Source organism: Carcharhinus amblyrhynchos, chromosome 11, assembly GCF_965287045.1.
Source record: "Carcharhinus amblyrhynchos chromosome 11, sCarAmb.v2.hapA, whole genome shotgun sequence".
In the NCBI taxonomy this organism is placed as follows: Eukaryota; Metazoa; Chordata; class Chondrichthyes; order Carcharhiniformes; family Carcharhinidae; genus Carcharhinus; species Carcharhinus amblyrhynchos.
Genome location: NC_137334.1, coordinates 42,887,586 through 42,948,243, shown reverse-complemented (window position 1 = coordinate 42,948,243; position 60,658 = coordinate 42,887,586). Strand labels below are relative to the sequence as shown.

At 38.7% G+C, this 60,658-nt stretch overlaps 5 protein-coding genes across 14 annotated transcripts; all 5 read left to right on the top strand.

Moving 5' to 3' along the window:
• The first annotated feature begins 3,228 nt into the window (after positions 1-3,228).
• On the top strand, positions 3,229-5,205 carry LOC145350073 (homeobox protein Hox-D8). Its single transcript, XM_080198934.1, has 2 exons — positions 3,229-3,982; positions 4,213-5,205. Exons 1-2 carry the CDS (start codon positions 3,556-3,558, stop codon positions 4,506-4,508), a joined length of 723 nt encoding a protein of 240 aa, XP_080055060.1. The 5' UTR covers positions 3,229-3,555; the 3' UTR covers positions 4,509-5,205.
• Positions 5,206-8,301: 3,096 nt separating this feature from the next.
• Positions 8,302-16,721, top strand: LOC145350072 (homeobox protein Hox-D5). 2 transcript variants are annotated; one of them, XM_080198933.1, is made up of 3 exons: positions 8,302-8,662; positions 15,014-15,490; positions 15,856-16,721. In XM_080198933.1, the coding sequence occupies exons 1-3, from the start codon at positions 8,611-8,613 to the stop codon at positions 16,101-16,103; spliced, it is 777 nt and encodes a 258-aa protein (XP_080055059.1). In that variant the 5' UTR covers positions 8,302-8,610; the 3' UTR covers positions 16,104-16,721. The 2 variants fall into 2 exon arrangements, with proteins under 2 accessions (XP_080055059.1, XP_080055058.1); XM_080198932.1 differs by having other exon boundaries at positions 15,853-16,721.
• A 989-nt stretch (positions 16,722-17,710) lies between these two features.
• On the top strand, positions 17,711-46,175 carry LOC145350068 (homeobox protein Hox-D3a-like). 9 transcript variants are annotated; one of them, XM_080198920.1, is made up of 6 exons: positions 17,711-17,979; positions 19,826-19,852; positions 24,040-25,023; positions 25,483-25,579; positions 37,741-37,820; positions 44,635-46,175. In XM_080198920.1, the coding sequence occupies exons 3-6, from the start codon at positions 24,612-24,614 to the stop codon at positions 45,381-45,383; spliced, it is 1,338 nt and encodes a 445-aa protein (XP_080055046.1). In that variant the 5' UTR covers positions 17,711-17,979; positions 19,826-19,852; positions 24,040-24,611; the 3' UTR covers positions 45,384-46,175. The 9 variants fall into 9 exon arrangements, with proteins under 9 accessions (XP_080055046.1, XP_080055049.1, XP_080055052.1 ...); XM_080198923.1 differs by lacking the exons at positions 24,040-25,023; positions 25,483-25,579 and adding an exon at positions 42,610-43,146; XM_080198921.1 differs by lacking the exons at positions 17,711-17,979; positions 19,826-19,852 and adding an exon at positions 20,819-21,824.
• A 2,190-nt stretch (positions 46,176-48,365) lies between these two features.
• Positions 48,366-50,056, top strand: LOC145350070 (homeobox protein Hox-A2-like). The gene is made up of 2 exons (XM_080198929.1): positions 48,366-48,852; positions 49,242-50,056. The coding sequence occupies exons 1-2, from the start codon at positions 48,507-48,509 to the stop codon at positions 49,988-49,990; spliced, it is 1,095 nt and encodes a 364-aa protein (XP_080055055.1). The 5' UTR covers positions 48,366-48,506; the 3' UTR covers positions 49,991-50,056.
• A 6,315-nt stretch (positions 50,057-56,371) lies between these two features.
• Positions 56,372-58,857, top strand: LOC145350071 (homeobox protein Hox-D1-like). Its single transcript, XM_080198931.1, has 2 exons — positions 56,372-57,263; positions 57,698-58,857. Exons 1-2 carry the CDS (start codon positions 56,627-56,629, stop codon positions 58,051-58,053), a joined length of 993 nt encoding a protein of 330 aa, XP_080055057.1. The 5' UTR covers positions 56,372-56,626; the 3' UTR covers positions 58,054-58,857.
• The last annotated feature ends 1,801 nt before the right edge of the window (positions 58,858-60,658 follow it).

Here is a 60,658-nt window from a genome sequence, read left to right as displayed (position 1 = left end):
ATATTTGTTTTAAGGAGTCGTAAGAGAAATGACATAGAGTTAGGCGACTGCTTCCTTTCAAATACTAAGTGCGTAAAGTTTCAAAAAGTCTTTTAACTTTTTGAAACGCTGTGCTTTCACTGGAGAATGCTGATTGCCAATTTAAAGTTGTGCAAGGCTAATCAGGCAAAGTGCACTGACAATTCTGAATCATTTTTACATAAAGCAATTTTTAAAAACATTTACTGAGATCCAATGGACCTTTTATGTCATGTATCTTACAAGTATATTAACTGATTCTTAAATGATTCCCGCACAAAAATCAAAGTAGCCCCGTTCCACCAGTCGCAGTTCATGTCACTTTCCACTAGGCGGTGCTGTCGCTCCACTATAGCAATTTGGGTGACCTGCAAATGACAACAGATATATTTTAAATCGGTTAAAAGGAAAATAATATTTTTCATAGTGCATTTAAATGTAGCAAACATGAAAAACAGTGATATCTGTAACGTGTTTTTGGAGAAATATAAAAATTCAAGATTAACATTGGAATTGCAAATACCCCCCAAAAAACGTTCAAAATCAAAGACAGCTGACCATGTGCTCGCTTAAAGGTTAGAAGTTCCACATGACTTGTTTTGGAAATTTACCATTAAATAGTTGCATAGTAAAGACTTCTGATCGTGAAAGTTTTGTGAGAACAGAATGAAGAATTGTTCATAAGAATTTACACGAGTTGCAACTTAAATTGTGACAAAAGCCACAATTTTTGCCTGCATTCTTTGTTCGAATGATGTTCCTTCGGTGAAATTGTAAAATATGATCTTTGTAGAATGGTTAATTTGTACATTAAGTAAGGGTCAGATGATTCGCAGTGGATTTCGAGAATAAGGATGACTTTTTTTATTTTCTCAAAAAATCACTATTCTGGGGTGAAAACTAAAATGTTACAATGTGTAGCAGAATTAAGACAAATGGAAATACGCAGAGCGAATCTTTTCAAACTGCAACTATCGACTTTAACAGGCGTAAACATTTGTTTATTTCATTGTGTGCGTCAGCCCCTAAAGCAATAATCAGAGTCATGTCTCCAATTTAAACAAAATCTCATTGGCAGTCAATTTTACAATCTCCCTTTAAAATACTTCTATCGGGTCATGTTGTAATAGTTTCCAATCATTTCTGAAACATCCTTCACGCGTTTGAGGGCAGTTACAGATCGAAAAGTAAAATCAACTAAATTGCCCATTGATTTGACTTCTCACATGCTAGCTGCATCGCCATGCCCCGGAATAAATTAGCTGCAAACTGATAAATATTCGCAATAGAAAATATGAATAAGGTCTGCAGTTAAATTTAAATTACATCTACAGAATGGCGTTCGAAGCTCAATTTTAATTTTATAAAACTGTTCCCAAGAATTCGGCAAAAATAAACCCGTGTCTGCCGTTTCTTTTAAAAAGATACTTCCCTGTTTTATATTAGTCACGTATCCCGCACTCCTTGTTGCAATAAATACCATACGTTTATTTGCCGCCGATCATTGAGGAATCTGCCAATAAACCCCGAGAAGTGTTAAGTTGTTCTTTCGGGTTTCTGGCGCCGTTTCCCTTCGATTAGAAGAGGTTTAGTGATGGCTTCAGATAGCAAAGCGCAGAGAATAAAATCAAGCAGATAAGTAATAAATCGGATGGGCCAGGTTTTTAAAATAAGTAATTGATATGAATGCTTTATATATATATACAAAAGGAGGCAGCAGAAGGAGAGAGATTCTCGCCGTTACCATTTCTCCGTAAACGAACTATTTTGGTGAAATGGAGTTTAACTCAATAGTGAATTGGCCACGTAAATATGTACATAACAATGTTACAATGCCGTCTATTAATCACAATGCTGATTGATGGAAATTGTCCTCGTTGTGCAAAAGTGTGGTTTGTTGGAAATTTTAGCGCTGAATGTGATTACAGCCTCGATTCTATCGTGCAGCCATCATCAGCTATTGGTTCTATTTCAAGGTAAAAATTCGCGAACACTTTTATAATTAAACAATAATAACCTCTTTTAATTGTGACTTTTTAGCTGACTGATTTTCTTTCATGCAAATAAATGAAAAGTTACTGAAAAGGAACGTTGCAGTCTGCAGCACATTTTGGACTCATTTGAAATGCGCCCATTGGGGTGGAGTGGAAGCAGCGAGTGAAGACATTTCTGACTTTATTTCCCTGAAGCACGCTGTGGAGCTGAGGCAACTGCCGAAGCGTGAGGGACAAAGTTCACTGGTGGATACAAGTTTAACAGATCAAGGACTCTTTTCGTTTAAACTTTAAACTCAACCGCTGGAAGCAAATAAATTGGGATTCACTTTATCCACCAGCGATTCAGTTTATCTGCGACAAAAGCTAAGCAACTGGGGGACATGCATGCCTATCATCTCAGGCTTGCTGTTCCTCCCGATGCTGAAGTCCTTGGTGAAATTTCTAACCTCAATCTGCAAACTTTGTGTTTGCCTGGAGACCCGAGCTGCTTTTCTGGGCAATGACGTGTGCCAGAGTTGAAATGATGGAAAATGTATTCACAAGCATGATTTTCATTAACTCGCAATTAACCTCCAAGTTTCAGTCAAGCGAACCTACTTTGTTTTCAATCTGAGCCAAGGGTAACTATTTTTCGCGTTATTTGTAGAAGAAATATTTCATATTTACTATCTTAAAGTTGCCTGGTGCATTTAAAAAAATAAGCTTCCACTTCTGTTTATCAGCCGCCCACTTAAACCCACCAACAAGAATTATTGTTGATTGATAACAGTTTACATGTAACTTACAGGAATATCTATGCGTCAACTACACTTAAGCATGGGGTTGGAAATATATATATATATATGTGTGTGTGTGTATGAGTGTGTGTGTAAATATAAGCTGAAGACAGACAGATTGACAGAGCCACGCAGATTCAACAAGATTTACAGAAAGACCCAATGAAAAATAATCCCTAATCTTCATTCTAACCTTAGCCTTTCAGTCCTCTGGCTTATTCTCCTCATTTTTGACTATGTCTTGACCTTGAAACCAATCTCACCTTGTTGTGTTCTAAAATCTAATTGCTGTGCTGTAACCGGGCCAGCTTCATTTCTGTTCAGTTGAGTGGCGCACGTATTTCATGTTTTCTGTGATGCGGCCCGCCTAATTGTAATGAGAGTGTGCTGAATATATTAATCCGCATGTTATCTTTTTTGCCCGATCTGTGTGCCCTCTACATTTTTTTACCCCCCCCCCAAAAAAAATCATTTTCCAGCAGAGACGTGTTGCCCGCGAAAGCGGTAACTGTAAACGGCAGACAACGACCTTCCCAGCTGGCTGACTACTGAGTTGCGGTTTCTGAAAGCGAAGCAGCCAGAGCAGTGAGGCAGTTGTGTACCTACAGTATTAGCGAGTATGTTCCACAGGGGCATCAGTGCATACAGGACCTGCATTGCCATCATGAGCACACTGTAAACCGGGGGACCCAAAATAACATTCCTCCTGTGCTGTTTAGCAGTGATTTTGTTGATATTCATTGGCCATTCCAGAGTCTGCACAGATGAGTTCATATTTTGTGAATCCATTCTACTCCAAGTACAAGCCCGGAGAAGCTCTCAGTCCCACTTACTACGACTGCCGGTTTCCACAGGACGTGACCAGTAGACACACTGTCGTCTATGGTCCCAGCACCGGCGCAGGCTTCCAGCACCCAGCTCAAGTTCAAGATTTTTACCACCATGGGACATCTGCACTTCCTAACGCTGGCTTTCAGCAGAATCCTTGTGGAATTACGTGTCACGGTGACCCCTCTAAATTTTACGGATACGATAACTTACAAAGACAGCAAATTTTTACGACACAGCAAGAGGCCGATCTGGTACAATATCCTGACTGTAAATCGTCCAGCAGTAATATTGGCGAAGAACCAGAACACTTAAATCAGAACTCGTCTCCTACTCAAATGTTTCCCTGGATGAGACCTCAAGGTTGGATATATTAGAAGTAGCTTCCATCTCACGTTTTACTGCTGCTCAGTTAAATCGCCAAGGTGTTTTAATGCGGTCTATAATAGTCTTGTCGGCTTTTATAGGAGCACTTTCTTTGTATGGCATGGCCGTTCAAAGCAAAGATTTGTTCCTATGTGTGTCGCTCTTTGGTTGTGTGCATTTGATTCCCCCCGTACTGATTGTCTTTCTGTGATTCTCGTGTTCTTTAGCAGCGCCCGGGAGACGCAGAGGGAGACAAACTTACAGCCGTTTCCAAACCCTGGAGTTGGAAAAGGAATTCCTCTTCAATCCGTATCTGACTCGGAAGCGAAGGATCGAGGTTTCACATGCCCTAGGACTGACTGAGAGGCAGGTGAAGATTTGGTTTCAGAACAGAAGGATGAAGTGGAAAAAGGAAAACAATAAGGACAAATTTCCCACCTCCCGGAACGACGAGGAGGAGGAAGAGGTGAAGAAAGAACAGGAAGACCCCGAGCAGGAGACAACAGAAAAACAGACCAAGTAACTTTACCCCCTTTGGCCTCCAAGCGAAACGTCATTCAGTTTGCGCTAATTCCACTGTTAAATGTGTTGAGGGGATTGAATCCTACAACACAGCCATGGTTGGCTCGATGTAAACAATCCACCTGTTTATTGTTATCGAAGTTCTTTAGAGCCTTAATTCGACATTATTTCTAATGAATCCTGTGTGCATAATTTTAACATTCCCCCCTCCCCACCCATCACACCTTGACAGATCAGCCCTCCTATTGCCGCTCCCTTTAAAAGTGGAAAGCGGCGAAAAAACTCAAAAGAAATAGCCATTTGGAATAAAGATTTTATTGCTTTTTAATAAGACGAAAATATGAAATGATATGGTGATTGATTTAGTTTGCTGATTTTATTTCGCATTTTTTGTGATTATACCCAACAACATGAACTGCCTAATAGATTGGATAATTTGGAATGTATTGCGAACACACTTAATTAATGATAGAGAAAAAGAACCGTGCACTTACGATGTGTCTTAATTACTGTGCGTGTGAAATAATTGGTGGTGTATTGCGGCTGGAAATTCTCAACCATTACCTATCTCCGATACGCATATTATAAACACAAGCAAAAAAATAAAAATAAAAATGAATTGCAAGGTATTCCGCGGCAATAGTCACTTTTTATGATGGTCGAATGTGATTAAATTAATAAATGTTGATTAAATTTAATTGTCTACTTGTTTCATTTAACGACGAATATCTCCAAAAGTAGATCCAACAGGAGTAGAAACTCATTGTGCTCGGATTGAGAAAGTTAGCCGGAGTGACTGGGTCACTACCTCGCCAGCTTTCTGTGACTGTTTGGAGGTTGTATTCCTCGCAGTGAAATCAGATGTCGTGTATTTGTGTTTGTTTAGCTCCGTGGCCACAAGGTGCTTGTCTCCCCATACCGCACCGCCGCTCTGTTACTTGGGTGCAAAAGCCTGAAGATGGCGTAATTCTTTATATGTAGTTATAAAAGTTAATGATATAGCCGATGATTAGAATATTAGTTTATCTGTGCCTCAAGTTAAAAGTCTTCCGAATGACCATTGGCTGATCAGATCACATGCCTGGCTCATGTGTGGCTAAACCGACGCTGTAAAAGTTAGTGTTTGGTGTTTAACTGCGGTCTACTGTACACGTATATCAGCAAATCTCGTAAAACCGACAATAAAATTCTAATACTACAAATCACTGGACAAACTGCGGATTTCTGGCCTCCATTTTATTCCTCCCTGCCGTAAAAGCTGGGAGCGAAAGCAAAATCTTCAGCTGTCGAAGAATCTTCCGGCTTCCCATTACATTTACCTTAATCGGCGATTAGGCCAAGTCGAAACTCTAATAGAATCAGCGCGGGGGTGCTGCCTGCAAACCGCAGCCGTAGGAATTGAAAATTTCCAGTCTCTTCCTTTTTGCGCATGATAAGCCTAAATTAAGGAAAAGTATTGATAAGAACAGACAGGAAACAATCAAAAGCGGGAGAGAAAAACGAAGCAAACATTATATAAATATTAAATAAACAATTGAAATCGCGCGTTTATTTGCAGAAGATAACATTTAACCAGTGGGTTCCAGAATCCATAACTTCAACCATCTCTGCTGCACCATACAGCTTCGGGCTTGCAATCGAATTGAATTATATGTTAGATAACTAAAAGACAACATCCTCATTTTATCAGGTAGTCCGAGAATATGAAACAGCAATTAGCTCGTTCAAGGCGGGCAGCAGTTCTGAAATTCCACTTTTGTTTAAACAAATCTATGTTGTCAATTTCACATATTCTAAGCTCAGCGTACGACTTTAAGGCAAAATATATTTTGCAAACTACATTGGCTATTACAATCTGCGCCTGATCGAAACAGATAAATAATTTTACAGAATAAATCAACTCGGAAAAAATGTTTATTCTTGAAATTGCCTTCTCGTATCTGAAGGGAATTCTCTGTCCCAAATGAAGTGTTCATAAGTCTCTCTTGTTTTACAACCAGATGATTTCACCCCCCCCCCCAATATTTTTGCACTGCGTTCCGTTTTTAGAAAACATGCAGATTTAAAGTTTCATTCACTCTGTTAGCAAAATGTTCCTCATTTTTTAAAAAAAGGTTAATTTTGTATCGGCTCCCATTTGCAAATCGGACGGTCAAATGCGGGTCTTCACCGGGATAGCGGCCACCAAAATGACCGCACATTCAGGATAGATCTAGGCCGTATTGATAACCTTATCAAATGTTAGGAATCGCCTGTTTTCTCTGAAAGATGATGCACTGAACGGCGAAGCATTGAATGGAATTCGTATTTTGAGATCAGCGTTGCTTCCACAGATTTTTAATAAAGAATGGAGATCAAAAAAGCCAAACATGCATTAAAAACTCTCCCCTGAATCATTGCAAAATGTTCAATGTGGTTCTTCAAGAACCTTCATTTGGGTTTTTTTTAAACCTCTGCAAAAATTCTTCCACCACTGACTCTCCAACAGCATCCACCCCAGACCGAGTCTTTCTCCTTTCACACTGAGAGTAACTTCCACGGCCGAACGTTCTATTCAGAATGCCTTCAATTGGAGGCTGCTCCTGTACTAGTTTTATTCTTATCATAAATTAAAAATGAGTTACCGGCACGTATCTGGTTACGCTGTTTTTGATTTTTATCCCTCGTAAGATCAGATCAAAGCATCAAACCAGAGGTAACCGAGTGATAGATAACCTTTCACTCGAGTTAAACCAGCGAAAAGCATATGGTTAAGGGGAAAATATACATTTTAACCATCATCTTTTTCCGTCTCTCAATGAATGGAGTCGCCGTGAATTGGACACGGCGGAGCATTAGGTGCCAAGTCCGCTCACCGCCACTAAAGGGAGAAATTACAAAGCCGACTGATTTAAATGGTTTAGATGCGTAAACCCAGCGCCGGAGTTATTTTATCCGGTTAAGGCAAGCCTTGGTGACCAGTGGCATGTGTTCTTGTATTTGATACAGATCCACTTTCTACTCACAATGGATACACAAAGAATATAATACAATGCTTCCTGTGATTGGAATGGAAGTGCAACATATAATAGTTGCCTATATATACACACCGATATTTAATCTTCTATCTCTGACCTGTGCAGGATATACCATATAACATTTAGAATAAATTAGTAAATGCTTTTATTATTGATCGCCATTTGAAGGAAGGAAGTCGCCGTAGTTTTGCTATACTTAATGGACAAACACGCTTCTGCTTGGTTTATTTCCTACTCTTCACTTGGCCATATCGAATGGGCTGTGAAAATCAGGGCAATAAGAAAAATAAGTGGATTTCTGCTGCATAACTGGCGGCATTGGAGATTGTGATCAGCCCACATTTAATCATTTGTTGACCTTGCCTTTTTCCCCCCAAAATTCGAATGTCTCTCCTTTGACTTATTCGAACCATGAACTAACAAACGTCTAGATGCACACACAAATGGCAGTGATTTGATTGCTGGACTGCGGAATAACTACTGCATTGGGAGAGGTTTCTCCTTATGTTGTCGCGGCATTTCCGTTTATATAGTTAGTTAAGGCGTTCGTTACAATACACACGATAACAAATAGCTGCAGCAAAGAACTCGTTAAAGGAAACATGGCGCTTGCGAGCTGTACTTGTGAAATCCGCAAGGAATTGCTGCGAATTCCTTTTTGTTTGAAGAAAATTTACAACTTTGTAATGGACCTTTTACGACGGAGACTCTTTTCCTATTGGCTGCCACTGGTCATGTGAATCTAGTAACAGCGTTCATGGCCTTTTCATGATTTCCCTTGTGAATATTTCACTGCATTCCGCAGCTAACTCGTCTCAAATCGTCTTTTCTGTCAGTATCTCCCCTTGCCTGCTTTTGTCGTTGGTATTTGACGCTAGCTGCTAGCAAAAAAGGACACTTTGCGCTGTATTCGCACATTTCAGCCTTTTCCTGTAAAACTATGAGGAAGTCATTCGGCCCATGCTGGGATTTAGCAACCTGATCATTCTCACAGACCTCTGACGTCTGTTTACAGTCTTTCATTTACCCTTCAGTTTTCGCTTCACTCCTTTATTTTAAGTCCCTTTATTGATCGAAAAAGTAGAAATGGAATACAACATTCAGCTGGTTACTATTCTGGGGAAGCGCCCTGAGCCGGGTAAGTGCTGTGTTTTGCTTACGCTCTGCTGTTGCAGATAACACTGCTGTACAGAGGAGGGAAGGGCGTTTGTTTCGTTGGTCGAGTTGCAGGCAACTGTTTGGGAGGTCGAAGAGCGTTCGACATGTATGAACAAGACAGATTTGTAAACGTTATATTGGAACCGGGTCCGGGAGGTCATTTCAATTCAAAGGCTGGCTGTAACGCAGGTGAATTAAATATTTATATTCCGCGCTAGGACGGGGAATTGCGATTCGCGTCTACCTTTGATATGAAAGCTTCGCCACAAAGCAGCTGACATTTGCTCATATGATCCAGGGCGGAGATTAATCAGATTGCATAGTATACTCATGGGATAATGATTATTGTTATTACATAGGAATTGTTGTTGCTATTTTGCGGGAGCGATATCCGATCAATTGCTGGCGATTGGCGTCTGGGTTCCTCTTTTGCCAATGTGTGTTTTTCCGCATTTAGTATCTTACGGACTAGGGCACTAGTTGGGCTCTTTTACGCTGAGGATTGATTGTAGGGATGAATGATGCACCTTGTGTTAATGATCCGAATAATCCCGTACAGTAATCACAGAAACGATCCGAATTTAGGAGTAATGTTTGGCCAACATTGTAATGATGACCACCACGTGACAGAACTTTGCGCAAATGAGTGGTACTCTTACAATAATGACCCTGCAGTCAATATCACACTGTGGTTTCAATGTACTAGTCATGATTCAGTTGCTCTTTTAACTTCCTTTTAATGCAAAAGTTTCAAATAATATCAGCCCACCCATCTGATGATTTATTTACTGCAGTAAGTTGTGCCCAAATTGGATTACATATTATATATCTATATATAAATACTAAGCTCTGCAAACTTGGAGTGTTTTTAATTCTGTAGAAACAATTACGTCGTAAGTGCTCTCACGATGCAAAGCGTAACGGTCGCTGGAAAAACACCGGCTCTCCTTGTTCCTATTTAGCTGTCACAAATTGCTGCAGGAATGATCGCTTGTTAGCAAGAAATTAATTCATCAATAATTGTTTATTGTTATCATATTTTTTTCAAGATATTTGTTTGTATGCATTTCCGGTGATGAAATATTCCAAGAGAGTTGTTTAGGATTTTTGTAACTCAGCATCAGAGTGAGATAAGGGAGCTTGGAATTGCATCCATTTGAAATTGTCGTATCTGTCACATGGCTGTGAATTCGATCTTCCAGTATCTAGATTTTTTTATTGGTAATAAGTAAAAATGGCAATGCATTCGTTTGATCATCTGTGAGGCATATGGTTATGATGATGTTGATTCATTTTTAGCATCTGAAATTCATTTGCAAATGAAAGAAATGTTTTAAAATGGCTGATCTGTGTTTGCTTGCAGTCATCGCATAGACTAACTGGCATTTTGTCGAAGTGACACAGGGACTGCTTAAAATTAGATTGTAAAGTGTTACGAGAATTAAATCAATGTATAGAGATATCGTAACATTTGCAATTCTATCATGTTATTATTTATAACATTGTAACTGTTCCGATATTACTTGTGTACTTTTTAGACCAGATCTACAAACAGAAATGTATTCATACCCGAAGTATATTAGGTTGGGAAAGCTGGTGTCGGTTGTCCTACTGAGAAAACAGTTTAACTTTTACCCCAATTCTCACGCAACAATTGATAGCGATTGTGTTTATAGTATGTTTTCGTATAATTCTCAAAGCATTGCCCATGTTCATTTCTGTGTGTTCATGGCGAAGACAACGGTTCTTATGCAGGATTTACTAATCAAAATGACTATCTGATTAGGTTTAATTTTCAATAAACTCAAACTGCATACCTGGGCTAATGCGATTCCTATATTCTGAAATTTTCAAAATACTTGCAAAGACCGATTTGTGATTTTCATTTTTTTTTCTTGACAATACATCATTTAATATAATCATACAAAAAATGAACAGAAAGCATTGTTATAAATAAATTAGATGGGCGTGTTTACCACTTAAGTGACAGTTACAACTTCTAAGATCTAATTATTTAATACATGCTCTTCAATATCACGTAGCCAATAATTTTGCTAAAGGTGCTAAAATATTCAGCAAGAACACCACTATGTGTATATGTGTACGTTCATGTCTGTGTACATGTATATGTTTGTGTTTCTGTATGTTTATGTGTGTATGTCTATGCGTGGCTGTATACGTGTATGTTTATGTGTGTTTGCATATTTGTGCATTTATGTGTGTGTATGTTTGATTGCATGTATGTATGTTCTTGTGTGTGTTTTTGTATAAGCATGTGTGTTGTATGTGTGTCTGTATGCATGTGTGCCTGTATATATATGTGTGTTTTATGCATGTGTGCATTGGTGTTTATCTGTATGTATATTTGTGTCTCTATGTGTGTATTTATATGCATGTTTGGCTGCATGTATATGTGTGTATATATCTGCTTACATGTTTGCCTGTATGTATATATATGTCAGGATGTCTGCATGTGTGTGAATGTATGCATATGTGTGTGTTTATATATGTGTCTGTTGCATATATGTGTCTGCTGTGAGAGTGCTTATGTGGCTGTCTATGTCTGTCGGTATGTGTATGTGTGCCTGTAGATGGGTCTGTATATGTAAGTATGTGTATATGTGTGTGTGTCTATGTATGTGTGCCTGAATGTGAAATTGTATGTATGAGTCTGTACGTATGTGTATGTGTGCCTATATGTGTAAATATATGCGTGTTTATCTGTATCAGTATGTGTGCCTGTATGTGAAATTGTGTGTATGTATCTGTATGTATGTGTATGTATACCTATATGTGTAAATATATGCGTGAGTGTCTGTATGTGTGTCTGTATGTGAAATTATGTGTGTATGTGCGCCTATATGTGCAAGTATGCACGTGCGTTTCTCTGTATGTATATATGTGTCCTTATGTGTATATGCATCTGTATGTGTAAATATGCACGTGTGTATATATGTATGTGTGCCTATATGTTTGTGAATAAATTGATTTACAGTCAGTATCTAGCGGTCTATTTAGAACATGTAACATGGACGATTTTGCTCACAGTGTATCTTCTACACCGATAATGCTCAAATATAATTTCCAATTTCAATAGAATAATATGAAAATATAATATTATTTATTTAATGAAAACAACTTTTCAACTGAACATACATTACAGAATGTAACAGAGCACCGCCAACGTTCAGTGCTTAAGAAATGCACTTTTTGCTAATCTTTATAACATCAATTTATAAATATAAACAAATCCTCATACAAAAACTCCACCAAAGATTTAATCTAGATTTTAACGGGAATAATCCGTTGGAATCCCAGAAACAGTTCGCTCTTCGCAGGGTTATCAAACAAACGAAATTCCAGACCATAGTCTTCTCAAGTATTTATTACAAGGCAGAACGCGCTGTAAAGTGAAAACACACAGAAAAATGATTGGTATGTGATGCACGCACCGATTTCTTCATTTCACAGTGCGAATATAATCCACGATCTGTCCCCGAGTAAGAGTGAAATATTTAAATCCTAGCCATCCTATCGCAAAAATTTCAAGGATATAAATGCGCAGTGGCCCGGAAAAATGCTTATATTTTTAAATCGCCAAAGTCAGCTCTAGAAACTACAGTATCCGATCGAACGTTCAGTAAGAGCGGCCTGATTTGTTAATACAGGACAAAGACAATATTTCTTCCACCGACTGTCATGTTAGATTTACGAGCATCGGACAGAGTCACTTGGACAGTATAGAAACCAAGTTCTGAGATCAAAATTATAAGAGAGGCCACACAAACCGCACCACACAAAGCAAAAACAAAACCAGACCTATAAGATGGCATTTTATCTCAAATGTGCTTGTTAAAATATTACATTTTCTTGTACTTAAGATGAACTCAGCGCAGCTGTAAGTTGGAACACATTATGGATCTAGAATCGGAAATCTTTCAGTCGAGGCCTATGCGGTTCTACACTGAAACTGTAAGGCTGAAGCTATCCCAGTTACTCCGGGTTCATACAGTTCCAGGCAGTAGTTATACCTCGTGTGCTCCTAACGTGGGCCCTGATTATACAGATCTTGACTGCAACCGATTTTATTTGGAATCGGCTCAGACTTGAATTATTTTGTAACAGTTTATCCTCCTATTCTTAAAACCTCTGGTGACAGAGGTCGGGAAGACCAGCACCAAAAATTCCCCTAGCACTCCACGGCAGGAAAATATGTAAAAGAAAACATTGCCAGAGTGTAATAATTAAATATTGTTTTGTATGAGAAATATTCGTGCGTAGCATGGTGTGGCCACGTAACCCGGGGTTCCTATTGTATAGAGTGATACCCTTATTAAAGTGATGAAAGGAACATTCTTTTAACATCAATGAAAATCAACAGACAAACAAATGTAAATATTTAGATGCAATCCACCTGTTTAAATATTACTGCGATCCTCGACGAACTTTTGGCAAGATCTTCAGTCCATATTAATATAGTCGATATTTGACATCACTATCCCTCGTTAACGATGCCTTTCTGGATCGCAGTCTAGCATTCATACGCCGCCTATTAATCAAACCGGGGAGGGGGGAGACAAATCTTAATTTCAAAAAATCCATTTACTGCTCTGTGAATTTCTTGCATTTCTGGCCGGCTCAAGCTGGCTCGATGTGTTTAAAATGTAACTACCACTGTAGAGATCAAAACTGCAAATGTAACATTCCTTTCCCGAATGCGCAAATATTTGCCGAAGGCTATCTTTCTAAAGAAATATTTTTAATGAGCTCAGCATATATTTTGAATGTACATCAGGCGCCAGAGGTTGATACAATTGCCACGACTCCAACACAGTGCAAAATATTGATTGTACAGAAGGAAACTGTATTAAAATCACGATTCATTGCGAGGTGAAAATAAAAATAGAGTAGAAGTCAGACACCCCGCTTAGCTTCTCGGTATGTCTGTCAGGACTGGTGGCAACGTCGACCCAACCAGCCACAGAGTAAAATACAAAGTTACTTTGTAATTTTTTTCAAATATAAGTTACCGATGAGGGAATTTTCACAGTAACTTCATTGTAGTGTTAATGTAAGCCTACTCGTGACATTAATAAATAAACCTTGAAAACAGAGAGCACACATTTATGCGGAATTCCGAATTTATTGGACAGGGTTCCGCCAAAGAAGGAGCACATACGTGCGCATGAAAGTTAATGGGGAATATCCTAAAGCTGATTTTAATGTACCATCTGTGAAGATAGAAAGTGAATGTATAAATAATTTCAACGCAGTTTTCTACGAATACAATCCATTCCAATCATTCTGAGCCCTAGCGACCCGAAGAATGTGGAGAAGCTGCCTTATGAGTCGTATGTCTGATTAGTTCTCTTTGTAAGAAAGTAGTCTCCACGGCCTCATTTCGCACACAAAAGGGAATCTGAAAATCCCAAATCTTTGATTAAAAGTCAAAATGGGATATCTGCTATTTGAGGTAATTACGCCGAGTATGCACTATCTATTTCCAACGATGCAGTCCGCCGAGAATCAAAGTATTTATTTACAGGCAGCATCGAACTAAGGGGTCAAATACGCAGTTAATCCGAAGGAACGGTGTTTTTACTCAACTGAATTTTAAAAAGAGGGGTTAACCGTGTCACAAAATAAGTTGAATTATTGTGCTAGAAGTTTCCATAATAAAAGCATTGGAGAAACTTTTGAAGTTTTTAAGTGTTCGTACTTTTCTTCAACAAATGCCAATTCGGCTAGTTAATTTGCACGTGTATTGTACAAAATATACACTTTAATGATATTACGAAACGGAATGTATGTACTTACAGAAGGAAACATTTTGCGATTGAGTTCCTATACGTGTCGCCAGCTGCATAATTCATAATTTTAGATAACAGAAAGCAGCATCGAAACCTAGAAATTATCATAGCTTAAACTGTGATCCCATTTAGAAATTAACCCGTTTCGAAAAATATTTAACAAGCCGTGTGAACGTTAAAGCCGCTTTTGGATTTGCTTTATTGACGTGAACATGGCTTTCTTCATGTTCGCCAGCAGGAGGAGCTATAGGACCATGCTCGCTAAATCACAGCAAGTATTCTCACTGCATGAATTACCCCCAGGGTCAGGCATAAGAATTTACGACTGGTCAACAAAAACACGTGATCCAAACTTGTGTCCCATATTTGGTTGTATACGTAGAAGGCAGAGAAATGACATGTGCCTTTTATTTCCATATTTCATTATATATCGCGCGGTCTAGTGGCGAATAAACGTCTAAGAACCACAAATCAAACCCCTAAAAGGCAGATGAGTTCCTACTTTTTAAACTCCTTCTCAGGTCGCTACCAAAATGGCCACGATTATCAATTGCAGAGTTATGGAAATGCAGCTTCTGTGGGCGAGCATTTTAGGGAGTCGACGATGCTGTCTGCCAGGTATGGCTATGATTACACCGGGATAGACCTCAGCATGACTCGCTCTAACTCAAATCTTTGTGGAGACAGTGAAAGGTCTGCCAACTACCTGCAAACAGCCAATAACACCTTTCATAGCTCATCTGGGATGAAAATGAAGTCTCCTGATCCTGCCTTCTGCTCGGCATCTTTAATAAGCCCATCAGGCAGTGCTATTAAGACGGGGGCCACTGTCACAGAGTCCAATCACTCATACAGCGGTGACCAGGACACTTCGCCGGTTAACGATGGGCACCCTAAGGGGACGGACAGCCCCAAACCGGAAAGTGAGCAACTGGACAAGGATCCAGCCCTACAGATGCAGATATACCCATGGATGAAAAAGATGCACCTTAACCAAGGTACGATATTTGGCTTTTTGGCGCGTTTTAAATTTGATCGAATTGATTTTCAGGTTGAGAAATAAAATAGCAAGCACGAGCTAAATATTTGAGGATACATGTCAAAATATGACAATTTGACTCATATCGGATTATCAGACTGTTGATATTAATTATAACAGCCATTACGCCAGAGGTTACACCATGCTTTACATCATACCTCCTGAATGTGAACATTTGTAAATTATTTTAACACATCTATCCAAATAATTGAAGGTTTTATTCAAGAATTAAGCATGGATGTATTTGTCTGAAATTGTATAACTTCATAATTTCCATTGCATTGATGCGTGTGGTAATGCACCTTTTAACTTTTTCTTAAGAAGGTTTAAGTGGACTAGAAGGAAAACGAACGAGGACTGCATATACTCGCTACCAAACCCTGGAGCTGGAGAAAGAATTCCATTATAACAGATACCTTACACGACGCCGGCGGATAGAAATCGCTCACGCCCTGTGCCTGACTGAAAGACAAATTAAAATCTGGTTTCAAAACCGAAGAATGAAATGGAAAAAGGACAATAAACTGAAAAGTATAAATGTCAGCCCTCCAGGAACAGGATTTCAGCCATAGCTTCTTCCATCCAACTGGCTATATAAGATGACCATTCAGATGATTTTTTTAAGTTGCAATAGGAGAGGTTGCTTGGCCACATTAAGTGTTCCTCAATGGGATGTTGTTCTCGAGTGGGTTCAACGTCTTGCTATCAATTTATAAAGGCGAGAATACAATTTATCAGTTTGTCATCAACATATGTTGAATCATGCTTTTAGTATGTTGATGCTAACATCCATGTCTAAATTTAGATTGTAGGAGAGTAAATCAGAGGTCAACAAACGCAATGTAGCCAAGCAAGCCACTTGTCTTAGAACAGAATGGACTTGTACTATATATCTGGCTGGTGAACAAACAAATTCTACACCGGATTATAGCTTCGCTAAGACTCTAATTTAAAAATGTTTTATAAACATAAATAAATATTGTTTCTTCACCTCTTTTTACAATAAAAATGTTTTTTGTTTGATTATTCCTTGGAATGTGTATGGCACGAGTGTTGCTGTGGTCCCAGGTCTATCTTGTTATGTATATTCTGTACATATATAACGTTTAAGTGTCTGGCTTTGTCCTATGTACATGAAAGAAGTGATTTTTTGCCTACAACACTGAAATAAATTCAGATTTATCAATAAACATTTCACTTGGCGTTTTGTTTTGCTCTAATGGGAGTATAAAGACAGTGACAATTGGTGACTTGTGAAAGAACCAAACGCCATTTCACTTTCTCACTTTGCATCAATTCCTTTGACAACCGGATTCACCTAATGCTAGCCCCAATGTTTCAGAGAGCATAAAAGATCCTCGGGCTGAACCGTCTTTGAGCATTTTCTGAATTTAAAAAGAAATATTATTATTGGTAAGAGCTAATGGCCGAGATTATACTTATTCCAGTAACTTTATTAAAATAAGGACATGAGTCAGGCTTCAAAAACCTCAGCGCTTAGACTACAGACACGGTAATTTTCAAAGTATAGTTTGATAAACTGTTACTTGATGAAAAAATAATACGAGTTTGCTATATTAACATAAATATTTGAACAAATATACATCCATTGGTGGGACTTGATTGGAAGAGCTATGGAACTTACGAACAACTTGGTATTAGATTCCACTGCATGGAATAACTTACCAGCTTAACTGCACTGAGAATACTTTTTTACCCAACGCTTATGACTAAAGCTGTTGAAGCGACAGAAATAGGAAAACAAAGTCACAGGACTCCGTAATTGTTGAAAAAGCTTCTTGCTTCCTTTCCCAATCGACCAGTTTCTATTTCACTCTAGCGCAGAAGATATCGCTCACGTATACATGTAATGTATTTACACTTACCAAATCTTACAGATCCCAGTGGTTGCTTAAGAACTGCCCAAACTGCGTTTTAAAGTAAAGGCAACTTGTTGTCCAAACCACGTTTCTTCTTGGCACTCAAATGTTTAGCTTTATATTACTGGGAGAACATTTCGATGAACATGACTGTCTTTAGTGAATAAAAGTTTTAAAGTTTAAGGGTTATTTATATGGACGCCACAGAGCCGGTTCCTGACTGGCTATAGAGGGGCACGTGATGTCATTAAACTTTGTTTTATGGTTAGGGGAGTTGACAAGCCAAAATATAATTCACATCATATATTAGGTTAAGAGCAGACAAGTGCAGATGGGTTGGTGTTTTTGATAGGGCCTGTGGAAAGTGACACCAAGAAGCAAGCTGTCCTGTTCCACGGCTGTGTATTGGCAGTATCCTAGTGTCCTAGTCCCTTTACGCTGGAAAAGCAGCAAGTTCGTTCTAATCGGTTGCAGAGCTGGTGAATCCGTGACACCTGATGTCATTCGGGCCTCCTGGGCGCATGCACTATTTCCTTGGCCAGCCAAAAAGTAGAAAGCACAGTACGACGTGAGTTCAGTTTCAACAGATACCAGTTTTAGATATATAATATATTTCAGTTATGAAAATGATATTGCAATATTCGAAACTAATGATAAATTATACATGCTACTAAATTTCCAACGACAATTTCAAATGCTTAATCGTGAAGAATGTTGTGTGTCGTAATGCTTTTAAACAGTGAAATGAAAAATTCAGAAATAAACCTAGTGTAAGTAGGGTGCTTTAAAAAAACAAGAAGCTTTCATGCAGCTTGGTCACGTGTGTTGGATAAGTCATTTTATTCAGCCAGCTCTGAAAGATATTTACTGCACAGCCCTCCCTAATATGTAACACTTCCATACGTTGAAAATCGATTTTTTTAAATTGAGGTCGGAGAACTAAGCAATGTGCAGGATATAAATTGTTTCTGTATAGTTTGAGAGTTTGATTGAAATATACTTTGGGAGATATGGCCTAATTCAAGGAATAATTCTGCAAGTTTAAAGAAAAATCAAACATTTCCAGCACATTCCTTGCTCAACCTGGATTAATTTGCTGAGATTGCATAATAACTTTCAGCTAATTTGTTCGGTTATAGGTATCAGGGTTTTGTTCAGAGTTGCGAGCAATTTGGAATAGAAATATAGAACAATGGCGAACAATGTGCTGCATAATGCATTTTCATTTTCTCCAAATATCTGCTGAAAAATATCCTTTTTTTCAATAAACGGAGTCAGAACACTCAGTGCAGTTGGTGAGAACTAGTTCGGAATTCCCATTTCAGTCCTTTTGTGTCCCGCAAATAGTGAGGCAATAGGAAATGAATTAACCCTATTAATTTTTTTTTAGTTACACATTGATATTACTTATGGGCTACATTCATGTTGCTGAAATTTGTAGAATGGTATGACAACGTTTCGGGGGGAGGGGTGGGGGAACTATGAAATCTTAAACAGTGCGAAATGGGAACCAAAATGCCATATTAATGCAAAAGAAAATGAATAAATACTAAACATGACAGGGGCAGGCTCTATACAAGGAGCCCAGATGAAGATTGTTGACACTGACAACAGAAAATGTGAACAGCACATTCATACACAATTCGGATTTATTTTATAAGATAAAACGCCAGTATGCCCTGCCCTCTTTGGCCAACTTTAATGCAGAATTTAAGAGATAAACTTTTTAAGAAATGAAAAATAAAGGTTTCGAAATTATTCGAAGTTAACGAGGCTGAGTAACACCACGAGATTTTTTCTCTCTGCTCTAAATGTTCAATAAAATCCGCATTTGAAGAGAATAGTAAACACAACCTCAAGAAAATACCTGCCAACATATTCGAGAACGTATTTGAGAGTGGGTATCAGCCCACAGAGGACTTTTTTTTCATTAATGTCGCTTAACATTACAAATCGACGTTTTATGCATATAGATAAATTTTAAAAGTACACTGAATGGTCACATTAACTCGTGAGAGGAGAAAATTTGTATTGTCAGAGACGGCCAAAGCAATGTAAAACCAATATTGAAACTGTTGTTTGCCTAGAATATGTGATATCACAAGGCTTTCCTGTGCTTAAACAGTGTAAAATGAAACTAGTGATGATTCGCCGTATATAAATGGTCGAATTTTTGCTTAAAGTGCTGCACGTAAAAATACAGTTCTAACTGTAGCATAAATTATATTGTCGGTCGCATCTTTGTCTTTGAAAATAGTCATGAAGACCACTTACCTGAACTTGCGAAGTTAAAAATATTACAGTTACTTTAACATTAGTTTGAACCGGAAAGTAATTCCACTGATTTCTATCTTTATTGTGTGATTCGCTGAATCCGAACTGTTGAATCTAACTTCGATTTTATTTAATTGCAGATCTCGCAGAATGGAAGAGGCTCTTCCGTAAGTAGCTGTGTGTTATTTCTTAAATGTTTGGCGAATAGTTGGGAGCGGATGTTAGTTTCGAATGTGGTCTATATGGAAAATGAGACGGTCACATTGTGGGCCTAAAGGGAGTGGTTACGTGGATTCTAACAGGATTCGAGTAACAATTGTGCACAACTTTCTTTCTTCCTGACATTCTGCTCAATTTGTATAACTGCATGGGAGAAATGATGCTGTTACATTCAGTTTCCCTGAAAGGCTTAGGGTACGTCTAGGTACAGAGTAAAAGCAGTTAATGTTTGTGTTTAACTGTGACGGTATATATCCAGTCAGATTTAGTTGGGTTGTTATTTTGAACTGGTAATGTACTACACAGCGCCTCCCAGTGCAAGGCTGCATCTGTAAAAGGTCATTTGCAGGAAAATTATTGTTCCGGTTTCAAAAACATCTGTAAAATCACTTTGTCGAATGACGTGTCAATAATTACAGCAGATATTTAAAGCGTACACTTATTGAGCCAACAGAAGCGTGTGGGCGAAAGGAAATGTTAAAGCTCTCCAGATATCACAGTCACTGTAAACATGTAGGCCAAAAATCAAGCCTTATGGCTGCCAGAGCATCAGATTAGCTATTCATTTAACTAAAGCACAGCTTTTCCTTTATTGTGTTATGTATTGGTTAGGCTTACCTTTTATGATAAAAAATGTTTTTGCAATAGTCCGCCAGGTTCTTGATAGATATTACTTATTGCAAAATTTCATTTTTTAAATTGAAGCATTATTCAAAAGTTTCTTGCATTTTGTTAACTATGAAAGGTACAGTAAATAAAATATTCTATCAATAGGTTCATGAAGATAATACATTAAAACTATACATTTAAGGAAAAGTTAATAATATCGCAATACAATAAAGTAACCAAAATCGCACGTCAAATTAGACAGTGTCAGATCTTTATTGCAAAAGGGACAGTAAAACATCTTGAATTACAATCTGGCTCTCGCAAGCCAGAACTAGAAATATTCTGTCCTCTCACACCAGGGACCGTCAATGTTTCTTTTCACCTTAGTCTGCCATTGCTCCTTCACCTCAGCTAATTATAAGCATTCATAAGGATATCAAATGCAGACATTTACAGATACTCGTCTATATTTACCCATAATATCCGATTCTATTGCCCTCCGAGTAACGGCCTAATTATGCCACGAGATAAACGTCAAACAAGAACTCACTTTAAATAGATCCAGATAATGTTTAGCCGGTATTGGCAAAGCAATGGGCCAGCGCAATGGATCCTTCGTGTCAGCACTAAGTTTTACAATGTGAATCTCTAGGCGTTGATAAGTAATCAAGGGTAATTGCTACTGAAAAGCAAAACAGCCTTCCTTATGCTGAGTGGACTCCTGCAAGAAAATGGCTTTCTGGGTCACTGGAAAGGTGAACTTTTTAAAAATTCAATTTTGTTTTTTAAATCGTTGTGTTTATACGCAGGAAGGCCCTGAGCAGGCTCATGGCAATAATAGCTTTCATTGAACAACTGAATCTATGAATAAATATAGGGTTCACTTCCCAAACACTTACTTTGCATTGACATTCTCTAGGTCAAAATCTGCTAGATCAAAAGTCGCAGCACTTGTGTGGGCAGTTAAAAAAGAGGTGAATTTTAATCGGGTTTGTTCATCAATAACTCTTTGGCATTGACCTGTCTGAACGAGTCGAGCAGTAAGGTGAAATGCAGGTCACAGCGTCTAACAAATATTAAAATGTGTAGCACCAATCAGCTTCACAATCTGCGATAATTTGAGCAGTAAAAGAGATTTGGCTTTCCAATTAGCGGATGATGTAACGGTATCTGGGGTTTTTTTTGCAAAAAGGCTTTTTTTAAAGCTGAATTCACTGCCGGTGCATTTCGTTGGTGTCATTGGTTGTCGAAAACTGTTTAGTTTTTTTTTCTCTTTCCTAATGCACTGGGGCAAACGAAAAAAAATCACAGGTAAACAAGACCAAACTTTTAGCGACGTAATGATTCTTTTTAACAGAAGGTAAAATAATCAAAGCAGCAATTTACTCAAGGATTAAACACAAGGCTGAACATTTGTAAAGGATTAGTTTAGTTGCTCTGCAATAAAACGTCGGTAAAACGAAACCTTTGTTGTGCTGGACAGAAGCAGCAGAGAAACAAAGTGAACAGTCCCATTTCGTGGCAGAAAGTACAGTTTCCGTTTTACTTTGTTAATCAGTGCAGCTCAAAACATTTCAGTCTAACCTTTGTACTGTTCAATACACTTACTTTTTTTCGTTGCCGAAGGTTTATATTTGTTCTTGGCCACTCGCGTGCGTTATTCTAACTAGAGGCACAAGGGCAGAATTACTGTAAACTCAGTAAGTTGGGAAAGATTCACACACTTGCGAAAGGTCAGGCGCGCGGCGCTCGCTAAAGTGAAAATAATAATGCAACTTTCCGAGGTGTTTGTAAATGATTTCAGTCTGACCCCGTGCCCTTCAGCCTTTAACACACAACGCGGTGGCACTGCGGGGACAGTGTGGAGAGCAGAGTAAGGAATCTACAATGCACGAGAGTTGAGAAACCACCTTAGACTTGTTCGAGGCAAAGGGAATCCTAGTTAGTTGGCAGATTAAATAATATGCATTTTTTCCTTGCATATGGCGATCCAATTGATGGTAATTAGATTTCGAAACACTCTGCCAGCATTTATTATTTGATCCAGCTCCGAGGAAGAGATTAGAATAGAACAAACAATCGTTATTTTTTTCCTGGGCTGCTATCATTTCTTGAAAGTAGCACTGAATGGAGAGCACTTTGAAATAAACCAATATTTACATTATCATGTATAACTTCTTTTTGATTAGATTTAGGAATTGTTTAGGCCGGGCGATATTTGTTATAACATCCTGCGGTTTGTTAGTGGTGAGTTCAAATTATTAGCATCTGGAGCAATTATTGATTCACGCTGGGGCACTTAGTAATGTTAGCTGGAGCGGATCGGTACAAACTGTTTCCTATAAAATCTTTGTGAAATACGAAGGGTTCATAAGCACAGTAACAAATGATAACTTCTGCCTTGTAGACTGTATGCACAAACCAACTCTGCACGCTGATTCATGTTGCTGTCACTGCCGAACAACGCACGTAGAAATGTTTGCTATCAGCTACCAGTTATAAAAGAACGACTTCTATGTTTTTTCCCAATGCCCAAACAATTAAATTGTTTAACAATCGCTGTGTCTGAATTTTATTTTTTAGTTATTAATATTGCACGCCATGAACCCCTTGGAGCTTTTAAACCACTTTCCCATATTGTAATTAGTCACCGAATTTGTTTGCAACCCGTCGTCTATATATACCCTGTAGAACCGAATTTGTGTGATGTTTCTGTCACAGATTCGTTTCTAGGGGAGTCTATGGTCGATGCCAACACTACGAAAATCAGCAGTTTGCTCTCCGTGGCCTTTACTGTTTAGATTGATGAAGTTCTAAGTCATACTGAAAGATTTAATTGGGAATGGTCTCTTTTTGTTTTGAATCCAGTTTTCAATATTGAGTAGGCTTTTAGATCTCGCCGCTCAAAACTGAATGGATTATTTTACTTCTGTTTTGCAATCGAACTGTGATGGTTAACGTGTTGATTTCCTGATCGTTATTGAGAATGCAGTCGTTTCTAAACTTCCGGATTTACTCTCCGGAAATCTAAGATTACTGAAACTTAAGTATTTCTTTCTCAAGCTGCCTGTTTCCATGGCGATGACGATAAATTATCTACAAAGATTGGCTGGCGGTTTTCGTATCACTTTAGAGCTTAGGAATTAAATCGATCTAGAATGCGGCTCAGTTCAAAACTTAAAGTTGAATTGTACACGTTACAAATAGGAGAGTGAGTTATTGGAATAGTTTAGGGAGATAAGAGATGTGAGTGAATGTGAGAAGAGAAAAACGAATTGTGAAAAAATGGCAGCATAAATGTTTCGGCCATCAGATAGAAAACTTATACCCCAGTCTTGCAAATGTTTCAACTTTAGAAACAAAGTATTTTTGATCTGGCAATGTCCTTAAGCAACACAGGCAAAGTGCTTTATGTGATACGGAATGCCTTGTTCTGACTACATTGAACTAGGCCCATGTTTGCCTTTGAATAACTTTGTCCAAAAGATCTTTCTGCATCGGTAATGGCTGTAATTATTTCCCTCAGCTCCGTTATTCCTTTTTTTGGCTAACTGGATGATTCCTTTGTCACCCTGCGTGCGTTGGACTACTGGCCGTTTCTCCAGGAACCCTCGCTATTGTCCTGCTGCTCCCGGGGAAAAAGCTGCAACAACAAACACCAACATGCCGAATGAGTTTGCTCTCCTTGATTTATTTGAAAAGCGGCAAGGAATGGTGGAAATCTGTCTTTTAACAAAAGAGCAAATTACCTGAGCAATATTCGGCGCTCAGTGAGTGAACAATTATTCTCTCCAAATGGGAAACTCAACTGTATGTATTTTCCGGAACCAGTTTCAATTACTTAGTGGCTGCTGGGGGGAGAAAATCAAGACCTTGCAGTTTTTAAATTTATTTTTAAATCAAGGTTTTCTGGACGAAGTTTGTAAAAAATTGTCATTAGCTGTTTCCTTATCCGGGAATCGGGCCCGGCCACGCCATTGGCTCGCACGGTCACATGGGTGACTAACTTTATTCAGTTGACAGCAAGTAGGAGGGCTTTATGGAACGGGAAAAAAAGACAACTGGAGAAAAATTAGTATTTTCCACCTTCAGAAATTAATGACCATGAGTTCGTATTTGATGAACACTAAATATGTGGATCCCAAATTTCCACCTTGCGAGGAATACTCGCAAAATAACTACATACCTGACCACTGCTCAGAGTATTACAGCCAGTCGCAGGATTCAGAATTTCAGCACCAAGGAATCTATCCACGGTCAAACTACAGCGGCCAGTCGTACAGCTGCAGCAACGCTCGGGGCTCTCCAGTGCAGCAGAGGGGTCATCTGCAGGCACAGCCCGCTCCTCAGAACCACCTCACAGGGCAGGGGGAGCCCGTTGCACCGCTCCAAGTGTCCATAGGCCGGCCTTGCAGCCAGCAGCAACATAATCCAAAGAGTCAAAACGGCACAGCAACCAAACAACCAGCAGTGGTTTATCCTTGGATGAAGAAAATCCACGTTAACACGGGTAAGATCCACTTTTTGGTTTCCCTTTCGCCCCCCCACCTCCCCCTCCTCTACCTCCCCTCCCCACCCCCCATGCTGCATCGCCATCCCTGGCAAATATTTGTGACCCATTGATACAGGTCTACCGTAAATAACTCCTTCAAGGGAGGATTTATGAGCGGTTTTTAAAAAGACCAGCAATTACACCCATCATAAATTTTTATTGCTGAGGAAATAGGCCGCTGGCCATGTGGCTGACTCCATGTGAAAACTCGAGCCTGAGAGTAACAGGGACATGTTATATCCCCAATTCCGTAAGAACTTTAAAGTGATCCTTAGTAACAATATATATATATCTATTTGAACTTCCTAGCAGAGATACTATTACGGTGCAGGCGTTGCCTCTAGGGCTGACTGGTGAAAGCGGCTGACAAACTTTAGGTGCAGATTTGAATGGTTTTTGAATTGTTTTGTTTTTCAGTGAACCCTAATTACACAGGAGGGGAACCAAAACGTTCACGAACTGCCTACACAAGGCAGCAGGTTTTAGAACTGGAAAAGGAATTCCATTTTAACAGGTATCTGACACGACGACGTCGGATTGAAATAGCTCACACTTTATGTCTTTCCGAACGCCAGATCAAAATTTGGTTTCAGAACAGAAGAATGAAGTGGAAAAAAGATCACAAACTGCCTAACACAAAGACCAGATCCTCTGGTTCTTCCTCGACTTCCAATCAACAGTTACAAACTGTTTCCAAGGACCAACAAACAGACCTCACAAGTTTATAGAAACACTTCTTCTAAGTGGCTCTTTAAGTGTATATAATGAGACATTTCCAGGCAGAAATTGCATGTACCGATAACATGGCTTGTAGGTGCTTTCCTGCTGATTTTTATGGCATTGAAGGGACCTTGTCTTGTGCCTCACCTTTGTTCTTAAATGTAGGAAATGAAACAATAAAAAAGGAGAAAGTCACCTTAGCTGCAGCTGAAACCATTGCGATTTTAGTCAGTGGCTATTCTTATCATGCAGTACACCTTAGTAACCTTAACAAGTGCGAGGCATTAAGACCTTGAAGACATGGCGAGGTGTACACTCCAGGAAGATACATGTGTAGTCTGCTCGCATGAAAATGAAAGGCTCCGACGCTTGTTCATGGTCTTTTATTTTACAATGAAGGCCCAGTGATTTGTTGTGGTAATTTCTGATTTCCACAGCTATTTTGCTTGTAATGTGCATTTTTGCGATTCCATCTCTTTGTGTATGTTGTGTTGGTATTTGAGATTTATAGTGATCAGGAATTAGATAGTGTTATGTGGTTTCTTTATTTAAAATGAGAAAATGGTATTTGTAATTGTGCTGCTGGATGGATTATTGTTACAAGTCTACAATGCAAGATTGCATACATTTTTATGTTCAAGAACGATACCAAAATTCGTACGCACTACTAAAGTTCAAAAATAAATTTAGTAGTAATAAGCTAAATAGCGTGAGTGGTTTTCCTTTTTCGGTATCTGCACATGGAATCTTGTGTGTGACGACCGCTCCTGTTGCGACGCTATCGTGTGCAAATGTCATGAAAATAGACCTTACATGCAACAATACAAAATGCCAAAAAATCTAGTGTCTCCAATTCAATATCAAATTAGGAAACGACACCAACCGATGTAATCTAAAGCAAGGTTTCTGAAAGAGAAATGCGGTTAGTGAAATATTGCAACAGTACTTTGTGTTCAGGATGCTTGTTAAACTCTGTTTCTCGGGTTGTTAGTTGATAAATGAGTAAGTTGGTTACACCAATCTGTGAACGTTTAGTATTACAAGTGGGAATGCGTTTCCTTTCGATTTTCTCCAGAACGGATGAGCGAACAACAATGCTACAAGGTACACAGTTTAGAAACAGAAACTCTCCACACCGTGTATATTTTGCTTTGTGAAGAGCCTGTTCGTTTTTTTTTACCAGCCTATTAATCTGTAAAGACACACTGGTGCTTGATTTAGAGGGACAGGGACAATAGCCGAGAGGCTCTTCAATTAGGTAATTTACACCTAAACACAAATTGCTGAAGATTCTTGTTTCTGGCAGTTTGAAGGAAGCTAATGTTATGTTGTTACAAGCAGGCGAAACGAGTCAGAACTTCCTGAAACACAGGACTGGATGCACTGTGCCAATATTCTCACGATATCAATCAGTGGCACATTGGTATGTCATGGACATTTCACATTCAGTTCCTTTATGCGATGTTTTAAACCGACCATTCATTGCAAGATATCCAGATATTTAAATGGAATGAAGTCTTTTTGGTGCCCCGAAGGAAAAGCTCATTAGCTATTCGAACATGCCTTACTGTTTTCATGATAACATTACTCCATAAGTTAAACATAAAGATACATTTTTTAATGCTCAAGAAACTCTCCCGGGCACAGTTAATGTAAGTTATTATTGTGTGAGGAATTGCCCAACATTTGAATGTACAGCCTTCTCAAAATGAAGCGTGTTTTCTCTGAATTCGGATAATCATGAGGCGGGGGGGGGGGAACGGCGAGCGATTGTGTTTAGTTGTGTGATTACAATTGAGGGCTATCTCCTCACACATTACTAAAACCGCGCGAACAAATGTGAGATGACTTAGATTTCGGTCATTTGATTTTTCTGCCACCCGCAAAACTGGAGCTTTGGAAAAGAAAGATGGCGAGTGTCCACAATATTGCCTTAAAATAATCGAAGCTATCGGTAGAAAGGCTGTGTATTTAAAGGGAGAAAAAAGTCCGGAGGGTATCGTGTTAATGGGCTAGCTAATCCGCTAAAAGGAAACCGTGCCAAGCCAACTCTCAGGAAATCATTATTCGCAATCACGCAGCAATTTAGATGGAAATGCCAGAATTCCGTCAAAATGCAAGAAGTCAAGAAAATCTATTTCCGAGGAATTTCGATGCTCAAACTCGATTTTGTAGCATTCAGTAACAAAAGAAAGTTGTCGGTGCAGCTCTCTTTCCTGTCCCTTTACTGCCCTGCAAGCTTGCAGCTGGCTTAGCTGGACATGGGCTGTTTGAAAAGGCGAATTCCAAGATGCTTTGTTCTTTATAGGATAAGCCGTGTAGTTCTCAGACTTGCACATGACATTACTATAATATATCCACGTCTTGATATTATAAATGAGTGATATTCTCTATGCCATTTAAATCATTGTCATCAGCACAAAACGCTAAGATTCACGCGAAGCAAAGATGTCCTTTTCTGACGCCTTCATGTTGAGAAGCTGAAAAGGTATTTTTACTGAAGTTCGGCTAAACTGTAGAAACAGGTTCACCAAGAGGACAAATTTTCTATTCGATTAGCTGTATTTCAGCCTGGAGGACTGACCTCTAAACCCTTGACCTTTTGGACTCAATCCTACCCTTCGCCTTTTCTATGTGTTTCAACACAGACACCCTCTAGTTAAAGCCAGTTGAAATAGTTTCTCACGTATGAACTACTCCAATTACTACGGGGGTAACTTTTGCATCAATTCTCAGAACGTATAGATTTTAGGATCATGAACGATGCCTGTAAACCCCAGTTTTCTCCCACCCTTACACCTTCACAGAAGTGACATTTCAGCCATTACCTCTAATGATAGTACATAGACGTTGTTCATTTACTCAGCTTCAGACGTTGCCTAATTTTCAACTCAATATGTACTTGCTCTGCTTCCTACGATGCTGAATAAAGAAAATGTTCAGAAACTCTCCCGAACATTTATCTCTTAGTACTTGCATTGAGATTTCCACTGTAACTCTTTTTCCGTATAGGCGCCACAAAAATATAGTTTTGCCACATTCATTAATATGTTCAAAACATTCGAAATCGCGTTGCAGTGGTTGATGTTTGTGTGGAATAACGGCCCACGTTGGTTTGTCAAACCAGAATTGAATTCATGCCAGCTAAAAGATACCCCCGCATATGTAACAGTAAAACAACAAAAATAAACAAAACGTCCAGTAGTACGGTTGGAAGTAATTATATTCTCGAGCAGTGGTGCATCCTTATTATGGATAAGGTTTCAAAATGTTGTCATAATTCATCTGTTTTAACTAAAAGAAGTCACATTTTCGTCTCTGCGTGGACACAGCATCCTGTCGTGTAGGTGTTTTGGCCTGGCCCATGTTATGCAAAGTTATAATTCATAATAACACCCCACCCCCCCAAAAAAAAAGTCTGCCCCGTCCACTATGACAGTTGAGCGTAATGGAGCCTCCTTTCTCTTCTACAACCATCCACGAAAAGTGAAACTGAACGAACTTTTCAAAATATTTTGTAATATTTGGTCAAACAGAGGTCACTGAAACTCAGTTACAATGTGTGCGAAAAGCCCCAATAAGTAGCAATTAATCAGCGGCAAATAGTGTCTTTTCCAAGGCACAGTCTAAATGACCAGAGCATATAAATGCTAAAAGAAGCTGTAAGCAGTATATGACTTTGACTTTTGTGCAACACCTATCTCCTTGAAAAGCAGTCTACTTTTAACCGCAGTTACCACCAAGGTCAATTGATAACGTCTCATATTCATTTAGTCATGTAATTTATCAATATTTAACCTATCCAGCAACACGTATTAGTAGGCACTGGTTACAATTCATAATTCAGATGTTTTAAATTCAGAATCTTAATTATTTTCAAGTTCTTTCACTGTGTAATTTGTCACATAAATATCGAATAGGCAAACAAGGGAAGCACAGAACATAAAAGTAAACAACATCATGATTTCTGAACTGTTATATCATTCAAAATTCACAACGTCACATATAATATCAATCACAATCAATCAACTTGCATATTTATATCTATCGACGCTCAACACAGCTTTCCATGGCTACATATAACCATTATATCTAGCTGTGTGCTGTTTGTATGTATATATCTATTTTTCATGCATGAGTATATATTTATGTATATGCATGTATGTACATGTGTATGTGTACATATGTGGATATGGCCACGGTATATGTATTGATGTATGTGTGTATGTATATATGCATGGCTGCATATGCGATAATGTAAATGCGTACTTTTTTGTACACGCATTTATTTAGCTCCATGCATGTTTAAGGGACAAGTACGGACATTAAAGACCCACTTTTTATGATTTGACTTCCTTAAAATTGAAATAATTTAAATATTTAGTTTCATGGAACAAATCGGAATAAACTTAAACTTAAATGAGGAATGTTCACTGAATTGTTATTGTTATGTGTACACTGCCCCGTTATTTTGCTCCTAGCCTGGAAAGAGAAACAGCTGAAAGGAAGGCAAAGAGTCAATCCGACCATGCCATAGGCTGGTCATTCAAAATGGGACAAAGCTGATGCAACCCAACGCTACTAAACAGCCATATTTGTTAGTCTTTCCCTTTAGAATTTTAAAACATATTTACCAACCAAATATTTCTCAAATGGTAAAGACTTATACATTTTATGATTATGTCCAGAAGAGGTGGCAAGATTTTATGTATCCTTTTATATTTGATTCGGCCACGTGATTTACTAAATAATTAATGCAGTACGTCCCGAAAGAAACACGGCGTCGTCATTAATCGGCCAAGCAAAGGACTCTATCACACTTGAAAAGTGAACAGATCCCAAGAATATTATATACAAATGGTCCGCTATTTCACTTTGCTGTTGTGGTTCGTTGCCAGAAACTGAAAAATGGAAGCTTGGTAGGTAAACAATTTTAGTTTTGTTTCTGCTAAGATAGCAAATGAATGTAACTGTCATATATATTTGATGAATAGCGCCCTTTGCTTCTTACTCTGTGCTACCAGGCGACAGTCATAAGTTGTAGTAGGCAGATATACTGACCTTCTATTCGGATTAGCTTTAACATTTTGGAACAACCATGATAAACTTCAGATGCAGAAATTTGTACCGGCTGCATTTTGGAGGTGGGGTAAATGTTAGTAAGGCTGCGATGAGATTATTATTAAGGCGTAGTTGAGTGTCATGAAATGGCGTAGATTTTACGGTTTAGTTGTGCTTTATTGCAAACAATGCCGGCTGTCATGGCATCTGCTGCCTATTTGTACACAGTGAAATAGAGGCCTGAGTTTATATTGAATACCACGAGTCATATATTTTGTTTTCTTTGAGATCTAATGGAAAGTCTGTAAATGAGATTCAACTAGAACAATTGCAGGTACCCAAGTCTACAGAAACTATATTCATGAGCGTTTGGTGCTTCATTTTTTAATAGATGTTTTGCTTTAAAAGATGAAACAAATGTCTCCTTTGCACCTATGGGGATTTGATTTGACAGAAAGTGAGTTTTTGTTTTTTCTATAGCAGTCTGTTAAATGATTATCCACAAAACTGGGAGAGCGTGCTTGACTCATTTAAATAATAAATGGTTGTGATTTCTACCCAGAACAGGAACAAACTGTGTTTTCAATGTCGGTACATGTTATAATGTAATAAAATGGTTCTATTCTGATTTGCTGATTTGAGGTTAGTATGATAATAATAGGATGTCGTATTAAAGTATGCCTCACATGTATAATATAGATAATACAACACAATAAAGTACAAGCATAATCTAGCTTTTTATTGTTGGCCGTTTAACAATAATGTGCAAAAGTTTTATTATTGTGGTAAAGGTTAAAAACAAATGCAAGTCAACATTTTAAGGTATAAAGTGAAACAGTAATATCAAACCTTAACCTAAGTTGTAGTTGTAGCATCGGAGTGGCATATCATGACAGCTCAGTTCCTAAACCTCTTTCTAAAAGTGTAATTAAACTGCATATATTACTGTGGCAAATGCAGATATCTTTTGAAAAAAGATTTTATTCAATTGATTGGAGATATTTTACAAAATGAACCTCGGCATTTATTGCTTCCGTTGCTTTTGTCACAAAACACTTCTGGAAATTGAATTTGTGCTGTCGTCACGTGTGTAAAGTCAACGCTCGTTTCCTTTTTTAATAAATTATGCATTAAAACAATAACCTATTAATTCAGTTATTCGCCGATGACAAATGCAGCGCTGTTTTCCTGATGACAAAGCTGCGGTCGTACCGCCAAGTTACTCTTTTGCCGACTCTCACTTCAACTCAGTGTCATCTACCGTTAAATTCCACTCCAGCGAAGAACTAGGCAGACACGAATCAATGAAAACGCTTTAATTACAACTTTTTCATTAAATCGGAAGAAAGTTGTTGTTGGGGGGGGGGTGGCTGGGGGGGTCAACAATTTTCCTCTGTTATAAATCACTACTAGTAATCCCTGAAAGGCTGCTGAGTCCAGGCGAAGATTGTAAATCTCTTCTTTTTATTGCTATATGAACATATGCTGCAGTCGAAGCCGTCTTCAGGTCCCCATTTGATTATGTTCCACGTAAAGCTGAGTTCCCACAGTGGCAAACATTAACACTTAGTTGCTTCATCTTAGTCTCCTCATAAAATTATCAGAGAAGGGAAACCTTGCGTAATAAAATGGTCTATTTACAATTTTGGGATCGAAGAATACTATAACAGTGATTACTTAAAAGTCGCAAACGTGGATAACTTGAAAGATATAAAAGATTTATCTGTTTTACAAAGCCCTACAACAATCGTTATATTCTGAAAAATCGTCAAAACAGACTTTCGAATTCGCTCAACATAGGTTTTGACCGAAAGTGACGCCTTAGTTAAACATTGAGATGTAAGCCTTATTTTCTTTTAAATAATTTATAATGCAGTAATTGCAAAGCAATATTTTTATAACGACCATATAAGCCACAGAGGGTAAAGTAATTTAGATAAATGTTGCGTTAAGCCAGCGCTAGGTGCAATAAGGTCATGCATTACTGTCAATAGAAATGTTTTTTATTGCTATTAAATTACAGACAAATGTTTCAGTTATTAAGAGCAGTTGGAAGTAACATTTAACAGAAATATTAAGCAATTCGATAGAATGTTACTGGAAATTAATTTTCCCTAACCAAAAACATTATATTTCACAAAACATTTGTCGGGGGTAAATACATAATATTAACAGAGATTAAATGAAACGACATTCAACGTCTGGTTTTGTGAGACGTTTGTGTAACTAGACATTGTCACTGGTCCTTGTGATTTAAACTGCTTCTCCTGAAAGAGAAAGGGAAAATGCCACATTAATTCCTAGTCCACAGACATCAAGTTCATTGCATAAAACTGCAGTTACCAACGATGATTAATTTCTCTTCCTGGAAAGGAGAGAGATTGAGTTTCACAGAAATCGTATCTGCTGCAGCATTTCTTTAACGGTTTCTCTCAACTAATTCCAAACCTGAACGGGATTAATAGGAAGTCCAATTCATTCGCCAGATTTTTATGTGATCACCCCACAACATTTAACCTTGTTTGTTGTCGTTTCATTACATATTTTGTCGTTTTACTCTCAGCTTTGTGTTGGTTTTGAGACCTATAGATGTATATTGTTTTCAAAATACTAAAATATTTTAAACCAAATGAAGTGTTTCATATAAATACGCTGCCTTGGTCATATACAATGTAAATATATGTACATATACACAGAATCCGATTCTTCCAAAAGTAATACTTGTTAGATTAAGTAAATGAGTGCACTAATCAACTCAATACACCAGGAGGAATGATAAGCAGCCTGCAGCCTAGAGGCTATGAAAAGGCAATAAAATACAAATCTATTGTTCAATTTAGTGAACGTGGTACTGTTCTGAAAGACGCTACCTCACAATGCTTTTACAAATGCAACACCGAATATTTAATTTTCATTCAGCTCTTCATTAGTGTTAATGTAAGAAGTGACTCAAAGCACCAAACAATCCATATTAAATAGATGTTAGTGAGGTAGCGCTGGCTCAACTTACTGGCTCAATCAGAACAATCTGGTAACACAGATCACGTGAACAAATATGCCTGTATCTTGAGGCAGCGCCTATATTTTCTGATTATAAAAGGTATCCGTTGCACTATAAAATTCATAAATTGCAACTTTTTTAAAGGAATACCTACCGGTTTATCAATACCATTTCCTCGTCGAATGCTCGATTCTAAAGTCTCGGTTTAGATCTAAAAGCTAATGCATCTCTGTACGCCGTTTTTATTGGTAGTTGTCCCTGAGACTGAAGCCATTTCTATCGGGAATACCGTCTGCATTTCGTATCGAAATGTCTGCAAAACCGCAAGATCTGGTTTAAGACAGCACTGTCTCCAGACAAACGGCGCAGGATATTATTCGCAGCTGCAGGCTAAGAAATTGAGTTTGAGAAGCATAGATTTATGATAAATTGACACACAGGTAAGCAATCGTATGATAATATGAACCTTTAGAAGTAGGTTTGGATAATGCCTTCAGCAAGAGGGTATATTATTCATGCCAAATTGTATGAAATTCTGAGACAAACTAGTGCATTGTTCCCATTTGAGAAGCAAACCAGGAACCTGATTTTGTAGCAAAGTATGGCGATTTATAGAGGAAAGAAACATTTGCTCATTCACCAAAGTGCGCAATTTGAGAAAGGTTAGATCGGACAATCCAGAGCAGTCCCAGATTTGTCTTGTGGCGCATTTTAGCTGATTCTGCAGTTTTATGTAAAAGGAAAACGAAATAAAAAGGCACAGAAACCCAGGGAACTTTTCAAACTGTCACTAGCAAACTTAGATCGTAAATCACATTAATTTGTTGTCTCTAGCTTATCGTCAGGCTGCAGTCTTCTTTGATTTATGCGCTTCAGAAATATATTGCGGGCTAAAGTTATTGCAGCAGCCTGTATAAATTATTTCTCAATTAATGTTATTGTCCTTCAAGGAAAACTACTTGTGAATTTCTAGGAAATCACCATATCCGCATTTTTAAAATGTATTTACATGCTAAATAAATATCAATATCATGTTAACTCAACAATCGTGTCAGAAGATAATCACTGGACAATATTTTTGTAGTGATGCTCTTACAGTTAACCAATTTGGGTAAATTTCAAAAACGAAATCATCATATTTAAATCCTGGTATGTGGGCGAACTTGTTCCAGTAGATTCTAAATTTTTAATGTTAACTTGTTTTTTTTCTCTCTTTCAGTTCTAGAAACGCATTCAATTACTCTTATTAATTGCTATTAAGAATGCAACTGTACTATTTTCCAGTTGTATAATAATAATTCCTACTTTTAGACATATCTTAATGCTATTACTGTACATAACACGCTGGTCTGAAGTTAATCTAAGGTAGGATCGGGAATATGATTCAAATTGTTTCTTTCAGAAATTCAATTTTAAGTTCATATAACAATAGTACTATTCGCTGTAATCTGAATATTAATAACAGAGAGCTTTTCGTTTTTCTTCTCAATGTAAACATATAAATTATCCAAATTTACATTACTCGCATGCAGATTTGTGCATTTTCCTCCGAATGTCCACAGACATAAACGTCGTTTTGCAGTCTGCATACGTGCTTTGCTCGGTAAAAACTTTTGCGTGGAGCATTTTTCATTGCTGCATGCCTCGAAGCTGCTGGGCTGCCATGTTAGTCAGCTGAATCCAATTACTCTGAGTAGCATTTCATTTTGCTCGATGGGGCCACTCATTTATAACTTCACCTAAAATTTCAATAAACCTCTCCTCGGCTCACGTCATGGTAACCATCAACGTTCGCTTGCTCGTGTGGCTTTAAAACTTTTCATCTCTGAAAAAAGTTACAACTTTTTCAGGCACCATGTACAGTAACCGCCCTGGATTCATGGCTTGTGCTGCACTATGTTTTGGGAGACACTGAAAGTAATAAACAAGGCATCGTTCTTAAAATCAGTTTAACAATTTAAGAAAGTGACAAGAAAAGTTTTCCAGAACTTTCCGACGTATTCATTCTGCCCACTCTATTTTACACGGATATTCTGCTTCTAACTTCTAGGATGATAGTTTGAGAGCTCTCTTACACTGCTGTGAAATCAATAAGATGTTTAAAAACTTACCGTCCAGGTCATAGCTGAGCACACTTAAGTTATCAGTAACTGTTTGAAAGCAGCCAAGTGTTTAAAGCTTGCCGAATGTTCTTGCTTTCTGGAAAAGTAGCGACTTTGCCCTGCAAATACTTAATTTACTTCCAGTGATTACTGAGAAATAAAACCTTTTAAATTGACGTATGGCCACGTGAATACATTACACACATTATGGTGGGAGGCATTGGACCGAGGACGCGATGCCTTGCCGTCTGTGATTTGGATCCTCTTCTAACTTCAAACTATATAGACACAAGTTGGAGAGACTAGTTTGCAAAGTGCTGCGTCTTAGTGGGATTAAAGAGGGATAGAAAAGCCATGGTGAAGTTGTGTGATGGGCTGTATTGTGAGGTAGTGGAGGCGCTTCCGTTCGTTGTTCATTAAGTGGTGAGTTATTGCTGTACAAGCCAAAGGTCATTTCAAAGCCTTATGATTCTTACATATTGTCATCTAATGACGGCGATTTCTTTGTCCCTCTGATCTGGCCACAGTTGTTTTTTTTTCTTAAATATATTTTCAAATGTAAAGCATGTGCTTTGAATTGATATAACATTCCCTGAAATGCAGTTCCTGCCTGACTTCAGCTTCGTTTCACCTCCTATCTGCTTCTTGTAGATTGATTTGAAGTTTGGGGGATTCGGCCGTGTTGTGTTATTGTATTTTAGTTACTTTTTTTGTTTAACCAAACTCTTTATAGCGAGCATTATGAGCCTGCCTGATCGATATAAAATATTACATGATGTTTGGTATCCCAATGACAAAGCATAACCGCCTGTCAATATAATACATTATTCATGAACTTTATATATGGCGCCAGGCCCTTTCTTGCTAACCTCCATATTTGTATTGTTAGGTTAGCTGGCTATAAAATGTTCGACAACGGTGGTAGTTTCTGCTTAAACGCACAGATTTAAGCTTCATCTGGAAAAGAAATAGACGCCTTTTTTATTATGAAGAATGTTAATATTGGCAATCTGCAAAAAGTGGATTGGAGTGAGTTCGAGGAAACCAAGAGACTGCATGATATAAAAGTGTGATTCTTATTTACTGCTCCGTTCAGGCCCATTTTCCATGAAAGGGCCCCACTGAACGATCTATTTCCCGACCAAGAGCAGTAGGCCCCAAAATATCATGTTCATTGGGTAATAAGCCCACCCTCGAGGCACATTTCTGGTACTTTAAATTGAAGTTCCGATCTGAAATGCTTGATGCTATTAATAGCTTCATGTTTCCGCAATAACAATTTGGATTATGAAAATCGCTGGAAAAGAATGATTTGTTGTTGTGTATTCAGATTCTCGGGAGGCGGTTCTTCGGCATTTTTTTTAAGAAGCCAAATGCCCTACCATAATCTTTACCGACTTTAAATTTATTTAACCCTTTCTTCCCTCCTTTTTAAATTCACTGACAATGCAGCTCAACTCATTAATCATGTAGCATTGCTATTTAGTGGTATCCAATTTCTAATTTCGGAAACAAAGCAAGTTAACATTCTTTTCTTTTTTTTAAAAAAATAACCAAATCACGAAGCCATTTGATTAAAGCTCACAAGGAAACATTGTTTTTTTCCACGCATTTTATGTAAATAACAAAGAAATACATTGTCCACAGTCAGAAATGGATCTTAGCGGCCCGTTGCAAGGTCCTTTCACTTCTTTGTTTGATAGCAGTCAATAAGATGACCTAAAATATATAGGATATAGAGAAATTATATTAGTGTCGATGAAAGTATTTAATTACATTTTCTGCTTTCAGAACAAAACCCGTGCCCTCTGATCAATCTGGACAGATTCCAAATCCAATCCAACCAAAAGAAGATAGAAAAAAAATCGGTGGTGAGTTTTTATATTTTTCGCTCCTTCCCATTTGTAGCAGAATCTGGTGTTCTGGTCAATCAGTAAATGAAATTTACCCCTGGGGATTTAGTTCATGGTTTTATGTCTTAACTACTGGAACACATATAGAAGAAACGAAATTCATTATTTAAACAGGCAGGGAGGTGATCGTTGAGTTTCCTTATTGGTGCCTGTTATTACGCCTATTAAGAATCTGTTTCTTCTCTGTGCTAGAACTCAATGCTTTTGCAAAATAATCTGTGATTCTGATAAATTGAATCTGCGTCGTGGTAACACGTCTATGCAATGGACCATTAAGGCCTACGAAAGAACCAGTACAATTAAAAACGGGAAAGAGATCGTACTTAAGCTAATCACTTCATGGCAAATTTTAATGCTCAGAATGAGGAATGTTTCTAACCAATATGTAAACCTGGGTGCGTTTCGTTAAATCTTAATGGGGGCACGTTTGACGAAGTATTGGAATGTTTCCTTTGAGCTGTAATATTCCATCTAGTTAATTTGACGTCGGACCTTTAATCTTTCTCACTCAGTCTCAACTCCACATTTTTGTTCCATCTCTTTTTCTCCCTTTTTGCAACACATATCGCACTTGCACGAGAGACCGACTGTTCGGACTGTGCCTAGTTTACAAGTTAATTGGGTTGTATAACAGGAGTACGATTTCTGGATAAAACACAAAAATGGATTGTGAATTGGATTGAGGAACCGTACAATCTGTTCAACCGTTATAGTCTACACAATGAGCGCGTTTATCCCACTTACTCTAGATAGAATGAAAGACCTCATATGAAATAGGTTAAAACCTGAAACCGGATGAATATTTGGTTTAGGGATGGAGACCCTGTTGCCTTTACCTACAAATCGTGAATTATTTTTCTAGACAGGCCATTCCATTTTCAAAATAAAGTTCTTCGATGTCCACAATTTAGTAATCAAGCACCGTTTTGGAAGAGGTTGGATGAGATGCAAACTGAAATAGGAACAGGTCCCTCTGCCAGGACTGATCCTCAAAGTATAAACATAATCAACATTGCCATGTCCCAAGAATAATCTGCTTCTTCTGGAGCGCAATGGCCGAAGGCAACAAATTTTCGTGTAGGATGTTTAACAAAATACATCACATGGTTAAGCAAGTTCTGAGAAAGTGTAGAACTCGTTACAGTTTAAAATAGCTGACGTATATAACGAATAAAATTACATTGAAAACGCCTGCCAGACACAAAGTAAAAGTGAAAAGCTTCTTGTGCTGTTTGATCGCCTTTTTCTCCCGGCTTCATACCTGAAGTCAAACCTTTGATTTCAAATTTGGATCCCAGCTGACGTTTAGCAAAGACAGTTTTCAGTTCCTCCCGCTCCAGCCACGCGCTTCTGCTAGATGTGGAAAGCTTGCGGTCTGAGCCGTATTTCAAATTTCCTGGCAAGTTTCAATGGTTTATATAAAATCCTGCAAGAGTTGGCGAAACGCCTCGTAGATAAGAAACTTGTGGAGTCTGGGCATTCTTTTTCTGGTCTTTCCTCCTACGCTGTAACTGTTTTGCACTTCTGAAGATAGCAAGTCTTTGGAAGTGTTTTCCTTTTCATTCTGTAGTGAAGCGTTTACGACCATAGCACTAGCAGTCATAAATTTTGCGTAGCACACAATGACAGGTGCATTGATATGCACTGTGAGGGCTCTAGCTCCTTAATAACGACGAACTGCCCACCTTTGTAGCTGGCTTTTACATTCTTAGACTACTCTGTTAAGATTAAATTGAAAACAAAAGAAAACGGAAAGCAATTATTTGATTGCTAGTTCAACGATAGAAACTGTTTCTTCAGTTGTCTGGCCATGGTCAAATAAAACAGTGCATGTGACACAAAATAGCGAACCAGAGCACACAAGGAAACACATATTACTAACGATGTAGCTTTACTATTTACTCAAGTATGTGTTAAAGCAGTTTAACTTTTGTAACACGCTGTTCAGACGAATTTGAAACCTAGGAGAAAGGAAGATGGAAAGTTAACCCATGACTTCAATCCTTTCATGGTGCATGTGTCACTGGTGCCTCTTTCGCCCTTCTACTTTCCATTAATGTTGCGGGGAAACTTGCCATTTATGTTAGCCAAGAGTGTTTAATAATTTTTGGCATTATTTTGCGCCATGGGCCCGGCAGATGCAGATAATGTATTCAACAACGCACCAAAAATAAAGGGTGATGGTCCAGAACAAGGTGTTACTTATCAAATCTTTGTATTAGGTGATGCACCCTTGCATTTAAAAAAAACATGTAAGGTAAGAAAGATCTGAAAGATGAACGCAGAAACAGTTGACCATTGTCCAAATGATTTATGGCCCGTGGCTGCGATTTAGGTTCAAACAGAGTTCACAAGCAGTTGGTGTTTCTGAACCAGATCTGCCGCTTCACCACAACCTTTTCACAATACCTTAATATTAATGTTAGTTTTGATATTCTGAAGATAGCGCCTTCAAATCCACTACAATCGAAGGGGCTGGCTGCAATGGCGTAGGTTCAGATCCCGTGGCAGTAAATAATACTGAGTTACTTCCTTATCTCTTACACATAACACAGATTAGATAGGCATAGGAGGGGGTGGGGAGTGAGTGAGCAGATTTGCAATTAAATTTCAGATGAATAGCTAAGTAAAAGGCGGCAATATAATGCCAAAATTATGAAACTAGAATGGCGCGCGCATGGATAGGAGGTGAAAGAAGAATAACAAAAGAAAATAAAATGCCACGAAACACAGAAACAGACAACATAGGGCAGGAAAGCAAAACATTGACTTTTTTTTCGTAAAGAAACAGCTGAAATGTGCACGTGTGCCTGACTGCTACTTTGGAGGCCGCAGATCATAAACTCATATTTCATTAGAATGTCAAGTCCTGTATGGCTGAAGGCTTTTTCTAAATGAATCGAAAATCTATTTGTGACGTGATGTAGTAGCAGATAAGTCACACGTCCAATGCTTGTGACGGTTTATACGGGTATACGCTTTATTTAAATGATTTTGCAGACAAGGTATCGTACTTAAGACTTAAAATACCGGCCAATCATTTTCGTGTAACGGTTCCAGTATATTTCACAATGATTTGTTTTAACCCTCGTTTTTGATCATTTAATTCCAGACACAGAAATAACCTCCTAGTTTGACAAATCGCGTAGGCAACCTCAACTCGGAGCACAAGATGCCATATTTCAATCAAAAAATTCGGCTTTATTGCTGAGCCCCTCATTTCAGCACAAATGCACTTACTGGGGAGTCCCCTCACTATGTTGAACACATTTAATAAATAATTGATCCAGAGCTTGCGAGAAATAAAAGACGATTGGTTTAATAATAAATTCACAATTACGGAAAGAAGGATTAGCAGTTTTGTGATAGGGTCATCAAATTGCAGACAGTACATAAATTGGAAAAATATGATATTTAAATAGTTTATATGTAATATAGTGTTTTCAGACAACTATTGTTACAACTGCAAGAGTCTGATCTCCATTCTTTCAAATCGATTCTTATGTTACGAACATTTATCTAAGAAAGATTGCCAGTTACTAAAGGCTAAACGCGCTTTTACTCGCTTTTTTGTTTTAGGTTACTATGCTGATATTTTTCACAGATATGTCCAAAGAGATAATTTTGTCCCGTAATATCTGCTATTTTGCAGATGGCTGCTTGAACTAAAACCGACGCAAGCAGCAGCATGTAGATGTAAAATGCTGACTTGCTTATTTCTCTGTTTTAATTAGAACAAAACGATTGAATAGATGCTAGTTATACTTTAACTAAACTGCCTGCCCTCTGTTATAAAGCAGAGAGATGTAACAGAAAGCAAGGCATTCCCTTCACACAAACCTCGCCTTACGTTGAAGAAAAAGAAACCAACAATGGCGAGGGAACACTTCGTTGGTTTTTCAGCTTTTAAAACTGGTTCGATCCATCATGTCTTGTGTAACACTGTCTAGATCACAGAATAAAACGGTCTGTACCCCCAGCAAATGCTGCAGGCGAACAAGTCGCCTGTGACTGTGGTTTTTTCGTTCTTTTTGAGAGGGGCCTTTTTGTTTCTCACCATTATAAAAATGGCCTCAATCAGTGAAGCCAGCTGGAATAGCACTGTGTGTCCCACCGAAGTCCACTTCTGTCAAGCATGACTGGGACATTTTTAGCGTTCTTTGACTTCCACTGTTTTGAGTCTATGGAATAATAAAGCCTTAGCATAAAACCCGTTGTTTTCCATGTGATGTGAAGCATTTCAGAAGTTTATTATATTTCTTAACTGCTAAATAATTATGTCTTGTTAAAAATCAAGATAGCATAATTATAGAAGAGTCATATCCAAGGTAGGTATTAATAAAAGAGTAATACATAGTGCATTGAAATATTAATAAATTGCCATCGAAGAAGAATGCAACAGCAATACATTGCAGATCGTTTGAACTATAGATGTTTTCTATATATCCTGAAAATAATCGCTTCCCGAGTTTACAAATTGAAGCTAATTCTTTGGAAGGTACCAACACATAAACACCTAGTAAAGATATAAATGTCTTACAGAAGTTGTCGAGTAATTTATGTTACATTTCAGCAGCTTATTATCTCGTAAAATAGTAAAATAGTAATTCATAGAAGAAGGGAAACTCAAATTCTGCTGACGGATGTGATATGAGATTTTATTTATGGGCCGCCGTTTATGTTTTTCACGCTGAATTATGAGTTCCTAATGTTTCACCATTATTGTCTTTTGCCTCATAACCTCAAGGACTGCTGCAGACCTGTGATTGGCGTGACAGTGCCACGTGATCGGAGGTGTCAATGCTATTCGATAAGGGTGTTAAGACCCTATCATTTCGAAATAGCGAGATGCAAAAAGCGACTTACTACGATAACTCCGGAATATTCGGCGGTTACTCCTACCAAAAGACCAACGCATACAGCTACACTTCTAGCCACCAGGCCTACCAGCCATCATCTGTTGAAAATGATTATCAAAGTTCGACGTGCCCCATTCAGACATCCGGTGTTAGAGCCCCAAGCCATAAGCCTACCGATATAAATGGCAACTGTATGAGAACAAGTGGCAGCCAGGGCACTGCCCAGCCCCCAACCATCAATGAGCCACAGCAGCCACCTCCTTTACCACCCTCACCCAATGCAAGCAACACCTCATCACAGAAAAGAGCCAAGTCTATTTCCAATTCTTCAGCCAGCCCAGCTGCTACTCTCACCAAGCAAATCTTTCCCTGGATGAAAGAGTCTCGCCAAAATGCCAAGCAGAAAAACAACTGCCCAGTTGCAGGTAGCCTTCAGAACTTCACTTTTTCAACTTTGAATCACAAATAGTCTTAACAATTTTACCAAACAGTCTCACCAAGGTGGGAGTATTTCCCTCTAATGGACTTTCCAATGTTGGGGAGAGCAAAGGGATCATTACATCTTTTCAGGGCATTTCGTAAACATTTTTGTAATTTATAAGTCATTGAATCCTAAGTGACTGCTTGAGTAACTTGGCACATTCCGGAAGGGTTGATGAGGGAAAGAAGGGAATGCCTGAAACAATAGGCTGGCCCTTCTCTGATTCTCTAATGTCACATGGCGCAATCCTAATACACGCAATTATTGCAGGCGGCTCAAATACTCTTATTTTATCACTGTGGACTTTGCCCTTGACGGAGCAGAATCTATTGAAGTAGAATTATTTCAAGAATGTGTTTATATCTCCTTTACATATAATTTAAGTTGATTGTATCTCTCATTTTATTTTTCTGCTCATTCACATTGCTTGGAAATGCAGATGTTCGAGTTCATATGATCTAAGTATGGTACATGATGGAAATACTTCTAATGGGAACATGTTTCATCTTCTCATTGTATCCTTGTGGGGACTAGCAACTGTATTCCAGATGAGAATAACTAAACACCCATTCAACTTGCACACTAAACAAAAATACGCATCGAGTCAACTAATCATTGCACTGCATGATAACATAATATCAAGCGTTTGGCTTTCCAACTACTCTTTTTCTAAAAAAATAATCTTCCACTTCTCCGTAATATTTTCTTCGGAATGAGTTTGTTCACCAGTTTTAAGGTAAGTATCTCCTCATACCAATTGAACTGCAATCTGGGAAACAACATGGCACAATTGTCACATTCCAAATTATGGGTCAATATGTCGAGATAAATGTTTTTATTTAAAATGATTCCATGTGAAATTGTTCGTTTATGACGTTACTGAAATTTTTGCTGGAAACTCCGAAGGAGTCAGTGAATAGACAACCTCGTGATTCGGCAAACAGTATTTACCGCATATGCCAAAGAAAAGAAAAACAACTTGCATTTACCTAGCGCCTTTCACGTCCCCAAGACGGCCCAAAGTACTTAACAGCCAACTGAACAATTTACATAAGACGTCAAATCATAGAATCCCTGCAGTGCAGAATGAGGCCATTCGGTCCATCGAGCCTGCACCAACAACAATCCCACCCAGGCCCTACCCCCCGAAACGCCAAGTATTTACCCTGCTAGTCCCCCAAAGGTTTACTTTAATTTTAAAGCAACTATTAACCCACTTTTGTATGGCATCAAAATATTATCCTTCAGATGGTTAAGTTTGGCCATTGCATTAGGTTGGAGTTTGGGAAGCTGTGGATGAAATGGTTAAAAACTCGGTTCATAGTTATTTTCCTAGATCAGTGTGTGGGTTATGACGCGCCGGGGTTTCTAAGCTGGGTGTGCTGGGTTACACATTTATGTATGGAACCAATATAATGTTTTTATTTTGCAGGTGACAATTGTGAGGATAAAAGCCCACCCGGTCCATCTTCCAAGAGAGTCCGTACAGCCTACACCAGCGCACAGCTGGTCGAACTGGAAAAGGAATTTCACTTTAATCGTTATTTGTGCCGTCCTCGGCGAGTTGAGATGGCCAATTTATTAAACCTAACCGAACGCCAGATAAAGATCTGGTTCCAGAACAGAAGAATGAAATATAAAAAGGATCAAAAGTCCAAAGGGATCATGCACTCCCCTGTTGGACATTCTCCAGACAGAAGTCCGCTTTTGACCGCGCCAAGTAACATTGGATTCTCAAGCCAGCTCCCCACTGTCAACAGTCTGAGTTACGAGGCTCCTTCACCAACATCTTACACAAAATCCCAGCAAAGTATGTACGGCTTAGCTGCTTACACTGCACCACATAACAGCTGTCTACCCCAGCAGAAAAGGTACCCGGGCACAGAGTACGACCATCACACTATGCAGGGCAATAGTAGTTTTACCAATCACAACTTGCAGGGCAGCCCTGTGTATGTTGGAGGGAACTTTGTTGATTCAATGCCAGCTTCTGGTCCGATGTTTAACCTTAGTCATCTTCCTCATCCTTCATCAGCCACTGTGGACTATAGCTGCGCTGCTCAAATACCAGGCAATCACCATCATGGACCTTGTGATCCCCATCCTACATATACAGACCTGACTCCTCATCACACATCTCAGGGAAGAATTCAAGAAGCGCCCAAATTAACACATCTGTAACGGACTAGCACGGCTTGCCAAGCGATATCACATCGCTTTTTTATTACCTCATTTGTATCAAATATTCTCCTGCTATGAGACTGCCGCAGTATTTGTCCACCATTCATTTTCTACCTGTTGCATTGCTTTTCTGTGTTCATTTAAGGGTCTACAAATCAGCCCTTTCCGTAAGATCCTAGCGTAACGCAGAATGCAAATAGAGGAACAATTGCTTGAGATAGGTGCTTTGGAAGGTAAGACACATGTGACCAGTTTTCAGCAAACCCTTCTTAATGTGGAATTTAGAGACCAGAGATTCTACACACTCCACTTTGTTGGGATTCTGTCCGTAACTGGTCTTACTGCCCAGAACTTCAGCTCTGTACTTTTCAATAATGAACGAACTGAATTGAACATCAACGATATGTATTTATTATTTTAAGTCGAAAAGAAAAAAGATTTTTCTATCACTTATTTATCCTCGTCTTAATGTATTTATGTGAGATTTATAGATCTTCTACAATCTGACTTTAACCTGTTTGAACCATGTCTGTTACAATCATATTTTCCTCTTTAGTAAACCTGGGTTTAAACTAGATGAGAGGATAGTTTTTGAGCAGTTGTATCAGTGGCTGGTGTTTGTAGATTATGTAAGGGTTATTTCTGAAAGCAAATTGTAAGTTATGACTGTAGTAAATCGGAGAAAATGTGACACTACACAATAGACGACACATTTCTATAAGAATACTTTATTTCAATTGTCTGGTACTATTCCAACAGATATTTAGAATAAAAATGTGTTCTTTGAACAAACCTGTAGCCTTTATTTATAAATACATATGCAGCATATCGGTTTTATGCTTCGCCATCTTGTTTCCTCACTTCTCATTAATGCAAGACAAGCTGACTGCAGCCATACAGTGGAGATGTTCAGCCGAGCTGCTTTCGGGTTAAACTGGGCATTTGCAGAACGATATGTTGCATGTTTCAATGGAATTCTAAATTAACATGAAAAATCATTGCCACGATTTTGTATTTTGTTCAGCAATAACACGTGAAATTTTAAAGTGTCTGGCAGGCACACAAAATAACAAGAAGGAAACAAAGGGAAAGAGGGGGTGGGGGTTAGGTCGAGAAGGAATGTGGCCAGATAGCAAAAGATAAATAAAGCAAGACAAAAATAAAAGTCAAGCATAGACGTTTTCGTTACTTTACCTAAACTTCGTAGTTACTACTTGCTTTGATTTTCCTAAACACTTTGCAGCCCTGGCCTATGTCACAATTTTATTAATGCGTATTTCAGGAAAAAGTTAACCGCTTGATTTTTCAAAATATACAGAGAGCAAATCAATCCAAATAAAGGGATTTAGTAAAGATTTCCACAGATGTTATCTGAAAAATATAGGAATATATTTAAAAGAGCCTCAATCTATTACCGTTATCTTAGGAAGGCGTCAATATTATTATGCAGCAAACGGTGTTCGGGATGCCCCAGTATTAGGTGTCTGGGAGAATGGAAGCTGATCCCAGACATTAGCTGCTGCCTCTCCACAGCAGCAGCCCGCAGCACCGACACATGCGGCGCCATTTTGTTTGACAAATAAAGCAAGAGCGATCAAAGCCTTCTGGCAACAAAGATATCACCGTCCGTCGAAAAATAATGTCTTTATTTAAAGAAAATAGGATGTGAACATCTGAAAACACCAACAGTGTGACGAAGACAACAATCTAACAAACCTTATGTGGATGATTTTAGAAGTTGTGCAGCACTTAAAATGTTCTCCTTCGGAGCAAACTTCTTTGCTTTACTTTATCTTAAAATATCTGAGGATAAGGATGTGTTCAATATGAATGCAGTATAGTTCTTATGCACTACACACAGCTCCTCGGCGTGTCATTTTAAACGTGCCCATTATTAACGCCAACGCCGTAAAGACATCCTCAGCCTTGTTTTGTTAGTACACCACCCACACGTCAAAGAATGCAAAATATTGTCTTTCCATGCAGACAGGAGGAGAAAAAGCACCCACTCACACAACAATTTGATAGAAACCAAGCACTAGCTGAGGAGATTTTTTAAAAAGTAATGCAACGACTCGCTTTGACCCTTTTTTTATTCTCAAGCATTTCTGTATATTTGTGAGCAGAAGAAATATTAGCAAATATTGTGATAGCTAATCTGGCAATAACAAATTATAGAGAGCGCAGCCTTCGTGGTTTAAATGTCAAATGGCTTACAAACGCTGCTACGTAGTGTATAAAGTTCATAACTCACAAATCTGCAATCAAGGAAAATCCGCGAAACGTTCCTTCAGAAATATTTAAGTAAATGGCTTATGGGTGCTTATGAGATCAAGAAACAACATATGAACAAAGAATCATTTGTAAGCAGGGCGTGCTAATCCATTTGGAGAAAGTTAGATTATACTCGTTCAGAGTGTAAAGATATCGAATAAATTGTACATTTTCAAACTATTTCTGGTAGCCTTAGGAGGGCGAGGGTTGAAAGTGTTTACAGTATCTGTTTATATTCCTGGTGAAATGCAGTAAGTGTCTGCAAATGATCCTGTCCTATTTGGCATTGGGCCTCACCGCCAGCTCCTACTGTCCAGGGTGCTGCTTTAGCCACAGCTTGTGTTCATTCTTCTACACTGAAGAGCCTTGCGATGATTGTCACAGTTCCGAAGATTAATTGATTTGTCGCTTATTACTCCACGCTACACATTTGTAGGCAGAAACCTAGACTTGAGTGTTCTTTTCTTCTCAGCAAAACAACCACCCACTATGATATGCAGGATGTTTTGTAATAGTACTTACTGTACATTTTCTACTTTCTAGGAATGACTGCACTGCCTTACATAATAACATGGCCTGGAGAAGGCAGGAAAACGCTACCTACACCTTCATATATTTTATTTCAGAATCATTCAGAAAGCCAGTCTTATTTTCCACTCTTGTCATTGGTTAAGGCGATCATGTGACGATAAAATCAGCCTCATCTCAACGTCGTGTCTGTGTATTCAATAGACATAGTTTAATAATAGCACAGTCCCTTAGCGTTTGTAATCAGTACATTTTATAAATATATATTTTCAAGGTAACTATCAAATAGGCAATTTTCTAAACGATTCTGCCCGGGTAGAAATGAACAACGAGTTTGAGAGAGAGGTTGGTTTTATCAATAGTGAGCCATCGCTTGCCGAGTGCCTGACATCCTTTCCTCCTGTTGGCGAGACATTTCAAAGTTCATCAATCAAGAACTCGACGCTTTCACATTCGACACTGATTCCTCCTCCTTTTGAGCAGAGCTTCGGCAGCTTGGACCATGGTAACACAAACCAAAATGGGAAAACCCACACTTCAAAAGGCATTGGTCGGGCCACGTTAGGGGACAAACCTCTGGAATATCCGTGGATGAGAGAAAAGAAAAGCCACAAGAAAAAAAATGTGCCAGCGACGGGATCATTCTCATCTTGTTCTTCTAACGAAGGTCAGGTCAATAATATTTTCCTTTACTATTAGTTTTTTTTTGTGTATGTCATATACAGTGTACAGAGAGTATTTTCTTAAGGGATTCAATTTTGAAGCAATAACATGTTCCATAGATTGAAAGCTGTCAGACCTGCAAAATGCTCACATGCCAACAATATCCAAAATGTAAATAGTGACTACTAAAGTCTAGGACACTCCTCGTAATCTGTAGGTATCAGTAACCTGCACACAACCCAACCGCAGACAGCTGGATTATCTTTCTGTTGCTCTGCTGGGCCATTTTCTGCTGGAAGCCTTTTGTGTCTCGGAGGCGGCCATTTTATGTTGCTGGATTATATTTGGAAAGATTTGTGATAACTTATCCAAACTTTTCCCTCTTTACAACAGAGAATGAAGAGCTTAATGAACCGGACAACGGGAGTCCTTTTGACAGCTCCAGGAGACTACGAACCACTTACACAAACACTCAGCTGTTGGAGCTGGAAAAGGAGTTTCATTACAATCGTTACCTCTGCAGACCTCGGAGGGTAGAAATCGCGGCTCTGCTCGATTTAACAGAAAGGCAAGTCAAAGTCTGGTTTCAGAACAGGCGCATGAAGCACAAAAGACAAACTCGATTCAAACAAAGCCAAAACGCTGATTCAAAGCGCCAATTTGTTAACAGCGCTAATCAGAGTGGAATTTCCACAAGAAGTTTTGCTGAGACACCTGTAAATAAAACTTTGGATTCGCTAGAGAGCGAAAAGATTGCTGAGCGAGAGGTGAGCGATTCTGCTCATCAAGATATGTTGAGTGATATCAGCAGCGACCTGTTCAGTGTTATTGGCACTTCTCTGATCTGCACTGAGGGGACTCGCAGCCACTACTTTCCCCAGAACTCAGATGAAACTGACTCCCTGATGCCTATGCTGAAAAACTGCTCAGCTGGAACAAGTCCTGGCAGTCCAGAGAGTTTCAGCATCCCGTCTTTGGAGGATTTAGACAAAATTACAATTGAACCACATCTAGATCTGATAGAAGAGTTACCTCAATTTTCTTTGTTGGAAAACGAGGACACATTAGTTATTCCATCCAACGTGTTTGACTTTCTAAGTGACAATTTTAGCTCCACCGATTTTCAGCAGTTGCAGTTTTAGACCGACTTCCAGTTCACGCACACATACCGAATTCTTGATTTCCTTAATATTTCTAATACCCGCATTAACAGGCTGGAAGGTCGTGCCATTTAGCACAAGCTTCTTGATCCCAGATGTTATGGATCTCCTGCTCATGTCTGCATTATGTCACCAATCAAAGGAAACAAATTCTGAACAAATTTAATGTAGCGCAAGAAATAAAAGTATTTTCAGTATTTTATTTTAAATAAGGTGAATATTTCAAATATCTGCAGATTTTCAAAAACTAAATACATATCTTTAAAATACAATTTATATAATAGCTTTGAATAAAAAAGAATTAACATGAAAATATGCAAGAGGTGAATAGAATATATTGGAGGTGAATATGTCTATCCCGACACTGCTGATTTCTCTCAGTTTAATAGTCGAACTGCCTTAGTCCAAAGTTCCAATCAGCGATAATCCTAGAAAATAAGACAAAAATGTAATCAGCAACCAAACGAGGTAAGTAATAACAGTGCTGTGACTGAATAAAACCAATTGCCTACGTTTAAAATGTAGTTATTTGTAGGCGAAATATTGGTTGCTATGGAAAATACATGGCTAATAGGTTATGGACAATTTTCCGTGGTTTCTCCCTTAAAATGTTTAATGCTTTAAGAAAATCTAGTTCTGTTGAGTTAGATTCCTCAAGTCACAGCATGGACCCCAATTCAAATTTAAATACTAAGGTCACTTCACATTTTTATTGAGCTGCTATGAAAACCGAAAGGGAAGCTAACTGGGCTGATATTTATTCACAAACTCAGTTACTACAGAATTACAAAAAAAACCGATGCTAACAATAAGCTACCGATGGCTGCCATAGTCCGGCTGGGGTTTCAACCTATGAAAGACGCCATTTTGTTCGACGGGACCAAATGTGGGAGCTGAATAAATTAATGCATTGATATCCTATTTAGGAGAGGCGGAATAGACAAGATCTCGACACTGAACTTCTAGCATTCCAACCAGGAAGATGCAATATCATAACCAAATCAGAAATTGTAGAAGATAAAGAAATGATAGTCGATTGAAACATGTTGTTTAGGATTTCATTCCCCTTTGGATTTTACTCAGAGGTTCACAATAGTTTATCACCATTTTGTGGCTTTAAAAACGAATATGTTTAAGACCCAACACTACTCCATTACCTTTAGGTAGGATGTCTGTGTAAAATTCTCCGTCAAATAACGCACATCCAACTTGCCTAAATATATTTAAAACATGTACAGCAGTGATGCTGGTGGGAGTCATATTGATATTTTAAAATAATAAGCATTTCTCCACCCAAAACAATCTGAATGAGTAAAGAATTAATGTAGCAAGGGGATATAGTCCCATGTAATAAGTAATTGCTGAATAAGATCTGTCCTGTTGAACAATTGCCAGAAATTTAATCTAAAAGTTTCTGTATTTTTAAAAACATATACTCGTAGTATCTATCAACTTCAGCGATTAAATCTATTGAGCATGCTATTGAGGAGAAACAACATGCATCACAATATAAGCTAGAAATTCACCAGTTACTTCGAAGGCAAGGGGCAATTTATCTTTCTGTTTCAGAAGGGGGAACACACGTGCTTTCCAAAAGTCTTCCTGCAGCGTCAGTAGGGCAAAGAATAGCGCACTACTTAGAAAAATAAGCCGCTTCTGAATCCTGAACCAACCCACGCAATGTTTGTTAACAAACCAGGTAGGCTGTCTCAGACAAGGAGGATGTGCTTCTAAACGCCCACCGTCCACATTTGTAATGTCCAATAAATATTTAATTTTTTGACATTCTTACTTTCGTGTATTTAATTTCCAGAAAAAAAAGTGTGTGCACATTCTAAACTAAAGTGTCTGCTTTATTCAAGTGAGACACGGCCATGCGTTTAATGATCAATGGTAGGTCGTTTTCAAATTGTAGTATCAACTGTCATTATATTAAAGTTCCAAAGGGAATGTGGTGATTAGATTCTGACATTTACAAGAAGGTCGTAAATGCAGTTAGTTCCGAATATTCGTTCATTATATACCTTTAGAACTATGAGTGCAGGTCAAATTGCTAAACCTCTGCAAGTAATTCCGAATTTCACTTTCGGATGGGATGAAAACTTTTCTGTAGACATATCTATAGTAGTTGGACTTCATACAGCGTTCCCTCTACATACTAAGGCCGGTCTAATTAGTTATAAGCTCATTTAGTTTTTTCTTCATGAATGTGTTGTGTGATGGTTCCACTCTAGTGAGCTCATGCCAGCAAAACTCAATCGCAGTAACAAGTGACATTTTGACCCTGCATAAATTATGAAGTTTATGCTTCCACTAACAGTACAACACATTGTACGTTTTCCAAAAAAAATGAAGCATCCCGCCCTAAAATAGGGCGAGTTTTGTTTTTTCATGTTTCCAATAATAAACAGCAATTCTCCACGAACCCGTGAGGAAAGGATCACGTGACGGCAAAATCAGTCATTATATTTCATTTTTATGTTGGGCAACTGTCTGCTATATTTACAGCTAATATTTCCGTTTGTTCTGCAAAAATAATGGCTCTAAACGTGCAATTGTAAATAAAAAGGAAGGCTAATTTGGAATTTGAAACAACGCACAAACACATAAGGAGTTCTGCTGAAAGACTTGCAGCTCTGTCTCGATGCATAGCTGTCAGTGGGGTATTGTTAAGAGTTCATCAATCATGAAATCTGCACTTTTCCCTCGACAGCAGTTCCTCCTCCTTTAAAGCAAGCCCGGGCCAGCTGGGATCCCTCCAGCAACCGCTGCCAAAGCGGACAAATGCAAAAGCGAATCACACGCCAGTCTAATCACACCACAGACGAAACCTCCTGTATGACTAACCTTCGAGAAATCTGGCGTCTAACTGCGATCCCTCGTTACTGCTCGTTAAAGAGGGTAAAACGTTTCAAGGGCACCAGAAATCTTGGCTCAGCTGAGTATGCTATGTGTGCTTAAATTATTGTCATGTATGACTGCATTTGTGGTATTGGGTCACTTACGTTAACCTTCTAAAACATGTCACTAATAGATGTGTTTTCATAGGAATCCCTAATGTATAAAACCCCGTACATTATATTTTATTTACAACCCCATATTTCCTCTTGTCAATTCACAGAACAGTTAATGGAGAGCTAATATAGTTGCTAGCACGGTAGGTCTAGTGCAATGGCTGTCATTCTTGGAATGTAACCCACACTTGATGCCTTAAGGTGCAGCCTTATTTGCAAATTTAGAATGGTTAACCGCAGTTCCCACAAAAATCAAGCGATAGAGAAGTTAGTTCAACGACAATCCTGGGATTCCTGACAAGTTGCAAAATGCAAAGCAACCCTGCTACTTGCCTGGCTATTTAATTTCGAGACCTCCCTTTTTATCTCTAGAGATCGAAGTGCACCACCATCAACATCATCACCACCACAACCCCACCCCTTCCCCACACTCACACGTACATTCTTATATGCTACAGGCTTAAGATAAAAACTAACCTCGCGAAAATTGAGGGTTTAATCAGAGAAGCGTATAAAATTGGTTATTGCAAAAAGCAATTCCAAGTAACAGAATAATCCTGATGTTTACTAGACCCGAATCATTAGTCGCCTATTGCCAGGATGTCTCTATCCCTTTTTGCTCCAGACTCGTGGCGGTCTAACACGAAGTAAACAGATAAGTTTTGATTGTGAATATGAGGAAAATGCCGTCTCTTTCAAATCCAGAAGCTCACACAGATTTGGGAATATTTTCACACGCTACTGCAGTGAATCCGCACCTTCTGCAAGCCTGTCTCTAACTGACAGTGCATTCTTCAGTTATTGCCGCCTCACCCCCACCCCCGCCGCCAAGCTGTCTGAATCAGCTGATCTAGTTGCAGAATTGGTGGCAACTAGATGCAACTAGAGGAACTCCAGAAATAGATTGGTCGAACTGCTTTTTATAAAGAATAGTTAAGTGTTTAGAGAAGTAAATATGTGGGTCTGTCACCATTCACTCTTTACAAAACTATACTTAAGTGCGCTGAAAATTAAACACGCATTCACATGACTGCTTATGTTCATTTAAGTAATTAGTCAAGATTGCAAAGAAGTATTGTCTGTAGCTGTCAAAAGAAAGCAACATTCCAATTAACTTCCTTTATTATTTTGATATGGAACATGTGAACCTCAGAAGAAACTTTGGAACTCGGAATGAGTTGATTTTATATTTCTAAATTCCACGTCAGCAAACAACAATGATAATTGGAAAAAATATTCGATCTTTCCGATTAAGAATTGCAGCACGTTTGTTCAAGCATGCACATGTTCGGAAATGACCATCTCAACTTTGAGCACTTTTTTTTACTCCCTGCACAGACCTATATTTTGAGTGCGATAGCAACGTAAGTGAACTTGCTGTGGATGACTGTTCCAGCCGAGCGCTCAATTAAACGCCCACCAATGATCAGCATCCGATTTCAATGGAGAAAAGTAAACGCTAAATAGTTAGAAACAAAGTTCTGCACTTTTTAAAAAAAATCTGCTTTTGAGAAACACAACGAAAAGGCCTAAATATTGGGATTTTTGAAATATTTAATTTGAATAATGCCCAATATATTCATCACATACTGCTGTTAACACCTTATTAGGAAAAGAGAGATTTATACTTATAATGCTGCATATATCCTTCAAAGTAAAACTGCAAAGATATGTTAGCAAAACACCCAAAGACAACGGCAATGCAAATGAGAAGGCGGGATGCAGTGTTGAATTAGCTATGCGGAAATTTTAGCCATTTGCAAACCCAGTGTATGCTTTCAAAGCCCGCAAACTCACTTCCTTCTGCATTATACATAACACGGCTTTTCACGATCAGATTCAGCATGCTGACCGCAAAATGGATGAGAAGGGCTTTGATAAGATGTACCTTTGACTCGAGCAGGAGAGCAGCAACACAAACATTATTACTCAAGATTCAATTGCAAGGGAACACAAGAGAGAGGGTGCAAGCTCGGTTGATGCCCACTTAAAAATCGAACTGGAGCAGCAGGATTTCGATTAGAAACGCCGAAAGTGATAATCAAACATCGAAAGAACAGGCATACTGTGTTGTAGATATAGATTTTAGATTTCGAATACTACATACAGAATATATATTTTCAATCCGTTCTATGATTGAATAAATTTATTTCAAACTACTCTAATGCTATGTTTTAACATATGCACGAGGTAATGATACGGCACCTAACAAGCTGCTCATTTGAATTAGACTGCACACTGCCCCTGGCGATTAAAAAGAGCAAGTCTTCACGTGCTTTACTCAAAACAGATCAACTGACTGAGTTAGAGTTTCGCCAGTGAGTGTTTTGACAGATAAATGACTCTAACTCGGCTGCTATCACGGAAGTATACCACGATGAAATAATATTTAGTAACACATTAACTAAATAAATCAAAATATTTAAATTGATTTATCGATTTACCGGAACGATTGCAATTGTTCGACAGTGCAATTTGGGAACTTATTTTTCTAACATTTCATTTGATCTGTGTTTCAATTCATTTTTAACGTACGTTAAACATTTCCTACAGCACAGAACGAGCAGGGCAGAAAGCGAATTTAGAATTAGCAAGGGCCAATGCTGGGGAGTGAAAGAAACAACTCATTGGCGTTAACATAGAATATCTTACCTTTGACTTCAGCCTTTTCAGTTATAGTTAGTTTAATAATGTTGATCACTTTAAAAACATTTACGGAATGTTATGACGTTCTTTGCTATTAATGATAATTGACAGGGTGCCGATTGAGGCGCGAGGAAGCTTTCTACTCTGTCAAGAGGACTATCCGCGTGTTCTACTTGTTTTAACAACATTGAATAGGTCTTAGTGCTAACATTTGTAAAATCACCTGCACGCGGGACAAGCAGTCGCACTTCACATGTTTGCTAAACAGTTCAAAACGTCACAAACATCTCACGTTGTGAAACTCCTTATGGACATGATTATTCTGTCGGTTAATGTTACTTCCGGAGAAATTAGCACTTCTGAGAAGGTAATTACAGTAGACGTTTACTTGGGTTATTCTATAAACTCTACACTACACCGAGGGAGGGACAGGAGCAGGGCCGTGAATTCAACTACAGAAATCAGGTAAATAGCCGTTTGCTTTATCCTTTCGCGCGCTCTCTCCATTATGGATTTGCTGTTGCTGTGACGATCGTCAAGGCCAGGAAACACTTAAGTCACCTTGTAGCCTCATTCGATGATCACTGCATCATAGAATCGCCGAGACTGCTGACAGCAGACTGTGAGCCTTTACAGTCAGCGCCACCATCACACAACTCAGACCTCCTTACTCTGCAGCACGGAAAGGGATATCTTACCTTAGGACGGGCTTTCGGAGGATGGTCCGCAGTGTGAGTAAGGTTAGCGAACGCCTCTGCTAACTGTGCTGATGATGTGATGTTAATAGACGGTGAGAGCATTGCAGCACCCACTCCCCTCGGCGGCTGAGCGAAAAGCTCCGGACGCCATGGAATAGCGCTGACTGAGACTGCAGTGATTGGATGGACACAACCACGTGACTTCCTTGCTCTATATTAGGAATATTTACTTCCTTTGCGAAGGAAGTGAAGGATCTGCTATGGTGATCAGGGATAGACAGCTATCAGCTACAGCTAAACAGCCCATTCTGCTCCAGCCCATCATTGGAAGAATGAACTCTTACCTAGAATACATTCCCAGTGCAGACATTTTGACCTTTTCGCCAAAGTTTTGTCACAGTAACTCTCCAGCAGTCTCCCTGCAGCAGTGCCCCGGACAAGGTCGCTGTGTTTCAAATGAATCGGTAGGTAATCCATCTCCCAGTCATCAACACCTCCATCAGCCGGTACCTGCCACCCTCGAACTTCCCGATGACTCCTCTGCATCCATAGATATTAACTTCTTACCTCAGAGCAATGTCGGTTATGACTTTCCTTACGCTGCTAACCAGGAACAGGATGACACTGGCGAACTTATCCCATACACCACCTCTGTTTACTCAGGAAGCGCGTCTTTTCCGCTCACTGCGCGCCAGCACCAATACAGCAATCTGTTTGGGGAGCCGGAACAAAATCAAACCTTTGGCAAGGAGTTCCCAAACTTTTATCCCGGGCATTATCAGAGCCTGTCGACGTGTCAGGGTGGTTACCGTAGGTCGGAGTCTCCCACAGCACAGAAACTCAGCACAGCCAATACCTTCGAGTGGATGAAAGTGAAGCGAAACCCTCCCAAAGCAGGTCAGTCAATTATCTCGGAAACCTGGAGCTGAAAGTGCAGAATATATATTGTACGTATGTATAAAGGCTGCTGCAGTTTATTGGCCTTCAGTAAGATTCGTTCAAAGCATTAATTCTGTATTAACCCTTTCATTGACAGTGTCAATTTATTGAGATGAAGTGACCCTTAAGGGTGAAGTGCACCGCTGTTCCAATCGTTTCGCCTCCTGCACACAATCCGCCCCCCCCCCCCCGCTCCGCCAATTCCGGCTCATATCATTGCCATTAATTGTGCTGGAGCAATGACACTGAGAATGGAATCGTTTTCAATAACACTTTCGGGGGTGGGAGATGGGGAAATAAGTGGCACTGTGAAATAAATTAGCTTACTAACTCTATGTCTTCCACTGGAATACTCTGCCTAACTATAACTGCCTAACTATGTCATTTTGTAGCTAAAACGACTGACTATGGAGTCCTCAGCCCTCCGAGCGCAGCGCGTACAAATTTCACCACCAAACAGCTGACGGAGCTGGAGAAGGAATTCCATTTTAACAAATACCTAACGCGAGCCAGACGTGTGGAAATAGCAAACGCGTTACAACTGAGTGAAACCCAAGTGAAGATCTGGTTCCAGAACAGAAGAATGAAACAGAAGAAGAGGGAGAGAGAAGGTTTTCTGGCCAATGTGGCTTCTGTGAACTGTAGTCAGGATTCAGCATCCGCAGAAAGCTCGGACACTACCTCGCCTTTACCTTCCCCACCCACAAAGAGCTCGTCAGAAACTCCAAACTTTGTTGAGCAGAAGTAACTCTCCTGAGGCCTTAACTTTCAACGTTTTTTTGGCGGAAAATATCGCAATCATTTAGAACATGACCAAAGTGTTCACTTTTATTCGATCAAGAGATGCAGACTCGATTGTTTGAATATATTGGTTTGGGGTGGTTTAAAACTCAGTAACATATTGAAATGGACTCCAGATGGATTGGCCAAAGTTTCCACTTTGACCTGCAATGTGTAGCAACATAAACACAGTTAAAGTGAGAAGGCTAAACAAAATGTGTCACCTCAAGTAGTGTGAAGTGTATTTCTTTTCTTAACACGTTTGCACAGGCAGTGTGTAAGGCTTTGTAAACAAAGTCTCAACAACAACAAACTGCCCCAATTTACCAGGTTTTTGCTCTGAACTGCCTTGCTGAAACTCTTACTTGCGTAAAAGGAATTGTTTACATGTACTGTATTTTTTATTGATTTATGTGCGATGACATTGACGAATGTAACGTAGCATGTTCGACGTAACTCCTCAATGAGTGAAGTTTGCACAATTATGCCTCAGGTTGAAAGATTGTGGTTGCTGCTATGTAACACTGTGCCTATCTAGCATTCTTTCCTTAGTATTATGTTACTTGGCTACTCTACCTCTGTGATACTTAACCATTGTATATTAAAGACTCGTCATGATGTATTCTGCTCTATTGCGAATTGACTTAAAAGCTTATAATTTAATCCATTCTTTATCGGAAACTGTTTATCAGCTGTAGTTACTGCCACTGTACAATTATAATGCTCAATGGTAGGAACATGCAAAGGCTGTGAAATAAAATATATCACAACACATGTAATGCTTTCAAACCTCTCGAATTTTCTGTTGAGTGCAGCTTTGAATTGGATTTCAGGGTTCGACCAAGACATCCACTTTAATCTGGAAAGTACGTGAAGGCAACAATCTCCAGTTTAATGCAAATATGAACCAAAATGTGTGACTCAGTGAATTTTATGCACTGATACATAAAATAAACAAGAAGGCCATTGTCTCCCACTTTCAGATAAATCTTGATTAGTTAACACCATTTCAGCACAATCAGTGATTTTACGATTCTGTTATTAAAATGCGAGTGGTTATCTGCAGTTGAAATAAGAGACTTTAACATTTATCTTTTACGGTTATTTCTGTTAGTAACTTCAGTTGAATCTAAGCCATTTTTGAAAAAATGTATTTAGTGATAGTTCTCCCTTCTCAGGGAAGAAGCGGGTCTTTGCATTGTTAACAAGTTATGATGAGTCCACTTGGATTAAACATCTTCGCTCAGCAACTTCCGACCTAATGATGAATGCAAGAGGGAAAACATCATTTCAATTTCCAAATCAATTGAACATCATTTGAGACTAGTATGCTCGTTTGAATTGGTTTCCATGAATCGGCTGATGAACTGAATGGCTATGCCACGCAGCTTTAAACACAAGTTACCTCTCACTAGTATTGGTTAGGAGAATGTAAGTCCAACAGTGACGGTGGGAACTTTCGGGAAAAAATCTTCAGCATTCTATTAAAACAAAAATATAAAAAATAACATATTGCTTGTTTTTCACAAACAATACAGCATTTGTCAAAATCGTAACATCAGTTTACAATTACTGTTTCCATGTTAACATGTCACAATTATTTTCGAATTATAATTCGTAGCGACGTGTTGTGCATAATGCTGCTTAAAGGTCTATAACTACACTTCAAGCTGACTGTTGCAGTGATTCAAGACCCGAACTTGATTTTTGTACTGATTCAAGATTCGTTGAGTCCTTAAAGTTAGCATAGCGATGTAATTAGCCCATAGAAATTTTGGTACAAATCATCCTTTTTTTCCCCCTAGGATGTTAGTAGGAATTTCGAGCAACCATTTACTGGTTCATTGATATGTTTGGCATTACCTGAAATTGAGACTATGCACCGGTGTGAAATTGATGCCGTAGTTCAGGCTACTCAAAGGGAAGGCAAAGAGAACGTGTTTGTATTTAACGCATTTTATGACTTCAGGACGCCTCAAAGAGTTTTACAGCCAATAAAATACTTTTGAAGCGAGGTCACTGTGTCATGTAGGAGCGATTGTAGGATTAAACTTGGGCAAAGTAAATCTGTATACCAAGTTGAAACAGGCTTTAGATGGCCCGGTTATGATTAAACATTTTAAATATATACACAATCCCATCTTTAGGCTTTGCTGGAATGTTTGTTTAAAAATTGAGCTGCAGCGTTTTTTGTGAGGCAAGGAAACCTAATCACTGTAATAACTGAACATAAAACTCTTCAATCTTGAATTTTGCTTTTCTGTAATTGTGTATGAATGCAAACTGGTGAATCACACTCAAAATGTCAGTGCATACTTCGACCACATGTTGTATAAGGCACAAATGAACATGCCTATATTTTTCTCTCAAACATTTCGACCATTTGGCCTTAACAACTTGGTGTTAATTACAGTTGCACTAAAATAACACACAGCGGCCCCTGAGAAGCGGCATTTCAAAGAACTGCTCAAGTCGTAAAATTTACAATGATCTCCTTGGGAATCAGCACGGGGATCTTTGATATGGAATCCGCAATGCTTTGATGGTGGCTCGCAATGGGCAATCTCCGAGCT

What these genes read in the sequence shown, in the direction of transcription:
- LOC145350073 (XM_080198934.1), top strand. Translation starts at nt 3,556, where the DNA reads ATGAGTTCATATTTTGTGAATCCATTCTACTCCAAGTACAAGCCCGGA. An exon ending in TCCCTGGATGAGACCTCAAG is followed by an intron (nt 3,983 to 4,212) that starts GTTGGATATATT and finishes CGTGTTCTTTAG; the next exon opens with CAGCGCCCGGGAGACGCAGA.
- LOC145350072 (XM_080198932.1), top strand. Translation starts at nt 8,611, where the DNA reads ATGGAATACAACATTCAGCTGGTTACTATTCTGGGGAAGCGCCCTGAG. An exon ending in GGGGAAGCGCCCTGAGCCGG is followed by an intron (nt 8,663 to 15,013) that starts GTAAGTGCTGTG and finishes ACTCCTTCTCAG; the next exon opens with GTCGCTACCAAAATGGCCAC. An exon ending in AAAGATGCACCTTAACCAAG is followed by an intron (nt 15,491 to 15,852) that starts GTACGATATTTG and finishes CTTTTTCTTAAG; the next exon opens with AAGGTTTAAGTGGACTAGAA.
- LOC145350068 (XM_080198920.1), top strand. Translation starts at nt 24,612, where the DNA reads ATGACCATGAGTTCGTATTTGATGAACACTAAATATGTGGATCCCAAA. An exon ending in GAAAATCCACGTTAACACGG is followed by an intron (nt 25,024 to 25,482) that starts GTAAGATCCACT and finishes TTTGTTTTTCAG; the next exon opens with TGAACCCTAATTACACAGGA. An exon ending in AAGGAATTCCATTTTAACAG is followed by an intron (nt 25,580 to 37,740) that starts GTATCTGACACG and finishes TTCTGCTTTCAG; the next exon opens with AACAAAACCCGTGCCCTCTG.
- LOC145350070 (XM_080198929.1), top strand. Translation starts at nt 48,507, where the DNA reads ATGAACAACGAGTTTGAGAGAGAGGTTGGTTTTATCAATAGTGAGCCA. An exon ending in ATCTTGTTCTTCTAACGAAG is followed by an intron (nt 48,853 to 49,241) that starts GTCAGGTCAATA and finishes TCTTTACAACAG; the next exon opens with AGAATGAAGAGCTTAATGAA.
- LOC145350071 (XM_080198931.1), top strand. Translation starts at nt 56,627, where the DNA reads ATGGTGATCAGGGATAGACAGCTATCAGCTACAGCTAAACAGCCCATT. An exon ending in GCGAAACCCTCCCAAAGCAG is followed by an intron (nt 57,264 to 57,697) that starts GTCAGTCAATTA and finishes GTCATTTTGTAG; the next exon opens with CTAAAACGACTGACTATGGA.